General features: G+C 38.8%; 4 protein-coding genes across 4 annotated transcripts in view; 1 reads left to right on the forward strand and 3 right to left on the reverse strand.

Moving 5' to 3' along the window:
* Positions 1 to 8,192: 8,192 nt before the first annotated feature.
* Positions 8,193 to 37,341, reverse strand: LOC127630172 (C2 domain-containing protein 3-like). Its single transcript, XM_052107643.1, has 34 exons — positions 37,209 to 37,341; positions 36,677 to 36,943; positions 36,367 to 36,524; positions 36,009 to 36,205; positions 35,785 to 35,891; positions 34,681 to 34,807; positions 34,420 to 34,557; positions 32,865 to 33,012; positions 32,649 to 32,734; positions 32,202 to 32,381; positions 30,681 to 30,790; positions 30,471 to 30,589; positions 30,227 to 30,358; positions 27,166 to 27,615; positions 26,559 to 26,710; positions 26,174 to 26,418; positions 25,820 to 25,822; positions 25,090 to 25,257; positions 24,822 to 25,005; positions 23,659 to 23,796; positions 23,415 to 23,582; positions 22,006 to 22,274; positions 19,966 to 20,046; positions 19,234 to 19,851; positions 17,997 to 18,320; positions 17,606 to 17,744; positions 17,452 to 17,516; positions 16,547 to 16,752; positions 14,121 to 14,254; positions 13,895 to 14,038; positions 10,819 to 11,009; positions 9,953 to 10,736; positions 9,548 to 9,653; positions 8,193 to 8,388 (listed from the first exon to the last, which is right to left on the reverse strand). Exons 1-34 carry the CDS (start codon positions 37,258 to 37,260, stop codon positions 8,257 to 8,259), a joined length of 6,522 nt encoding a protein of 2,173 aa, XP_051963603.1. The 5' UTR covers positions 37,261 to 37,341; the 3' UTR covers positions 8,193 to 8,256.
* A 2,556-nt stretch (positions 37,342 to 39,897) lies between these two features.
* LOC127630134 (mediator of RNA polymerase II transcription subunit 29-like) lies at positions 39,898 to 44,004 on the reverse strand. The gene is made up of 4 exons (XM_052107585.1): positions 43,824 to 44,004; positions 43,650 to 43,720; positions 41,996 to 42,080; positions 39,898 to 40,323 (listed from the first exon to the last, which is right to left on the reverse strand). Exons 1-4 carry the CDS (start codon positions 43,995 to 43,997, stop codon positions 40,099 to 40,101), a joined length of 555 nt encoding a protein of 184 aa, XP_051963545.1. The 5' UTR covers positions 43,998 to 44,004; the 3' UTR covers positions 39,898 to 40,098.
* Positions 44,005 to 48,780: 4,776 nt separating this feature from the next.
* On the forward strand, positions 48,781 to 56,123 carry LOC127630264 (ribosomal RNA-processing protein 8-like). Its single transcript, XM_052107755.1, has 8 exons — positions 48,781 to 48,806; positions 48,998 to 49,095; positions 49,739 to 50,000; positions 50,085 to 50,919; positions 51,149 to 51,278; positions 51,393 to 51,499; positions 51,619 to 51,715; positions 55,990 to 56,123. The coding sequence occupies exons 2-8, from the start codon at positions 49,009 to 49,011 to the stop codon at positions 56,101 to 56,103; spliced, it is 1,632 nt and encodes a 543-aa protein (XP_051963715.1). The 5' UTR covers positions 48,781 to 48,806; positions 48,998 to 49,008; the 3' UTR covers positions 56,104 to 56,123.
* Positions 56,124 to 56,177: 54 nt separating this feature from the next.
* si:ch211-149e23.4 (uncharacterized) overlaps positions 56,178 to 71,932 on the reverse strand; it is a 16,458-nt gene continuing 703 nt past the window's right edge. Inside the window, exons 2-14 of the mRNA XM_052107754.1 lie at positions 70,353 to 70,679; positions 69,027 to 69,335; positions 63,957 to 64,244; positions 63,722 to 63,872; positions 63,372 to 63,544; positions 62,997 to 63,284; positions 61,218 to 61,529; positions 60,690 to 60,977; positions 60,418 to 60,574; positions 58,132 to 58,292; positions 57,523 to 57,598; positions 57,156 to 57,186; positions 56,178 to 57,058 (exon numbers count right to left, since the gene is read on the reverse strand). Of these exons, the coding sequence (XP_051963714.1) occupies positions 56,912 to 57,058; positions 57,156 to 57,186; positions 57,523 to 57,598; positions 58,132 to 58,292; positions 60,418 to 60,574; positions 60,690 to 60,977; positions 61,218 to 61,529; positions 62,997 to 63,284; positions 63,372 to 63,544; positions 63,722 to 63,872; positions 63,957 to 64,244; positions 69,027 to 69,335; positions 70,353 to 70,679 (2,708 nt within the window). The 3' untranslated portion in view covers positions 56,178 to 56,911. The remainder of the gene's footprint in view (positions 57,059 to 57,155; positions 57,187 to 57,522; positions 57,599 to 58,131; positions 58,293 to 60,417; positions 60,575 to 60,689; positions 60,978 to 61,217; positions 61,530 to 62,996; positions 63,285 to 63,371; positions 63,545 to 63,721; positions 63,873 to 63,956; positions 64,245 to 69,026; positions 69,336 to 70,352; positions 70,680 to 71,932) is intronic.

Genomic DNA, 71,932 nt, shown 5'->3' on the forward strand with positions numbered 1-71,932 from the left:
TTACTTGTAGTTAGATTAAATTACATTTTAAAATACTTGTAATCAGATTACAGTTATTTTATGGATTACATGATTACATATTAATTTATTGATTAATCGAATTCTTCATTCTAATCAGCCAACAGCTTAAATTTGTTCGGTGAGTCTTCGAGTGTTTTCCAATTGGGGTGGAATTGCACACGCAGACCTGACATTAACCTTCAGGTATAAATGCCAAACTGATTGCATCAGTTAAAAAAAAAGGTCTCTGCTTCAAACATGTACATTAATATGCTTTTGTGACAATTTTTTATGACGTTGATTCGCAAATATAGTACAATTTTATCCAGCATTCTGGTAATGAGTTCCTTGTGTACAATTTTAGTCATGTAATTTGTAATCTGTATCAGATTACATTTAAGTAATCTACCCAGCACTGATAATATAATATAATCACTACTAACAGTAAGGTTGTAATTGTTAACATTTGTTAACAAACTTATAATGAACATTACTTTTACAGAACTTACTAATTTTATATTATATTATTTTATGAATAAATAATGACAAACACAACTAAAATAGATGCCATTAATCTTTTCTGAAATTCAGCATATACTTACATAGTACTGGTCATCATCTTCATTATATGCTAATTTGACAACCCCATATGAACCCTACAAAAGTAAGGCCAACATCAAATTACGTTATGATTTACAATGATATTTGCATGAGTATGCCAACCAACCAAATATTTATTCCAAAACACATTTTTTTAAGTAGACCCACCTTGCCTATCTCAGCCTTTAATTCATACTGATTAAGCTGGACACAGTCCTGTGGATAAGAGAAGGGAATGTTGATACAGCATTACAATTGCACTAAGAATGTGTAAATAAATATTGATGGCCAACAATCTGAACTGACACAATGCGGGAAAAGACCACTTTTACAAAAAAAGTATTACATTACATTACATTTACTAATATTAATATCATCATCAACAAATGACAGATTTAACAATCAATCAGTTATTTTTTTTAAATCTCATGCTTAACTTACATCACCATCAGAGATTGACACTCGCTTGGATTCGATAGTGGGTCTCCTGGCTATTCTTGGGTGGGTTCCATTGTGGTAGCTTGATCGCTCCTGCAATGACATCTTGCGACCAGAGGGATTGAGGTGATGCGGGGTGGTCCAGTAGCCATTGGGTGGAGTCATTCTGTTGGCAGCCACATTCATGTCTGCTACCATGTCAGCCAGTTCTGCATGGTAATCTGAGTCCAGATCCACTCTGTTAGCTGTGTCAGCATTCATCGTTCAGTTTGAGCTTCTTATAACAAAGTATCTCAATGTAAAGCACTTTGTTCTTATTGGACATAACAGTCAAGTGTTCTTCAGAGTGCCCATGGTAACATCAAGCTGTAATAGCAGAAGAGGATTGCTGAGTTTTTCTTGATATGATTTGTTTTGTTTCTACATTAAGTCTGAACACGACAGAAAAGTGGGTTTAATAGCATTTTAGTCCCACCAAACAGAACTGCAAAAATAATAAATATTTTTTAAACAGCTTTCCCGAACACTCCCCCCATCTGCCAGGCAAAAAGAGAGTCCTGCTCCAAACTCACACCATTGGTTGAGCCAATGTCAGGCTTATTGGGATACTCAAACAAACAAACAAAAAATTTAATAGTGTAGGCCTACACTTTTTGGTTAAATCAACATATAAATGGATTACTTATATTTGTCTGCATATTTATCTGGTGTAGCAGAAAGTATTTTAACATCAAAGAACAATACACACTTCACCTTTACTCTTGTGAAGTCTATCTCACTCAACTGGGAAGGAGGAAGCGGTAGCCAGGTGAACAATCCACCGTAAATCACTTTACACACACACACACACGCACGCACGCACGCACAACAACAACAACAACAACAACCGCCATTCACCACTAAGTGGTGGTGACATCACCACGACGCTTGTGCCAGGCTATGTGCACGTTTAGGCCATGTGAGTGTCGAATGCCCGCTGGCAGGAGGTCACGGGACAGATCCAACAGCTGACACGGGTCGACTGACTGAGATGACTGGCTGATGCACCACCTGTGCCCCCTACTGTCCCAACTTGCTGTGCTTTAGCCACCCGTTTCGCAAGCATAAAGAAGGGAGGGAATGACCGTGGCCGAGAATACCTGAAGCTTCGTGCGGAGTGAAAAACCGGGTAGCTTCCACACAGCGTTACGCAGCCGATGAAAATATAATGCCGCTCGACTGATTCGGAGTGAGACATCTGCTGTCAAACCGGAGCTGGTCATAAGCACATTGCCCAGGTATGGAAAACACTCCACTCTCTCCACAACTGCCCCATCACCAATTGGGAGCTGTGGGGGTGGAGTGTCCGATGGTACATAATACCCAGGCAGGCACTTATTTTTGGTTGGGCTGATGGTAAGGCCCCATTTCTTAGTGGCAAGCTCCAGGTTCATCAGCAGCACCTCCAACTCCTCCTCTGAGTGAGCAGCATCACCAGATCATCAGCATACATAATATGGTTGATCAAAAGGGAGCCATCCCTTGACCACACCCGGGCATCGATCAACCTTATATCTGTACCAGATGTAAATTCCTCCGGTACAGCCATCGAAGGCTTCATGAACCACGTGGTTGAAATAGATATTAAATAATGTGGGAGCCAGAGGACATCCCTATCACACTCCAAGGTGAACAGGGAATGGCTCCGACTCCTGGCCACGTAGTTTTACCTGGGCCTGCTCGCCATCGTGAAGGTTCTTAATGATCATGAGCAACGGGTCTGGGACTCCGAAAGCACGAAGAACAACCCAGAGCCCAGGCCTACTGATGGTATCCATAGGCCTTGACCAGGTAAATAAAGCAGAGATGTAGGTCTTGCTGGAATTCCCTACACCTCTGCTGTAGCAGGCAGACAGAGAATATGGCATCTGTGCAAGACCGCCCTTTCCTGAAACCACATTGGGGCTCTGCAAGCCTCTCCTCAGCGTGCCTGGCAAGGCGATGTTGAATAATCCTTGCTAGGACCTTTCCCGGCACACTGAGGAGCGAGATTCCCCTATAGTTGTTACAATCCATGCGGTCCCCCTTTTTAAAGAGAGGGACCACCAGGGCATACTTCCAATCCTGCGGAACCCGCCCAGTGGTCCAGACCGCTGTTAAGATGTCATGTAGGGCAGTCTGTGCACAAACACCACCCTCCCTCAGCATTTCGCTTGGGAGATCATCTCTGCCTGGTGCCTTTCATTGTCTCAGGCTCCAAGTCGCCTTCAGTACTTCCTTCAAAGATGGCACCTCAGCCAGCCACCCAGAGGGAGTGACTTCTTCCTCCAATATTTGAGGGACCGCAGCCCCAGCAGGGTCATCCCCACTTTGTCCCAAAATTTTTTCCAGGCTGAGGGATTTCCCCTCCCCCAGGACCTCACAGAAATGCTCAGAAAATCTGCAAACCTGTTCCTGGGGGTCTGAGATTGGATCACCGTTCTTTCCCCTAATGATGGTTATAGGTGTGGTGCTGCAAGTAACTTTCTTGACAGAATTAAAGAGCGATTTGTGATCGTGGGCCATTGAGGCAGATTCAATCTCCTCAGCAACCCGCGACCACCAACCATCCTTGCAGCGCCTCACGGCTCTCCGAACCTCCGAGTGAAGGCTGCGGTAAGCCTCCTCATTCTCTGACATGGGATGCTGTAGATGATGAGAGAGGGCCTGTCACTTTTTCTCATGAACACCATGAACACCTCCTCCATCAGCCAAGGTTTCTGAGGTCTGGACCGTGTGCACAAAACTGCCATTGCAGTAACATGAGCCACTGTCCTAAACCTCGCCCATTCCCCCTCGACATCCGGAGGAGTGGGGGATGATGCCAACCCCAGCTGCAAGCAATGCTGAAATTCTCATTTGCAACTTTCATCAGCTAGCCTAGACTAGGCCACTATGGGTTTGAAAGGGGTCCTGGGTTTACACCCACCACTGGAGTGGAAGAATGGCAGGCGCATCTTGCAAATGACAAGTCAATGGTCAGTGGGCAGATCAGCTCGACGGTAGGTCCTGGTGTAAAGGACGTGGGCCCGCATATACACACACACAAAAACTGGACTGGTTATCTGGCATACCAGGCACTTTCCCAGTGGGACGACAAACTTTGGGGCAATCAGGGGTGGACTGGCCATCGGGAGAACCAAGTGGGCCGGTGTGTTGGCCGCGAAACGTGTCGAATGTGCAATAAGCAAAAACGACCCGCCGCGTTATGCAGAACAGACCACAATGAACGTGGAAGTGAAAGTGGAAATTTATTGTAAAAAAGGACTTAAATATTGATCTGTGTCTCACCCACACTTATCATATCACTTCTGAAGACATGGATTTAACCACTGGAGTCTTATGGATTACTTTTATGCTGGTCAAAATTTTGGTCACCATTCACTTGCATTGTGTGGACCTACATATCTGAAATATTTTAAAAAAAATCTTTGTTTGTGTTCTGCAGAAGAATGAAAGTCATACACATCTGGGATGGCATGATGGTGAGTAAATGATGAGAGAATTTTAAGTTTTAGGTGAACTATCCCTTTTAGCGTATGGCCCATAAAACTGCAGCATGTGTATTTCATCTCTTTAATAAACATTTCTGAACAAGAAACATACTGTATATTGTAAAATAGACAATTCTGAATGTAATAAAACTGAAAGATCTAAAATAATGATTGAATTTGTGGTCATTTTCTGAGTCATAGACTTTAATAAAATCCTGTGCAATTGCATTCGAACATCAAAAATTATATTGGCTCAGAAATAATAAAACACTTAAATAATCAAAAACACTGTCATTTGTGGTGAAAATACATTAAGTGGGGAAAACTGGTAAAGTGGGACACATAATCTTAATAATCTATGTGCATTTTCTACCATTACTAAATATCAGCATTGAGTTCATCTTAAATTGGAGTGGGGTGAAATTGATGTAGCCATTTGGATCATATTTGTTTAAACAAAGCCAATGATAAATGATCAGAAAGTGTCCCACTTTACTGCATTCACTCTGTGTTTGGTTGTAGAATATTGAAAGCAAGTTCTAATAGACATATGCAACACATATTGCAGCGACCACAAACCATTAAAAAAATTGCATAAGTGGATGACCTTGATAAAAAAAACTATATTTGTCTAAGTGTTAATGTTTTCCTACAGTATGAGTAAGGGTTGTAGTTACTTATATACAGCAGCAGAAGTTTGAATTGCCAGTCGCTGTGTTGTTGCATGATCTTTTTTTCTGCTTATTGTGTAGCCCAGAGGACTCCAGACTCTTTAAGATCACACAAGCAAAGAGGATTATCTAGTATGTCTACATTTAGATGACTGCGGCTATCTCTATAGCAAAGGTCTGTTTATTTTAACTGGCTACTCTAAGTGAAAGGACACAAATAGAAACAAAATATATACATACCTGGGTCTGTTTAAGTCAAAGTACACAAGATTCCCAATGTAGGGTTAAAGTAACATGCTTGTGACAGTTTCTCAGGTGGGAAAGTAGGCAGAGTGTTACATAACTTCCAAAAGGATGTGCTTCTAGATAACAAGATTGGATTCTATCCAAAAATCTCATTTCTTTTGAAGAGAATTTACAGCTCTTGAAGAATATTGTCTGTTTTGCTTGTTTTGGCTCATGGTAGTGGATTAGCTTTACACTGTTTTTGCTTTATCCCATATCCTAAATAGTTTTTCCTCAATATAGAAGATAAGCTCATGGGTCTCAGGGGTCATGTGGCTTTTCCATTTTGAAAAGGTCATCTTTAATGTAAACATCTATAATTGTTTTCATTAAAACAAATTATAATAGTCAAAGCATGCTCAGTGTGTGTATAAATACACTTATATAATAACAATAATAATTATTATTATTATTGAATAATTAATAATGAGGTTGGATCTCATGGAAATAGAAAATTGTTAAATAAAGTGACTGGATTTTTTTGCTATTAAGAAATGGCATATAATATAAAATTAGTTTTTTTAGTCTACTTCATTGTTTAAATCATTATCATCTATTTATGAGAGACACACAAGGCAGCAGTTTCATTGAATGGTTCATAACTACACACACAATATACACAATATTAAATGTACAGCCAGATAATATGACTAATTATATTGCTGGAAGTATAGTTATAGTATAGTTAAGTTATTCTAATGATTTCAGAGCTGTCCATGGTGCTGAAGCATCATGACTCATCGTTTTGTGCATGCCTTAGTCTACATTTCACCTCTGTAAGTTCAGTAATCAACCTCTATGGAGCTCGAGATCATGTTTCAAGAGTAATGCACCATGATCTCACACCCTCATAATGGGTGTGATGCAGTATCTAAATGTGATCTAAATGGGATGCAATGCTCATGAAAGGGAGTTGATGGCAGATTAGTACTATATAAAGTGTTTAAATAGCGCTCAAACATTGAAACGATGCAGGACACTATTAAAGTCAATCCAAAGGAAGGCTAAACAAGACCAAACTGCAAGTATACACTTGGTCAGGAATTTAGAAATATTGATAATAAAGATTTGGTTCACTTTTAACTTTTGTTATCTAAATGTTATTATAAAAAAGTATTAATAGGTTAATGCTCAATCACTTTACAGTCAAGAATACTAAAGCACAATATGTAAAGTTATAAAGTTATTATAGAGTGCAATACCACTATTATTATAATACCACTATATAATTGTTTAATTAAAGGGATATTCTCGGTTCAATACAAGTTAAATTCATTCAACAGCACTTGTGGCAAAATATTTAATACCACAAAAATATTTGACTTGCCCCTCAAATCTGGGTTCCAATGAGGCACTTATAATGGACGTGAATGGGGCCAATCCGTAACAATTAAAATACTCACAGTCTCAAAAGTACAGGCAAAAGACGTAAACAATATGCATGTTAATATGATTTTCTGTGTAAAGTTATGTTTGAGTATTTCTGTAACTGTTGATCTCCTGGGATTTTCACACACAACAGTCTCTAGATTTTACTTAGAATGGTGCCAAAAACAAAAAAACATCCAGTGAGCGGCAGTTCTGTGGATGAAAACACCTTGTTGATGAGAGGTCAACAGAGAATGGCCAGACTGGTTTGAACTGATAAAGTCTACAGTAACTCAGATAACCACTCTGTACAATTGTGGCAAGAAGAATATGATCTCTGAATGCTATTCTGAGATGCGGATGGTGATGTTTTGTTGGCACGAGGGGGACCTACACAATATTAGGCAGGTGGTTTTAATGTTGCAGCTGATCGGTGTATAAGAGAAAAGCGTATCTTCCTCCTTTGAATCATCACGGCTATGTCAATTAAAGTTCGACTTTGATATCCAACAATGATTCTAGCCATAAACAAGGTCTTTGCAAGTACACAAGAAGTCATAGATGGCTACAAAGATATGCTGCTTTACAGCCACTTGAGAAGACTCAACACATTTTCCAGCCCAAGAATCCAAAGTAAAGTTGTTGTGATGGCACAAATATACAAAAATATGAAATCATCATTAAACACTCCTGTTTCTGAAGTATGGTTATATGCCTGTTCTGAATCTAATGCTATACATTTTTTCCTTTCATCATATGCAAATAAGCTTATACGTAGGTTCTTAGGTTCTACTACTGGTTGTAAAACTTTCACATGCTATTTATGCTTAATAGCTGGTAATTGTTAACAGCTTTCATTAATTATATTTATAGCCTTATTAGCTTAGATTCATCTAGCTTAGAGGTGGGTCCTGAAAAGGTCCAGTACCTTGATCAGACTCATCTCTCTAATTAGAGCTCATTAAACAGGCTGAAAGAGGATAAAGGAGACCTTTTGTTGGCCTGCTCGCTTCCTTTGTCTCAGGATATTACTTTGGTTACATCACTGCCAGTATGTAACATTGTCGGAAGAAGCTCAAATTGGGCAATTTTCTCATCTGTCAGCCAAATGCTAAGAGCCTTTGGGCAGCTTGGTCTGACAGCCATTAACTTAACCAGACAACAAATAATATTGGTATATAAACAGTATAACTAAACATTGACAGCACAATAGATAAGGAAATACAAAATACTTTATTACAAATATAGTTGATTACTGTAAATAAACAACTTTTTTAATGCTTACATTATTCAACATTCCTGTTCAAAGTGTTGTGTATCAAATAAATAACCATTTAAGAAGTCAAACGTTGAACATATTTTACATAATTTTGAAGAGTGCACTAACTCCCTTCTGTAAACTTTGAAGCAAATATTTTTGCAATTCTTTTTGTCTCTTCACTCCTCTGTAACGGAGTGATGGTGGGTCTGGGTCGAGTCCTTCTTCGATATGGATTACCAGGATTTAAAGTCTCCTAAAAGAACGCATTACAAATGAATAAATCAGAATAGCTCTCCAGATAAATCCCTTTACACATAAAAACAGCAATCTGTTAGACAGATCATGGTAACACCGTTTCTTATGAAATAATATAGCGCCATCAGATTTGAAAAGTAGAGAAAATGACCACGAATGTCAGAATTGAAACAATACTTCTGTAAATATAGAGATTCTGGTGGCAAATATCAACATCCTTGATCACAAGGTTGCAGTTTTAAGAACCTTTGGTTATGGCGCCCCCTAGCAAAGGAAGAAATGTTGAGGGAAGAAGTTAGTGAAGAAAAAAGGAAATTTGTGAACTTTGGATATTATGATCAGAAGAAGGTCCAAAGAAGTAAATTAGTCATTATGGGCCATGGCTGAAAAATGCATTGACTCATATCAAATGACTATGAGAAAAAATAGTTTTGAACAATTTTGTCAGGAGTGTGATGATACATGCCAAATTATTAACAGCTAAATTTCTTAAAAGGGTCCTTAAGATTCACTTATAATATTAGTAGTTATTTGCACAAAAAAACATATATTTGTAAAACATGATAATTTTACACCCTCATTCTCCTCTCTTTCAGAAACGCTCAGTTTTGGTGTTGCTTTTCCTTTAAGACTTGACAATAAATGCCCACTGTTATGACTGGGTCCCTGCTCTTGACTGACATGTTCTCTATTTGCCATCTCACCACTACTGGGCGGGCTACGGAAGTGATTAAAGGTAAAGTAGGCGTTGATGTGTTGTTGTGGATGTGGTCAGATGCAAATGTCTACCATAATATTACATCACAATGTGGAGGAAGTAGAGAATTAGTTGTTTCAACAAATGCTCTTTTTGCAGAGAGGAAAAAGTTTTGAGTTGTGAAACTTACAGTGAGTTTTTAATAGTAGGCCTACAATGACCTCCTATATGTCAAAAGATCAAGGGAAATTTGGTTCCTCATGTCATGAGATAGTAGGTCTGAAAACTCAAAATGGTGGAAATGTTTTCACAGGAAAAAAATGGAAACCCATGAGTGAATTGAACCAAAAGTCTCAGATGCGCTTGATAAATTAGCTTAGAAAATTTGAAATGATCAAACAGTAGAAGTAGCTCTAAAGTAATTCTAAAAAGAGGGAACACAGATCACAGACAGACTCACAGATTCTGTGGAGGAAGGGAAAACAGGTGCCATCCTCAAAGCTCTCATGGATGCCTCCAGATGGTGAGCCGACAAGAAGAAATTTGGAATCTCTGCAGGCTCGTAACTGCAAGGATGTAGTTTAAGTGAAAATATCCCAGATACCATACAATTAAAAGTGGTTGAAAAGAATTTTCCTTTAAATGCAAGTTAAGCTCTATCAGCATTATCTGATATTGTACGCTTGCCCCACAGACTGTCAATGCATTTTTAAGCTTTTACAAACTGACGCTCAAGTCAAAATAATTTTCTGTGATAATCAACAACATACAAATAGATACTGTCAATAGGGCTTGTTTTTAACCAAGAATACTAATTTAGACTAAATATGGATTGTATTGTGTCAGACAAAGCTTGTAAGGATACGGTTTTGTTCTCTTCTCATCTGTTTCTGAGTCAGACTCTGTGGTAGGAGATAAGTTTGATCTTTCATCTCTTTCTTCAGCGCCACTGTTCCTTCGGTCACAATCCTCATCCTCACTAATATTACAGTGAGTACAGTCTCGATCCAGACCGTCTGGAGATTGCTGCTTCTCCCAGTCATCTGCGACAATATCCGCTTCACTCCTAAATGTATCAAGATCCGTTTCAGATCTTTCACCGAGGTCTGATTCAGAATCAATGCCATGCAATTCTGCAGTCAATGACTGTGGTTTAATTCCCGGTAAGCATTCTCTGGTGTTTCTCTCCTCTCCTTGAGAATAATTCTCCACTAATTCTAGACTCTCCAGAGATCCCATATCTGGGTCAGACAGTAGGCTGGTCCAGGGGCTGGTTCTGTCTGTGACTGAGGTGACCTCATTGAGTGTTCGAGGCTGTATCAAGGTTTCCTCAAAGTCTTCTTCCTCTTTATCCTCTTCTTTACACTCATCTTCATCTCCATCTCTATCAGATGGGCTGTGATGGAGCTTTTCATCTTCTGGAGGTGCTTGTGACTGTCTGGTCTCTCTATGAGTAAGAGAGCTGATAGGGGAAACATCTTCCGAAACCATTTCTGAGTGTTTATGACAGTTAGGTTCTGTCTCATAGCTCTCAGATTCTGATAACATCAGTTGATCAACCCCAGAGTGTAAAGTCCCTTGAACCACAGCAGGTGTATCTGAGATTGTATGGACAGTTGCCGTTCCTTCAGTCTGGTAGTCACTTAAGCCTGTTTTTAAAAGAGAGCCATAAAAATCAATGCACTAAAATAAACAGTAACCAACATAATTCAGAAAAAAGTAACAGCTCACCTTTTATGACGTTATTGACCTCTCCAACCAGCTGACTGGACTTCAGTAGCAGTTGCGTGGTGTCTGTCTCCGAGTCCCTGTGGTGCTCCTGCCTGGAGGTTCTTCTCAGCTCGCTCAGCTTTGGGAATGCTGGAGTCGACAATTTACGGTTGAAATATCTTTGGATATCATCCAGCTCACTGAGGTTTTTCCTTTTAAAGACAACAAAAAAAAAAAACCTATGTTTACATGCAGCCTAGTAATCCATTAATAATCTGAATGACAGGCCAATTGGAATGAAAATCCTTTGCGTTAACACCTCAACTTGAGAAGAATAAATATTCAATAGTGCTTGATCTGAATGAAATATCTGATTAAACGATGTGGTGCAGATTTTAAATAATATGTATTTGCCATATAAACTTTGAATCCTACTATCACAATCAGATTCACAGGTACTTTCCTGATACAGAGATGTCTAGTTATAGAAACAGCAATGGTCATGACACCAATATATTTAGAAAAACACTTACAGACCACTTACTAGCATAACAATGTTACCTACAGCATGGTTCTCAGACCAAATCAGTGACAAATCTATGAACAAAGCAATGTCAAACTTTTCTACAAGATTCTACAAGACCCCTGAAGGTGTGCTGTGATATCTGGCACCAAAACATAAGCAGCAGATCCTTCAAGTCCTGTAAATTGCGAGTTGGAGCTGCAGTGGATCAGACTTGTTGGTCCAGGCATATCCCACAGATGCTCAAATGGATTAAGATCTGGGTAATTTGGAGGCCTGGGCAACACTTTGAACTCTTAATCATGTTCCTGAAACCATTCCCGAACAATGTGTGCAGTGTGGCAGGGCGCATTATCCTGCTGAAAGAGGCCACTGCAATCAGGGAATACCATTGCCGTGAAGGGGTGTACCTGGTCTGCAGCGATGTTTCGGTAGTTGGCATGTGTCAAATTGAAATCCACATGAATGGCCGGACCCAGGAACGTTGCTCAGAGCATCACACTCCCTCCACCAGCTTGTCAACTTCCCACAGTGCAACCTAGTGCCATCACTTCCCCAGGTAAATGGTGCACATGTACATGGCTGTCCACGTGATGTAAAAGAAAACGGGACTCATCAGACAAGGCAACCTTCTTCTACTGCTCCAAGGTCCAGTTCCGACTCTTGCATGCTCACTGTAGACACTTTCGACGGTGGACAGGGGTCATCATGGGCACTCTGACCGGTCTGTGGCCACGCAGCCCTATAAGCAGCAGGGTGCGATGCACTGTGTGTTGTGACACATTCCTCCTGTAACCATCATTAAAATGTTCTTTGACTTGTGCCACAGTAGACCTTCTGTCAGTTCGGACCAGACAGGATAGCCTTCATTGCCCTCATGCATCTATGAGAATTGGGCGCCCAACACCCTGTTGCCGGTTTGTGGTTTTTCCATCCTTGAACCACTGTCAGTAGGTACTCAACACTGCTGACCGGGAGCACCCCACAAACCTTGCTGTTTCAGAGATGCTCTGACCCAGTCATCTGGCCATAACAATTTAGCCCTTGTCAAAGTCGCTCACATTATTAATCTGCCGGTAGACTGTGGCTATCTGCTTTGTTACAGCAATTGTGAAGCTGTGTTCATGATTCGCTACAGAGCGTCAACGAGCACCACTTTGAACTCACCATGAAAAGTGCTTACAGACAAAAATGTCTCATTCTGCAATTTGGTGATAGTTAAGATTTGGTGTGCTTCTGTGGTCATTAAAATGCGACTTACATAGGCTAAAAAAATAAAGTCCCATCTGTGCTTGTTTTGTACATTAAATAGTGCTAAGAGTTCTCATTCATATCACTGACAGGGAAGCGCTGTCAGAGATTATTTTATTTACTGAGATAACAACCTCTGCGGCTCTATCATAGGAGACAGCATAATGGTCAAGTAGTGTGTTACAACAGTACCGGCCATAGAATGTCTATGGGACTGCCGCATTATCCTATTTTATGCTACACTTGTAGGATTGTCTTGGTAGAAATGCTCTGGGACTGTTGTGTGTGGGTGTTTGTGGAGTCAGTGTAATTACTCTGGGCAGACACATTACAAAGGTTCTGCCCATCACCCCAGAGTTTATGCTGTATTTACGATAAATGCATTAATAGAGATTAAGAAAATTGAAAGCATTAAACTTTTTTAATTAATCGCATGCGTTAATTCTGACAGCTCTACTAATAACACACACATTATTGTATTGTTCCTGTACATACTGAATACATCATTCAAACATTCACAGTGTAGGTTGGAAAAGTTTGTGAACCCCATAGGTTTATGATGTTAACAAAAGCTAATTAGAGTCAGGAGTTGGAGAACCTTGCATCCAATTAATGAAACAAGATTGGAGGTGTTGGTAAGAGCAACTTTGACTTATAAAAAGCACTTAAATAGTTTGCTATTCAAAAGAATCATGTGCTGGTGTGGAGCATGCCAGGCAAAAAAAAGAGATCTCGACCTAAGATCAAAAATTGTTGCTTTGCATAAAGCTGGAAAGGGTTGCAAAGTTATCTCAAAGAGCTTAGATATTCATCTGTCCACAGTTAGACAAATTGTCTATAAATGCAGACAATTTATTACTGTGGCTACTCCCCCTAGAAGTGGTCGTCCAGCCAAGATGACTCAAAGGGCACACCACTGAATGATCAGTGAGTTAAAAAAAGAACCCTTGAGTGACAGCTAAACATTTGAAGGATCATTTTAACTGGTCATCATCTCTGTTCATGACTCTTATATACAGAAAACATTAAACAGGCATGGTGTCCATGGCGGAAGCCACTGCTATCCAACAAAAAAGTTTGCCAAAGACCACCTTGACACTTGCTACTGGGAAAATGTTTTGTGGACTGATGATACTAAAGGTTGAATTTTTTGGAAAGAACACACAGCACTAAGTATGGCGTAAAAAGTGCACCAGCTATCAACATACAAATATCATCCCAATGGTGAAGTACAGTGGAGGGATTGAATTGATTCTGGTTGCCAAAAAATGTGCATGAAAACAATGAGAGTTAGTTAATTCATTTATTAGCAGGGGTGGGTACCTGAGGGCAGTGAAGAGTGTTGAACTGGAAGGGTGGGAGTCTCCAGCCAAAGAGGAACGAGAAGCTCTTTTGCCCTCGTGCAAAGTCTGATGGAACAACCTTACGTTGTTCAAGTGCTCGTCGTGACGATCTACCACGCCGGACCTAACAACAGATCCCCATAGGCATTACTTTAATAAATCTATTTGTAACATAGGCTCTATATAATTTTACTTGTAATATATACCTATCAGAGAGTGGTCTTTCAAGTTGATCAAGAGGTGTGGTGAACCTCTGCTCTGAGAATTGACTGATGTGGTTGGGGAAGCTGTTATAGGTCGCTGTGGTTTGATAACAGAGTGGCAGAGCACTAAACAGAGCCTGCAAAAGACACATACACATTACCATGTGAGAAAACTGCATTAACTTTTTCAGGTGAAAATACATTTACATGTACTTTTGTAGCAGAGGCCATATAAGCAAATTACACCAAGGCAGTGATGTCACTAGTACCAGTACTTTGGTATTAGGGGTGGGAGAAAAAATTTACTCTCCGATGCATCGCAATTCTCAAGAAGCATTGATCACAAGAAGCATCTGCTGGTGTGGACCATGCCACGCAAAAAAGAAGACCTACGATCATGAATTGTTGCATGAATTGTAACTATCCACAGTTAGAAAAATTGTCTATAAATGGAGATGATTTAGTGGCTACTCTCCCTAGACCAGTGGTGTAGTCCTACCAAAAAAAGTGGTTTACTATTTCCCAGTCCCTGTTCGTCTGACTGGCAAAATTAGCAACATTTTAGCAAAATTACAAAATAAATTGTAAATGGGGGAAAAATAGAAATCCAATGATTTAGCATTTATTTTTGTCAACGATGTGTGATGTGCAGTTTTTGGGACATGAGAAAATGTGCAATAGAAACGGATTTCAATTATTTAAAAATTTACTTTTAAGCCCACAGATGTGTGTAACATTATAAAAAGTCTTTATTTATTTTTAACAAGGTGGCCACCTCCGCCTTCGTGCCGCCTCCGGCTGTCTACAAAACTCTGGTGGGTGTCTTCATGGAAAACACTAACAAGCATTGCACTCGGTGGATTGTCATTTGTAACTGCAAATCTCAGCGATAATAATAATAAAATAATTCTGTTGTTGAATAGTCGCTTGATGTCATTTAACGTAACATGAAATCATATAAAACTAAAATGATGACACGCGAGATGAGAGGAGCACTGCAGCTTGAGTGTCTGATAGCAACACAGATCATAGCTTGGCGATATATCTTTATTTCATCCTTAATAAAAGTTAATATAATATGGGAGCATGACATGTAAATAAGGACAAACTCAGAGCCGTTTCAACCACTCGCAGAAGTGACCCAGTCTGAGCGGGAGTCGATTCTAGGGAGAGATTTAAAGTTCTGCTGGCTGATGCGCACTCTAACATGGAGATGCTCGTCTCTCACCCCCGCTGTCAGCAGTTTGCAACGTGTTGCATCATTGATGAGATAATCATATATATATATATATAGAGAGAGAGAGAGAGAGAGAGAGAGAGAGAGAGAGAGAGAGAGAGAGTTTTAGATAGACTAGATTGACAAAAGCTTATCAATAATACTCTGGCATGTCATGAATAGGTGCGTTTACTGGGGTTTTAAAATCCAAATGGTGGGAAACAATTAACATGCACTCCAATGCTATATGATTTTGACAAAATGATCTTGCTTCTGACAGAAAACACATGCTGATTGTCACTGATCATCCATGTAAAGCAACATCTGATATCTCACACAACTCGCACGAAAGGTGTGGGTGTGTGTGTGTGTGTGTTTCAGGTCAATTTCTCTCAAACAAAATTGGAATCTCCCATTTCACACAACAGCATCCAATACAGTTAAAGGGAAACAAACGATAATGGACTTCTGAAGCAGCAAAACAAGTGGGTATACCAAGGGTTTACAAAAATATTGATCCTTAGAAGTTGTTATACACAAACAGCCCAGGGAAAAAAGTAAGCATATGGCTTATACGTGCGTATGGCCCCGACAACACCACTGCCCTAGATGTGGCTGTCTAGCCAAGATGACTCAAAGGACACACCGCAGAATGCTCAATCAGGTAAACAAGAACCCTAGAGTGACAGCTAAAAACTTAAAAGGAATAATTGGAACTGGTTAACATCTCTGTTCATGACTCTACTGCCCACATAATCACATAATTTCAACACAAATCAATATTTCATGTCCATTTATTTATTTATTTGGTAGTAGCCATGTAATAAGCATGATAACGTACAGTCAGTCTGTTTTTATCGAAAATAAAATCCTTCACGGTGACACTAGTCAGGGTTTATATTGCGATAACAATTGGCTGACTGTGCAATATCCCTTAAGCAACCACCCTAGACATTAAGCTAGACAAGTTCCTCCCCAATATTTACAATAGCAGTCGATCAGTAAGGGGTTTTCAATTAAATTCTTATATTTGAATAGGGTTTGATGAATCTTGAGCATTTTGTTACATCTTTGGGAATTTAACCCATGACCTTTACATTGTTACAGTAGCACCATGCTCCACTTGAGCTAAAGGAACTATTAAATGCTGTTATTTATTCTCACAGATCATGGAGATAACTCATTGTAAATATAAAACACAATTTACACTTACACTAGAGTCTGGGGCAGTGGTCTCGGGTACTGGTTGTCTCTGGCTGCGTAACTCCTGTACTGCCCTCAGAGGAGACACAGACACCTTCAGCTGTCCCTGACACTGCCCACTGAAATCTGTGATATTGTACCAGCCACACACTGACTGAAAACCCGACAGGAGCGGTGACAGGTCTACAGATGCAAATCCAATCACCCGCTCCAACTCTGTAAGGGAAAATAACAGTTTTTAAAACAGATTCAAGGAAATGTGAGTGGTGCTTGTCAGAGCAAACCCACCACCAACATGCTACGGTGTTGTGGGTGGTGGCCAGTAGAGGTAGACCGATATATCGGTTTTACCGATTAATCAGAGACAAAGTTGCTTTTTGGAACTATCGATTATCTGCAAAACTCTATGGTGATAGTTGCTGATAGCTTTTTCATCATTTCAAAATAATTGTACCTGGTGTGTTTTGGGCTTGTTTACACATAAAAGTTCTGCATTATGCACCAAATCTTAAATTTGTTTTCTGGTTATTGTTAGTATTTTGATTAAATAATAAACTGCATTTGGGATTTTATTCATTTTGGACTCTTTGTCTTTGCCCACCATGGTAAAGAAAGAATACAATTCTATAAATCAATTTGAAAAACGATCAGTCGATTAATCGGTTATCAGCCTTTCCCACCATTTTAGTTACTGTGTTGGCAAAATCTACTATCGGTCAACCTCTAGTTGCCAGGGTGTTGCTATGGATTTGCTAAGGTGTTCTAGGGCACTATGAGTGTCTATTTGGTCCCTAGATAGTAATTGTGATGCTTATCTTTGCAAACACCACAATTAAACTGAACCACGAAAGAGAATAATGACAGTGAGAAGGGGCTGGGAATGTGGTAGTGCTATTTGGAATTCTGTATCATTACCTCCTTTATGCCAAACTTTGAAAACCAGGAATTGCTGGGGATCCAAAAGAAGCTCCTTTGAAAGCCTGAAACACAGCAAAATGTAATTTGAGCTTAATATTATGTCTATTTCTAGGGGACAGATGATGAACGTCATATAGATGAATGGATTTACCTGCATTCTTGTTGATGGTCCCAAACAGGGCAGACACTGTCTTTAACCAGTGCTGTGGTCACTGTGCCAGAAGCCTCAGCAGTGGCATAAGAGACACAGCAAATGGGCAAACCTCCATCCCGCTCAGCAAGAGGACAACCTGAAGATGAACACAGTGCTATAACTTGTTTAATAAAGTAGAATCAAAGATTCATAGCATACGCATTATAAGATTCCCACACTTTTTGACCAATGAATTTCCATTACTTTTCCATGACCTTTCCAGTCACTTTTATTCAACCTGATTCACAAATGAATCATTCAGACCAATTCATTGAAAAGATCATAACTACAATAATATGTATTAACTATAGAAAATTTCATGACTTTTGTATTAAGTGGATATTTTTACCCCCTAGACTTAGATGCATTGCTCTGTCCACAGTAATGTTGGCTATGAATGTGTCCTCAGTGCTGACTTCTGTGGTGGAGGATGGTGGAGGCTCAGTGCTTATAGCTGATTTGAATAGCTGTCTGCTGGTGGATTGAGATGGTCTGGACAGCACTGTGGTGGGAATGCTTTCATCCCCTTCATCATTTCCTGAGCTGTGAAGATTTTCTATGTGTGAAACAGCTTGAGATTCACGTGGTATGGAGTCTGTAGTCACAGTGATATGGACTCTGAGCGCAGCACCACTCAGGTTCACAGCAGAGCGTTTAAACAAAGGGTAAACACCTATCATGAGAGAAATGCATCCGTTAGTCAAACAGAAATTAATCAGTCCTGAGACGGAAGACATAGTGTGTGTGTTGAAATTATTTGGTCAAATGTAAGCAAAAAGTTTGAAATGTCTATTTTAATGAAAAGATTTTCCTAACTCTTGTGAAACATCACATTTATGTAAAACTATTTAAGGAATTATAGGTTAAAGGTTTATTTAAAATAAGAAATATGCCAGATTGGGTAACAGGGTTGCAGATTTAGTCTAAAATCACTTAGTGGGTGATAATTAGTTTGAAATTTCCATAAATTTCAAGGATAACATTTCTTATAATAAATTGGTAACAGGCTTGACTGGTTGAACTTGACAAATGCACTCAACACTAAATGGAATAAGTGTATTTACTTGTCATTAACCAGCGATCACAGCATTATGGATCACCGATCTGATGTCACAAACATAAGCATGTTGAAATTTCTGCCCATGTAAAATGACTGTTCTTAGTGCAATAAACCTTGATTAATATTCTAAGTAAACTCAAAGGTTCACCCAAAAATTAAATGCCATCATACCATATCAGATGAATATTACTTACTTTCTTCTGCAGAACACAAACAATTAAACCACTGGTGTTTTATGGATTAATTTTATTCTGCCTTTATGAGCTGTTTGGAGCTTCAAAGTTCTGGTCACCATTCACTGGCATTATAGGGACCTACAGAGCAGAGATATTCTTCAAAAAATCTTTGTTTGTGTTCAGCACAAGCAAAAGATTAATAAGCATCTGGGATGCATGAGGGTGATTAAATGATGAGAGAATGATCATTTTTAGGTGAACTATCCCTTTAAGGGGGAAAATACTACAAAGGTGTCAAATAGGGTGCCTTAAAAAAGAATACAAAATATCATAAAGACAAATATCTCTACCGCTCAATGTTTGGTGGTGTTTCAAGCTTGTAGCAAGAGCAGAGAGGTCCACAAAGGCAGAGCCCAGCAGACGGTCTGCATTATGAGGTCGAACTCTCTTCTCCTTCCCAAAAGCCACCCACAACTGCACCTCCAGCCTTTCCTCCCTCAGGTACCAGTGCAGAGGCTGAGTCCTCCTAAAAACCACACTTCTGCTCCCCTGAAATGCAACTGTGGCCAGACCTTCTTCTCCATCATTCTCCAGAACAGGATGTCGAAGTTCTGAGCAGAAGGTGTCCTGGTCGTACAGTTTGTATCTGTAGTAGCAGTAGGTGGAACGCTGTAAGCCTTCATGACCTGGTAGCAGCAGACAATGGAAGGGCAGCCATGCTCTAGGCATGGAAATAGATAATGCCAGAGTCTTTGTGCTGGTTATCAGAGCATCTTCATCATCTATGTCTGCCTCATCTTCACTGTTTTGCCCCACATCCCATCCCAATCCACGAGCCGAACTGATTACACGCTCTCTATCTGTGTGATGGGAAAAGTTAATAGAGATTTCAAGCCCTCCTGCTGAAGTCGGCTTTTGAGATGATGTCGTGTTCTGAGGTAGAGAGAGACCGTACCAGCCAGATATGCCTATAAAATAATAATAAACAACAAAAAAAACATTTAGCTGATTACTTACTCCAACAACACAATCTAATGAAAAGACATCTAATTATTATAAAAAAATAAATTAAAAAAATTTACCAGTTCTTTTATGAATCAGATCTGCAAGCTTGATTTTCACAGTGCCCAAGACAGTGTCCTTGGATCTTGTTGTATCGACCACTAAAAGAAATAAAAAGAGAGAAATAGGTTTTTATTAAAAATACTTTATTGTCTTTTGTAATCCTAGTCCTGTGTGTTAACATATAACATAGTTTTTATTCTGCTGTATCAGGGTAATAAGAAAATGTGCACACTACTAAAAGTGTAATATATGGAATATATGATTGAGTTACCATGCAAATATCCATTTAAATGGATGGGTTTTCTTACATTCTTTTTATTACTAGTAACATGGGAAACAATTCATAATTTAAGTAGAGTTAAATTAACACATACTAATGTTTTAATCATTGTATATATTTTAAGTAATATTCTTGTTATTATCAGTTAACTAATTCTTAGTTATAACTATACATTACTTACAACCAGTGATGGGTAAGCTACTAAAAAATAATAATCCACAACAAATAACTTATTAATTTTCTAAAATTGTAATTTAATTACTTTAATGTTTACTACATGGGAATGTAATCACATTAAAAATGACTTCGCTTTTAAAATACTTTATAAAAAAAAAATTGCAGAATAGTTTGTTGTTCCACTCAATGATTTTAAAAGAATGTCTATATTTCCTCCTTTTCATTGCCGTTGTCCCTTCAGCTGTCAGAAATATATGTAACCCAAGTGACATCCTTAAAAGTAATTAACTTTGTCATTAATTGTAATGTGATTACAATAATTTAAAATGCAATGCATTAAACTACACTTTGACAACAAAAGGTAATTACAGTAACTAATTACTTTAGAATCACATTACACCCAACACTGGTAATAACAATACATACTCTAAGTATTATTAAGTAATTGTTTTATTTTTGTACCATAATATGCTTTGTTATCTGTGTTTCGTTGTGAAAAGTGTCCTACTACAAAATGTACATTAAAATGATCTAATATATTATAAGACAAAAAGCACCACTGTCAAAAACTGACATTTTTGACAGTTTGCATTTGATAGAATTAAAGGACAATTGGGTTAACTTGGCCAGCATCTGCGAAGAGCAACTAAACCTAGCATTCGTGCAGTCAATATTTTCCCAGTTAATTAACAAAAGTTGTGTTAAAATGCATAAATACTGTATGTTAAGTATGTTCAAGTTTAGCAGCGAATGATATTTTACAGAGCAGATAATGGCTTGCACTGTTCGCAGATCAGCATTTCCCTGTAACACTGAAAAAGTTTGATTAGTTTTTTCTTTCTTGCCCATGCCATCAGGTCAGCATTCCCAAATCTTGAATGCCACCACTCAATGTGCTTGTAGGGAGAATCTTTGTATACTTTTTAAAATAAAAAAATCCACAATTCCCTCAATGATGCTGCAACATAGACTCGGTAGTTTAAGAAGTTTTGGGTCAAAAGTCAGCTTGTTGGCCTGGCAGCCTTTGATTTCGAACATATAATTACTTTATATTTTAGGTGGGCATACGGCATATGCAATCTCTTTAAAAAAATACATAGCAGTGGAGAAGAAAAGACTGACCCCCTTGCTATTTTTGTCATTTATTGCTCTCACACGATAATGGACAAAACAAAAACATAAAAATGAAACACAACTAAACAAAACAAAGTAATGTTTTTGTGACAGAATTTCTCAGTATAGGATTACAAGAGCCTTAATGCCAGATGATACTTCCAGAATTCGGATTGCGCTCGGTCGACTACATCGCCTTTCAAAGTATACTCTTTTGACAGAGAGAGAATACAAACGAGTTTGATGCGCATTAAGACAGCTTTGTGATACTCTTTTAGTACAGTCAACGGCAGGCACGTGCGCAGACGGTGCACACAGACGAGGGCTGTCCATGTGTCCAGAAAATCTGGGCCGCACCCGGACAGTCCACGCAGATTTTTCTAATGACGAAATTTGCATCACACATATTATGTGCATCCCGATCAGCAACACGGACAACCAAAGTTAACTGAGGCCTTTGGTCTTCTTTTCCTGTCTGTTAACTCACCTTTGCGTGTGTCTCTGTTGTAAATGGTGAATACAGCCACTGCGTCTTGCAGCAGTTCAGCCAGACTGACGCTCTCCCCGCTTTCTCTTTGAACTAGCAGGTTACAGCAAAACTCTGTGTGATGCTCAAACACTGGACAGAAACTTCTGGCTGCCACGCGTGTGCTTCGCACCTCACTGTCTGGCAGGAAGGGCAACTGCATGGTGACAAAGGAGTTGACTCCCACTTCAGAGTAATACTGAAGTGCACTGTCTGTATCTGCAAGAACTCTGAAACACAGTAGATGTTGAAAATACAATATAGACACAAAATATGGGCCCTATTTCAAAAGCGGTAGCGCTAAGCACAGCAATATGCTATTAGTCATAAACGCAAAGTCAATGGATATGGCCAAGAAGTTTTGGTATTTTCGTGCAAGCATGAACTTAGTCTAGGAAAGAAACTAAAATAAATATGGACATATTTGGTTATTTTGTGCATTAACTGCGTTAACTTCCTGCTGAATGTCAGTTATATTTCTGTGACAGTGACATGCTCCTTTTATATGCATGGAAAATGTGGTTTTCGATTGGATTTACGCTCCGTTAAATTACAAAGAAAGTATTATTAATCATTTTCATCTGTTGGCAAAAATCATGGCTAGTATTAACAGTGATTGTATCGGAACGCACTTCACTTCAACCGGTCGGTTTTTATTTTTGATTAAAATTACATTTATTTATTTAAACCAAAAATATTTCTTCATTTAAATTAAAGCACAATTCAAAGCTTAGAATTGGATAAAGGCGTTGTGCACGGTGGTCAAGTCAATTTTATTTGTATAGCACCTTTCACAACACACATTGTTTCAAAGCAGCTTTACAGAAGATCAGGCATTAACAGAAGATAAAACTATAATGTCTATGAGTCATTATTTTGTAATTAGACAAAATATGATTGTTAATCTTGTTTAAAAATAAGTAATTAAATAATAATTGTATTAATAACACCAGTGAGCAAGCCAAAGGTGACTGTGGCAAGGAACACAAAAGTCCATAAGATGGTGGTGCATAGCTACCTATTGGTGTTCCATTTAAACTGAAATCTGTTATTTTAAACTGCAAGATAGATTGCTATCCTGGTCTAACAGTGAAGCAGTGATCTAACAATTTATTTACAGGAACTGGTTCAAGATTCATCAATCAAAATGAAATGTTGCTTTTTTCTCACTATATTTTCAACTCAAAAAGTAGCTAGTTGCTTTTTATTGGTAGTTTGTAGTGTAGCTTCATATAACTACCTTTTAAAAAGTGATAACAAGTTTAACTACTTTAATAAAAAGTAGCTTGTAGCTTGACAAGAAGCTTGTAGCTTGACAAGATACAGTTTTCAAACCCAGACAGACATGACAGTAGAGTGGGATTACTCACTTTGTTGCAGCTTGCAGCCCGGCTGCTCTGTGCAACTGCATAACCAAAATCACTCTGCGGGATGGCAAGACCCCACTCTTCACTCCAACACTTCTCAATGGTCGAGACTTGTACTGAACGCTCACTTCAAGCAGTCCTACAACCAAACACAGATATGCAACAGTTTTCCTGTTTATTTAAATATGACAAATGTATGTCATTCTTTGACATACATATTTGTCATTCTTTGAATGACAAATATGACATTCTTTGTACCAATGGCAGGGAGAACAGCTGTGTATCGTTTTGACCCTGCTTCTGCATTGTGACCATGGCACACAGTTTGGACATTGGCAGCAGCCCCCTGGCTACCAGCTGCTCTCTGCCATTTGGGTAATAATACCTACAAAAGTTTTTAACAATTATATAAATAAGTCATATTTTTTTCAGATAACTTTTAAATGGGGATGCTCTAATCAATCAGCCATGACTAGATCGGTAATTTGCAGATCACATAAACCGATCTCTTGTGCCGTAAAAGGCGCGCGGCTGCTTTAAAACTTGAGCAGCACTGACATGGCATCACGGAGTGTTGGGAATACTTAAGAACGATGCAGTGGGAGAGGTATGGTTAATATTAACATTTTGTGTACTGTACTGTTAATGTGGTGTTTCACACCGACAAGGCAAAGGGAAAACAGCCTGAGCTGTGAAATGTCTTTATTATCGTTCATGGCAGCAGCTTCTCAGTTTCCGGAATAATAATAATTTTATGGATCAATACAATTAACTAAATAACCTAAAATGTCACATTAAGTTTAATTGCACCTATGGGTTACCAGTTTGTCTTCAGTTTGACTCCAAGCTTCATCTTTTATAGGGCCATCTATCTAAATATATAGAATATTTTGTTAGCCTCTACTTTTTTAAAGCCTTATTTAAAAAATCTTTTCAACTTTTTATGACAGCATAAACTAGGCAAAGTGAATCTACTGGGAAGAGGAAAATTCAATGAATAGTGACAGTGTGCAGAAAGCTTACATATAGCCAGTTTTGACTAAAATCCATTTAGAAGGTGAAATGATCGGGATCAGGTGATTGGATGACAAGAAGATTTAAAAATCCTAATCGGAGCATCCCTACTTTTAAATAATATTCCATTAGGGGTGGGCAAAATAAGCAAAGATATGGCCTAAACCAAAATATTTGTAAAAAAAAAAAAAAAGGTCAATGATATACATCACAAAATATACACATTTTATGGAAAAGTGATTAGAAACATATAATAATAAAAGAAAATCTATAAAAGAAAAACATTTTTTAAAATAATTTTTTTATAAATTTCTAGCAGTGTATTTATTCCAACCGATAACAATAAATAACAATAAATGTAAAATAAATAATAAACAAAGGTATGTTTTGGTTTACCTGCACCAAACCTCAAACTGCACTCCTCCTCCATTCCGCAACCCTTGATTGGCCAGTGAGCTGAGCAGCAATCTCTGCACTGGGACATCTGGAGAAGCGAGCAGGATGTGGGTCTCAATATGTCCAAACACTGGGTCAGGCACACAGAGGGTGGTCTCAGTGCAGAATGTCTTGAGATCCACATCTATGAAAAAACACATTTGGTTGCACAGAATTAAAAAAAGACTTTATATAAAGTCTGAATGCAGTCAACAAGAAAACAGCTTACTGCTTTCAACAACATTAGGATCCATGTCCTCTTGTGACTCTTCAGTTTGTGCAGGGAAGGAGTACTGGATGTAGCAGTCAGCTTCTCCCCACACTGTGGATTGTAGAGGCATCAGACCCTTGACTCGATCTATTTGGACAATGAAAACATGCTCACGAAGAACATCTGCTGAAGCACTGCCACTTGCCTACAAGAACATTGCACACACATAGTGCCAGTCTGTGTTAAAAGACATTCATTTAAAGGAATAGTGGACCCAAAAATGACACATTTTTACAAATTTGGTTTGTGTGAAGATGTGTCGCAGCAGGTTTGACATCAAAGAATGGAGAACAGTGAAATTTGAGAGCTATAATGGGGCAAGATTCCAATTAATAACAACTTAAATTTGGTCTGTTCCTCATACATAGATATTGTATGACTTGAGAGGAATTTAAAGAAACATAGCACACAAGTTGTATGGATTACTTTTACAGTGATTTATTTTGTGTATGGAAAGCTCAGTGGTAAAGACGCTGGCTACCACCCCTGGAGTTTACTAGTTCAAATTCCAGGGCGTGCGGAGTGACTCCAGCCAAGTCTCCTAAGCAACCAAATTGGCCCGGTTGATAGGGAGGGTAGAGTCACATGGGGTAACCTCCTCGTAGTCACTATAATGTGGTTCCTTCTCCATGGGGCACGTGGTGAGTTGGGCGTGGATGCCGTGGTGGATGGTGTGAAGCCTCCACACACGCTATGTCTCCATGGCAACAAGCACAACAAGCCACGTGATAAGATACGGAGGTTGACGGTCTCAGATGTGGAGGCAGCTGGGATTCGTCCTCCGCCACCCGGATTGAGGCGAATCACTATGCGACCACGAGGACTTAAAAGCACATTGGGAATTGGGCATGCCAAATTGGGAGAAAAAGGAAATAGGAAAGAGTTGAGTAAAATTCCTCAATTTAATATGGATCATACCTGTTTGGAACAACATGATGGAAAAAGATGACCAAAAAGAAGATTTTTTTTTATTTTTTGGTGATCCATTTCTTAATAGAAACAATCAGAGACTCTTTAGGTGAGTGTTTGAAGTAAAGTGAACTAGCCTTTTTTTCTGTGTGTGTCTGGTGGTCTAACATGTGAACTGGTCGATGCAGCGGCATTACGCAGGTCAGATCATCTCTCATTCGCTGTAGTGCTGTGATCTGCTGAGCTAGACCCATTGCTAAACACACACTGAGGTTCCCACTAGTGCTTCCAGTGAACACATCATTGACAGGCATATAACTGTCCACCCCAACCACTGGATACTGAGACTGCAAAAGCAGCTTGGAGATCTTGGGGTCTCTGAAGACAAATTCCAAATTACACTTTTTAGAAATTACATAAAAAAATTCTATATATAGTATTACCAGAAAAAGTATTTATTTTATTAACGTACATGATATAGTACATGCACGTGTCAAGATTTACATTCTAATGCCTACCTGAAGGACATGTAGAACTGGTGGAGCGGTAGTTTCACTAAGCCTAGAAGTTTATCATGATCTGATTTTCTGGCCCTCAACCAAACCTCAATGACCATTACATTGTTCTTCATTCTCTCCAACAGTCTGGAGGTCAGAGTGATTGGAGCCACCTACATGACATTAAAACTGAGGTTAAAAACAAAAAAAAACTTACTTTATTCTGAACTAAATGTGAATGATGCAAAACTTGGTGCCACCGTGTTCTGAGTGGTTGTTGGCACATTGCTATACAGTTGCTAGGGTGTTCTGGGTGGTTGTTGGCACATTGCTATACAGTTACTAGGGTGTTCTGGGTGGTTGTTGGCACATTGCTATACAGTTGCTAGGGTGTTCTGGGTGGTTGTTGGCACATTGCTATACAGTTGCTAGGGTGTTCTGGGTGGTTGTTGGCACATTGCTATACAGTTGCTAGGGTGTTCTGGGTGGTTGTCTATGGGATGTTTTCACCATTGACTGTACCTTATCCTTTACATATACTAATATATTATATCCCCCCCACTAACGAATAAGGCCTGAAAACCTCCCATATTTCCCCATTGTGCTGCACCAGTCAAAATGCACTAACCTGGACAAAGTTAAATGTTGGATGTTTTTGTCCCCAGCTGATTGCCGATTGAGCAGTCTCATCGGATCCGAGCAGCTTACAATTCAAGTAGAAATTGGGCTGCATAGGTGCACAATTAAATTCTTTCCCTTCAGGGACCATGAGTAATGTATGAAGCAAAATCTCAGTCTCCTCCACTTCCTGTTGCAAAGGCTTGTTAGGAAAGTTCTGGTGTCTGGGGTATGGCGATGTAGATCGTGATCTGGTTTGAGACATCAGGATACTCTGGACTGGGTGAAGTTCTGCACTAGGAGATGGGTCTCTCCTGTGATTACTCACAAACAAACTCTTCTGCCCATCATCCTTTTCAGTCAGGCAGGACATGGGGGCTTTTTGCAGATTCAGCCCTTTCCTTCCAGACCTTTTTTTGGTGGTGAAGTCATTCTTGTCAACCGCAAGTTCAAATGAAACCTTAAAAAAAAAAAAGTACTTCGCTAATTCTTTTACAATTATTATAAATGCAGTTTATGAGCTCACATCAAATGAGAGACTACATAAAATATATTATTTGTTTTTAATTAATTTGTAGCACCATTTAAAATGAAATTGTAAATGCACAAGGTTGATTACAAACTGAAAAACTAAAAAGAAATGGTGATCAGTCACATGACCTGAGCTCTACACTTCCTAAGATACTACACTCCCTTTTACATTCATAATTGTAACCTCAAATCTTGACAGTGATTTACAAAAGTTCAAGGATATGTAACAAAATTACATATTTAAGAACCAAACCCCTAATATACAGAGGCAAGAAAAAATATGTGAACCCTTTAAATTAGCAGGTTTGCTCCATTTATTGGTCATAAAATATTATCTCATCTTCATCAGAGTCACAAGTATAGACAAACGCAACGTGCTTAAGCTAACAACACACAAACAATTATAATCTTTCATATCTTTACATTTATGCATTTGGCAAACACTTTTATCCAAAGTGACTTACATTCAAAGTGCTTTGGAAAAGGTGAATGAACCCTTGGATTTATTAACTGGTCAATCCTACTTTGGCATATACATCAACCAAGTGTTTCTGGTAGCTGTGGATTAGACCTGCACAATGTTCAGAATGAATTTTGGCTCATTCTTCCTTACAGATCTGCTTTAGCTCAGCCATATTCGTAGGATGTCTGGTGTCAACGGCTCTTGAGGTCATTCTACAGCATCACTATTGGGTTAAGATCTGGGCTCTGACTGGGCCATTCCAAAAAGTGGTGTGGTGGTGGGGGCGTGGTTAAGCACTGGTTTGTGGTTTGGAGAGCAAGATCAGGAGATGAGAATGGTAAAGATAATCACTTGGCAATGATTGTCTATAACAGCTGTTTGTCTTTGCAGTGAGAGTGGAGATGGGCTTTTAAGAGTGAGCCAGATGCCAGTGAGGGAGAGAAAGAGCTGCATGGAGCAGAGTCTACCAGACAGAGTGCGTTGTATTGTGCTGAAAAGCATTAATTTGAGTGTGACCACTGAAAAAAGGAATATATATATATATATATATATATATATATATATATATATATATATATATATATAGAGAGAGAGAGAGAGAGAGAGAGAGAGAGAGAGAGAGAGAGAGAGAGACTGTGAAGCTGTGGGAAATAAAGCCCTTTTGAGTTGGATCTCGACATCTCCCACTTTCTCCTTTGGGAGGAAGTATGTCGCCATGGATCCCTCACCTCTGGAGGACGTGGTCAAGACTCGCCAGCATCCACCAGATGCACCATCAGGCCGTCCTCGAGCAGGTAAATGTTGGGAAAAGAGGCTGCGGGAACCGGCTAAACAGTCAGCAAACTTTAATGATATAAATTAACTTAAAACATCATAAAACAGACACACATGCAGCGCGGCTGCATGCGTCTCTCTCTCTTGAACTGGTATCTCCGGCTTCCCTTTATCTCGCTCTCCCACTGATCAGCTTGAAGCCATTCTGTTGTTGATTTATTTCAGTGTTTAAGGTCATTGTCCACTCAGCCATCCTGATATTATTCTGTAGGATATGTTGATAAACTCGGGATTTCATTTTTCCCCTCGATGATGCCATGCAGTCCAGTCCAGGCCACGAGGCAGCAAAATAGGCCCAAATCATAATGCTCCCTCCACAGTACATCACAGTCGATGTTTTCATGTTGGTATGCAGTGCCCTTTTTACTCCATATGTAGTGCTGCATGTTCTTCCCAAACAATTCAACCTTAGATTCATCGGTCGACAAAACATTTTCCCAGTAGCTTTGTGAAGTGTCATGGTGGTCTTTGGCAAACTTCAGACACAAAGCAATGTTTTTGTTGGAAAGTAGCAGCATTCTTCGTGGTGTTCTGCCATGGTGTCTGTTTAATGTTTTCCATATGGTAGACTCAAACAAAGATGTTAACTAGTTCCAATGATTCATTCAAGTCTTAAACTGTATCTCTAGGGTTCTTTTTTACCTCATTGAGCATTCTGCAATGTGCCTTTTGAGTCATCTTGGCTGGACGGACACTTCTAAGGAGAGTTTCTCAGTACTAAATCATCTCCATTTATAGACAATTTGTCTAATTGTGGACAGATGAATATCTAAGCTCAACGAGATCAATGCTTAACATCTTTCCAGCTTTATGCAAAGCATGAATTCTTGAACGTGGGTCTTCTGAGTTTTTTTTTTTTTTTGCGAGCCATGTTAGTAGATGCTTCTTGTGAATAGCAAACTCAAAATGTTTGAGTTCTTTTATAAGTCAAAGTAGCTATAACCCACACCTCCAATCTCTATTCATTAATTGGGGTTCCAGGTTTGCCAGGTCCTGATTATAATTAGCTTTTGTTGATGTCATTAGTATAGGGGTTCACATACTTTTCCAACCTACACTGGGAATGTTTGAATAATGTATTCACCATGTACAAGAACAATACAATGACTTGTCTGTTATTAGTTTAAACAGATTGTGTTTGTTCATTATTGCAACTTAGATGAAGATTTTATGACAAATTTATACATAAATGCAGGTAATTCCAAAGGGTTCACATTCTTTTTGTTGCTGCTGTATACTTTACCTTTAGCGGGCCAACTGCCTGTTTTTCAGTGTTTCCATCTGGTCTTTGAACAGGCAGGGCAGCAGAAATGTTCAGAAATTCACTCTGCAAAAGAGTGCTCAGAGGAAACGTTGCTGTTCCAATAAGAATGGGCTGAAATGTCAAACAAGAACAAGATCAGGCTTTTAACATTCACATAAAAACATTATCTTTGGAGTTTCTTTGATAGTGATTGCATATCATGTATTTTACACATTGAACTAACTGTCTTTTGAAAGCTATTTTTGGAGTAGATCTTGAATGAGATGTTTATCTTCCACCACTGTTTACTAGAGGACCCGCTGAACCTCATGGGAAACAAACTTTGATGCTGAAACGTCACCACTGAAAAAAACAAAAATGAATGGCCAGATTGTTTCAGTACTTCTTGGTTAAGTTTTGTTTCATTGAAGTTCTCTAAAGTGAATGTACTCACCGCCCTCTACAGTTTTACTAGAGATGACTTTTGTGAACTCTGAAGGCACTAGACTGACATCATCATATTCGGTAGAGACCAGTGGGAAGAGGTACTCTACAATATAAGAGCTACAGAAACATGACAAATACATGTAAAATTATTTCTGCCATGTTTAATTACTAAACATTGTCTGCAAATGAGTTCTGTCAGTCGATAAAATTATTTAAATTGCATGATTTTACATTGTTAATCATGATTGATAACAGATTTAAAAAGTGCATAAATTTGACACACACACACACACACATACATACATACATATTAGGGCTGTCAATCGATTATAATTTTTAATCAAATTAATTACATGGTGTCCCGATTAATTAATCGCATATACAAATATTTGCTGAGAAAGCCCCTCATATAAAAATAACTCAATATATAATGATTATACATATTTATATCAATATATAATTATACATAGTTATCTTTAAATATTTAAAAATTATATATATATATATATATATATATATATATATATATATATATATATATATATATATATATATTCAGATAATTAAAATGCTTTACATTCTTGTAGCAGAAGAGTTAATCATTGATAAGGCCATACAAAAAGTGGCTTTAGAATACAATGTATTGTTTACTAACATATTATTGATTATAAGTCAATCATTGGCACACAGTTCACAGCAATCCATTTCACAAGTGAATTTGTGGAGATTTATTATGAGGGCTTGTTAATTTACACCTGCATCAGACGTCTCGGGTGTGTTGTGTCATAAACATAAAATGTTTAGGTCACTGTGTCAAGTTAAATATAGTTTAATATTCAATCTTTAAACACATCTTGAACATTGCGATTAATTGCGTTAAGGTTTTAACGCGTTATTTTTTGTAAAAATTAATCACACTGAATTAACACGTTAAATTGACAGCCCTAATATATATATATATTACTTATTTTCCAGTCAAATTGCATTTATTTCCTTAAGAAAACAAAATGTAACAATGTTATATTATTATTTTCCAGACAAAGAATTCCACAGTATAAAGAAATGCAGTAAAATAGCACCAATTAACGAAACATTAAACGTTTCCGAAAGTGGAAGGTTGGCTTACTCAAAGAACTAGTCTCCATTGGTTTTGTATTCATTACAATGGGCAATAAATATCTTAAACCCACATCCTTCACAATATTAATTGTGGCAATCTGCTTTGCTACAGCAACTTTGAAGCCGCGTTTACATGATTCACGTGGCTTTGAACTCTCACGCAGCTTTGAAAAGCGCTTGCAGAAAACGTTTTGTTTTGCTTTTAGCACTGGCACTTTCCACATAATGATACTTAATTTGAATTGTCCATTAAGACAGAAGCGCAATGCGTCGCTAGGAAAATGTGAGTCATGTGAACGTGCATGTGAAAGACCCATCTGGGTTTGTTTTGTATCAAACTAACGGTTAAGGATGTCCTTTCTCCATCACTTGAACATTTACACAGAATTACATTTCTTAAAGGTCATACCATTGCTTTGTGGTGCGGGTGCGAGGTGGTCTTCCTTTTCTTGATATGTTAGAACTTGTGTCTTTGGGAACTTTTAGCTCACTGATGTTAACTCTGGCAAAACGAACATCGCCAAGTAAAGCGATCTTATCCCCACTCAGGCCAGGGAAACAATCTTCTGCTTCGGAATCAGGATCCAGCCTTCAAAAAATGCAAAAAATAAAATTACAAGCAATTTACAAAGCAGTACTAATGAACAATAGCAGTAAAAATAGAACTATTGCTATGCCTATACAAAGATGTGAAGCTATTTTGAATTGTACAGCACTTTAGCTCAACTGCTGTGTTTTAAAATGTGCTATATAAATAAACTTTGACTTGATTAACTTTCATTTCAATACAATGTTTTATTTTCTCTTGGTAAATGAATAAGTAATCAGTAATGCTTCTTGCATCCGTGTAACTAACCGGCCATTTGTATCTAGGCGTGTGTGCACTGTCTTCCCTACAGTGCATTTCCTCTGGTGTTCCTCTTCCAAACACTCATCTGATATCTGTAATAGGGAAAATAAAAAACGATGTAAATACACATGGAAATGTCTGAGGAAGATACATATGATTAGAATTGCATATAAGCATTGAGTTAATGTTGAAGATTAGTGTGTTTTATGTCAGATGTCTTACAGGAGCTTTGTAGAATAGGTTCTCAAGAAGACTTTGATCATATTGAGGGTCATTGAGCTCACTGTCCATAAGCACACTACTGTGATCAGAAAGAGACTGTGGAGGAGAACCATCTCCATCCCAGAACTGCAGCGGTGAGCCATTAACACTGCGAAATAATGGTGTTACAGGCATTTATCAGAAAAATATATTATATGTGTATACTTGTGTGTGTGTGTGTGTGTGTGTGTGTGTGTGTGTGTGTGTGTGTATATGTATGTATACACACTGATCATCCACAACATTAAAACAACTTTGAACAGCTCTGACCCGCCGAGGCATTGACTCAACAAGACCTCTGAAGGTGTCCTGTGATATCTGGCACCAAGATATTAGCAGCAGGCCCTTTAAGTCCTGTAAATTGCGAGGTGGGGCCTCCTTGTTGGACCAGCACATCCCATAGATGCTCAATCAGATTGAGATCTAGGCAATTTTGAGGCTAAGTTAATACCTCTTCATGTTCCTCAAACCATTCCTGAACAATTTTTGCAGTATGGCAGGGCGCATTATCCTGCTGAAAGAGGCCACTGCCAACAGGGAATACCGTTGCCATGAAGGGGTGTACATGGTCTGCAACAATCTTTAGGTAGGTGGTACTTGTCAAAGTAACCAGCACCCAAGGTTTCCCAGCAGAACATTGGCCAGAGCATCACACTGCCTCCGCCGACCTGCCGTCTTCCCATAGTGCATCCTGCTGCCATCTTTTCCCCAGGTAAATGATGCACACGCACCCGACTGCCAACATGATATAAAAGAAAATGTGATTCATCAGACCAGGCCATCTTCTTCCATTGCACCATGGTCCAGTTCTGACGCTCATGTGCCCATTGTAGGTGCTTCTGGCAGTGGACAAGGGTCAGCACTTCCAACACATCAAATTCAAGAACTGACCATTCACTTGCTGCCTAATATATCCCACCCCTTGACAGGTGCCATTGTAACGATATAATCAATGTTATTCACTTTACCTGAAAGTCATTTTAATGTTGTGGCTGATCATTGTACAGTTGAAGTTTACATACACTTAGGTTGAAGTCATTAAAACAAATTTTTTTAACCACTCCACAGATTTAATATTAGCAAACTATAGTTTTGGCAAGTCATTTCGGACATCTTTGTGCATTACTTTGTGCATGACACAAGTAATTTTTCAGACAACTGTTTACAGACAGATTGTTTAACTTTTAATTGACTTTATCACAATTCCAGTGGGTCTGAAATGTACATACACCAAGTTAACTGTGCCTTTAAGCAACTTGGAAAATTCAAGAAAATTATTTGAAGCCTTTAGACAATTAGCTTCTGATAGGAGGTGTACTGAATTGGAGGTGTACCTAAGACCTCAATTACTACAATTAAATGTCAGGAATTGAGGAGTTTAAATGTATTCAGCTAAAGGTGTATGTAAACTTTTGACTTCAACTGTACACATATACTGTTTATAAAAAACAAAAAGTAAAAAAATCAAAATAAACTCTCTAAAGTAATAAAAAACCTTAAAGTAAAACTTGGCAACCTTCCCAGAAGCAGATCCATAGCCATATCCTCCATATTGGCTCTTTGCTGAATTGCTTCTTTAAGGTCTTGAGAAGGATGCTGGAGTTCAGATTGAAGGATGTTCTCCAGAAACTGTCCTGATGAAGGTCTGGGTGGCCTTTACAAGGAACCAGTTGTTAATAAATTGTATCATTTATAGTACACTCTTCTATTTTGTAGTCTATCTGGACCTTTCATAGGCATGTGAGGAAAATATTGTGAATGTGAATGGAGTTCATACAAAGCCTCAGTGTTGTCTCTGGAGATGGGCTGGGGAATGTCCTTCAGAGGAACATCTGACTCTACATCAGTCTTCAAGGCTGAAACCACCATTGCATTTCTGAGCTTGCTACCACGCTCAAGAAGAACTGGAAAATACAAGGCACTGAACATTTAAAGGGACAGTTTACCCAAAAATGAAAATTCTCTCATTATTTTCTCACTCTCATGACATAGATATGTGTGACTTTCTTTCTTCTGCTGAATATAAACAATTATTTTTAGAAGAAAATTTCAGCTCTGTAAGTGAATGGTGACCAGAACTTTGAAAGTCCAAAAGCACATAAAGGCAGCATAAAAGTAATCCATACAACTCCAGTGATTAAATGAATGTCTTCAGACATTAGGTGTGGGTGAGAAACAGATCAAAAGTCATTTTTTTTTTACCATAAATCTCAACTTTCACCTTCTTTTTATTTGTTTTGCATTCTTTGTGCATATCACCACCTACTGGGAAGGAAGGATAATTTATATAAAAAATAACTTAAATATCAATCTTTTTCTTACCCACACCTATCATATCACTTTTTAAGATATATATTTAACTTTTATAGGATTACTTTTATGCTGCCTTTTTGGTTTTTGGAGCTTCAAAGTTCTGGCCACCATTCACTTGCATTGTATGGACTTAGAGCGCTGAAATATTCTTCAGAAGAAAGACAGACATATACATATAGGAAGGCATGTGGGGTGATTCAATTATGAGAGAATTTTTATATTTGGGTGAAATATCCTTTTAAAGTGACAAAAATTAAATAAATACTTGATTCATTATATATCCTGTAATTGATTAAATATTGTCATTTGCATGTAAATCACTGTATATTAGTCTTCAGAACTTCCAAATTGGCAATAAAGGTCTCCAAGGGATTAATTTTATTCATTGATTTGCACTGTGCTGCAAGATGCAAGATTTGAAACTCTTACAAAATACATATAATATCTTGAATTTTGAAAATGGCTCAGTATAAATATAAATATTGATAATAAGTGACAAGATGATCTATGACACAAAGAATTGAAATCACAGTTTTGCTGGGTTTTCACAAAACTGTGACAAAAATACCTGACAAAACGTCAACAGATATTTGACCAGAAACAACTTTAGGTTTTCCACTAGAGGAAGATGGCACAATGTTACTGCTTTCATGAAAATACAGGTAATCCTTCCCCCTAAAACAAGAATTAATAAAGATTAGAGCTATCCAATGCAATAGATTTTATTGTACAATGTTCTCTCAACAATCCAAAAAGAATTATAGGAAGCAGGAAAGGTTTAAACAAACAAACCGGGGCATGTGGACAGACCTGACGTCAACTGTCTTCTTCTTAGTGTTACTCGGGAGAGGCTGATCCAGGGATGTCAACACAGGCATGTTCTGGTCAGTTATTAGAGCAGGAGCCAGAGCACTAAAGCTCATATCTGTCGCAGGTACTGAGCTACTGCTGTCATATCCTTCCGTTAATGGTTCGAGAGAAAGTGTGACCTAGGGTGCAATGGTAACACACCGTTAAAATGTCAAACGACAAAACATTAAAACATAATATAACAAAACACAGAACTAACAAAACGTGATCAGCTGATAAATTGCAAAGCAAAATCAACCACTGTGTAATATGTGGTATTCTGGTTGAGCATCTTGCCCACCTGGAGTTCCCCAAGTTTTTCGGATGTTGGGGAAATAAGAGTGAAATATCCATTTATGGAGTGAGACAAAGAGAGTCGGGCAATCCCTGGGATTTGAGCTCGAGCGATAGGCAAATGATCAACCTTTGTAAGCACATCCAGCAGCAATGAGCCCATATCTGTGAACAACACAATATTGTTATATTAATCACCACAACAAATGAAATGGTCCTGTATGCTTCACATGAATAAACCCACACATACGGAAATCAACCATACGATGTCACGCTAATGTCTCATTTGAGATAATGTCAAATGTCTAATCTGTCACCTGTGAGATAAGACGTCAGCTGTTTTGGTCCACATCTTACAGGAAAGCGGGCTGTGGATTTAACACCTTTCTGTTCAACGTTTCCATCTCTGGGCCTAAAGAAGGTGCCGTTGGAAGACTCTCCCCACCATCGCAGTCGGATTAGATACACAGGAGGATGTTTGATGATTGTCCACAGCACTTTACTCACTGTCACCCTGAGGAAACATCTCAGCTGCCCCTCCACTAGAGGAGGAATACTGGTGGATGGAGACACATCACTGAGCACTATGAGGATTCAAAATAATATTGAGTGAACAGTTCTCAAGATATTTAAGTAAACAGATAACAGAAGAAAACAGACATTTTAAGCAGACTTTTCCAAACTTGTAAACATTTGATAAGCTGTTTCAAATCCAAGTGAGCTGTCTACTTAGACTACACACTAGGTTTTGAGACAGTCTTTATCCTCTCTAATGTTAGTGGTTTAGAAAAGCTCTATTGGATTAGCGTTTAACAAACAAATAACTACCGCCAAACGAATGTTAGTTACCTCTTTTTCTGTTGCTGACACACTTTGAGTGTTTCACCTTTTTATTCTTCATTCCTCACATCGAGAGTGTCCTGAATATATACAATAAATCACTCAAAGCTTTCATACTTTGTTGACAGTTGCGTTCATAAATAATACTACCGCTGAGCAACGACACGACCAATCAGATCTAAGGCAAGACTTCTTCTCTTTGTTTTGACAATCAGTCTCACGATTTTCTAGCGCCTCTAAGGGAAGAAAGTGGAACTACATAGCGCCAATTTGACACATTTACTCTATGACTGAAATGTTACATATTTGTGCTCTGATACCTCAGCGGGATACAATTTATAACAATTATATTTTTTGCATTAAAGATATTATCTGTTATTTTGAACACGAGAATAAAGCATTAGTTTGTATTGTTAATTTTTTTATTCTTGTAGCTAAATTTTATTTGCACAAGCAGAGGTATCTTAAAAAGCTACCCAGGCTCACTGAGTTCTTAGTTGATGTGGAGTACTTGGTCAAATCTTTAAAATTGCTCACGAATAAGAAATGTTCTTCTTTTTTAAGGTTCTATGAGAATATTTTTGTATGAGCCATGAACTAGGATAATATTATATTATTTATTTAATATTTTTTTTTTAGTTTTTTTATTTATTTATTTTTTTTCTTATATTGTTATTGCCTTCTTGGATATGCAATTTATAAATGTACAACTGTAAATGTTTTGCCTTGACAATAAAAAATAAAATAAATAAAAAACAAAATTGACACCAAACAAGCTAAACGTTTAGTAATCGTAATCCCAAGAGCTTTAAAACCATGCCTCTTGTATCAATTTAACTTCCATCCACCAAAGTACTGAACAACATTCATATATGCTACCTTTTGATGTTATGCAAAGTAAATAAAAAAGAGGAGGCAACAACTGACACTCTTTTTTTTATTATTATTTTGGGGAAAATAAATGGTAAAATGTATAATACAAGGTGCAGACACAAATGCTCTCGATTACTTCTACATTCCAGCACTATATGATTCATCTCCTTTGAAGTGGATAGCTGACCTATATTTAGGAATCCCTCTCATTTTGACCACTGAATTTCCTTGACTTTTCCATGAACTTTCCAGGTAATTGTGATTTCTGTATTCAGATAAAAAAAAATAGTTTTGATTCAGACCAATTTTTATGAATACATTTGTTAAACGGAATAATTAAATTGACTTTATTTGAACTAATTCTGTGAAAAGAACTGACTCAAGGGACTAATTGTTTGACAAACCCGACATCTTCATTACTTGTGCACGTTTTATATACAAAAGCAATGGAAAAAAATCTAGATCATAAAATACTTTTGAGTAGTGCAAAACTTGAAAAACAGACATGTACCTGTATATTCACTATATAAATTCACATGACTTTTAAGATTTCATTCATTTCTATGATTTTTCCAGGCCTGGAAAACTCAATTTTAATATTCCCTGATATTTCCAGGTTTACAATAAACCTTAGGAACCCTGTATCTTACTACATACTGGCTTTATATGTGACAGTCAGATACAATTTACTGTTCAGTGTTTTTTCTTAAAGGTGTCACGACAAGCCTTTTTAAATTATTACAATTATTATTATTATTTGTGTGTGGTTCATTTATAATATTAGTAAAGTTATTTGCACAAAAAAACAGTCATAAATTTGTAAAACATGTCCATTTTCCACCCTCATTCAGACAAACTGTCAGAAACACTCAGTTTTGGTGCTGCTGCTTCTTCATTTAAGACTTGATATTAAATGCCCACAGTTATGATTGGCTCTCTACTCTTTGACCTGAGCTGCGTTTCCCAAAAGCATTGTAAGCCTAAGTAGATAGAAACCATTGGCGCCAATGGTCTCTACGATCAACTTAAGCTTGCGATGCTTTTGGGAAATGCATCCCAACTCTCTCTTTTCCATCTCACTGCTCACCGCTTTTGGGCGGGCTACGGAAGTGATTAAAGGTAAAGTAGCCGTTAATGTGTTGTTGTGGAAGTGGTCCGATGCAAATGTCAACCACAGTGCAACATCAAAATATGGAGGAAGTAGAGAATGCGTCGCTTTGGCAGCTTGGTTTCAACAAATTCTGTTTTTGCAGTGAGGAGGTTTTATATTACATTGACCTCTTATATGAAAAGTTTGATTCCTCAAGTCATGACCCCTTTAAGTTTAGGGAGACCTGTGACTGCAAGTCAAAATAAGAAGCTGCTTCATGACAAGTGCTCTATTTAATTACTTGATAACCTCAATCAGTCTTTTCTGGGACCATTGGATTCAGAATAAAAAATAAAAACAATTATTCAGAAAATAAAATAAACATATCACTTGAACTGGTTGATTAACCCTGGTGAATCCTGTCTCATTGGGATTTTACCTTTGTTTTGAAAATTTTGCAGTGATAAAACTGGCCTCCAATAACTCCAAAATGATGCTTGTGTTTGGGTGAATAAGTCAACATATTTCTACTTGGTGAGCCCACAATCCAACTGGAACTAAGATATAAATTATCTGAGCACCATTTATGGCTCAACATGACAGTAATGGTACTATCTTGCAAATGAAGTTAATCGGTATATCATTTAAACGTATGAAAGTGGAAGTTACGCTTGTTATATTTGAAACAACTAATGTCTTAGACAAAAGGAGATATAACCAACGTTTTTACGGCAAAATAAATTTAATACACTATAAAAGATAAATACCATTTGAGAATAATGGGGTTTTAACTGTACAAGTACATTGGTCACAAAAGCTCAAGTAAACAGACTAACTGAATTGAAAAGTAGAACATTTATTCTTCAAACAGCATCACACAATTATGGAAAACACAAAAACATATTTAAGGAAACCAAATACTTTTGTTAATAATAACTAATTACAAGCTCCCTGACCCTTCACAGCAATCTTTTTTGAACACTCTAAAAGAGCATTATGGATGTCTTTAGCACATGAAATCTGTGATTTGATCATACTGAGATACTGCGAGTAAGACAAAGACTCTGTCTGCACTGTGTCTGGCTTGGTGGCTGTAGGAACGAGATTGGGAGAATGCTTTGTGCTGTCGATGCTCTGTGAGAGGCACTCGTGGGCCAGCCGCTAAAGACAAAAAGAACAAGAAACTGTTAATGGTAAGAAGGTGAACCATGGTTTACAAATAATAAATAAAACAATAAAGCGATCAATGTTATAAATATCTCTTTATTTACCTTCTTAAGTTTTACTGAAATGAAGTGTCTCTTCCCTTTTTTCATATAAAGTGTTGCACAAAAGAGCATCACATGAAAACATTGATAAACACTATTCAGTATACAGCACTCTTGCTTGTGAGATAATGCTTAAACATTATAATTATTATTATTGTGAATATACATTTTAGTCAATATTGCACTTAACTATAATATTTGTGTGTGTGTGCGCGCGTGCATGGATTTTCTCCCCAATTTTGGCATGCCCAATTCCCAATGCGGTTCCCAAAGTGCTCTGCGGCATCCATGCACAACTCACCATGTGCCCCACCGAGAGCGAGAACCACATTATAGTGACCATGAGGAGGTTAACCCAACGTGACTAACAACTGGGTCAATTGGTTGCTTAGGACTGGATCCACTCAGCACGCCCTGGATTTGAACACAAGACTCCAGGCGTGGTAGTCAGTGTCTTTACTTGCTGAGCTACCCAGGCCCCCTTAACTATAAAATATGAACATATTTCTGTCACAAGTTGAATCAATTTTTTACTTTGAAGGCGGCTTTTCAGGTTGTGTATTTTTGATGTTAGGGTCACCCTAGTGTGATTATTAAAGCACAAAATTGTTTAATTATATAAACATAGTCTGCAGGCACTGCACACTTCACAGTGAATGAGCGCACTATTCTGTTACCTGCACACAGCGCATGTGATGCTCCATAATTTTAGCACGAGCAGCTACACACATTCACTGTAAAGCCTGCAGCACATGCAGGCAGAACATTTTATTAAGTTGCATTCTTTTGTGGTTGACTAGTCATACCAGGACCAATCACGATTTTAATTAGATTGTGTATACATTTTTCCCAAATGTCAATCAGTTATGTCAAATTTCTACACTATTACAATATCTGTAATATAATATCTGTGGTATAATCAAGTAAAAGGTAGTAAATTATTTCTTTGAAAACATGTGTATGCAATTTAATCACTCAATATCATGAACTTTAAGTTTTCTCATGGTTGCACCAGATGACCTGAACCAAATGTGCCTTTTCATTGAAATGACAAAAAATATATATTTCATGACTTCAAATCTAACGATTTGTTCTGTTTTATGATTGTTGTCATCTGTTAAAATTGCTACCTACATGTTAGTTACACCGCGTGACTTTGATATGGTGGACAAAAGTTTTTCAAATATTTATCAAATTGTTTCATTGCTTATTTTATTGAGAAATAATAACAATAATTGTACATTATTCAGCACAACTCATGCATACCTTTATTTTTTCAAGAATTTCAGCTTTGTATGAGAATTAGATATTTTAGTTATTGTTATTGTCTCTGGATGTTTACACCACATTACATTTTTTTTACTTTAAAATATCAAATGACTTTGAACTCTTTTTAAAACATTAAAAACATGTGCGCATAGAAGAGGTTTATCAAAGTAATTGTTTTGTGTGAATTGCATTTGTAATGTATTTTTGAATAATCTATTAGATGTGGACAAAAAAATGAGCATCACATCATTGACCCAACACATATCCCATAGGATAGCTGAATATGGGTTTCTTACCAGACAGAGCTCCAACTGATCACAGAGAGCATAAAACTCCTCAAAACTCTTGTCAAACCGCTGCATGGCTGCATCATTACTCTTCCTAAAAAAATGTAAGGTGAATATTGTTCATTTCGTTTTTTGTCCACAAAACACTATGACAGTGATTGCTTAACAAATGCATTACACTGATCAGCCACAACATTAAAACGACTGCCAGCTGAAGTGAATAACATTGATTATATTGTTACAATGGCACCTGGCAAGGGGTGGGATATATTAGGCAGCAAGTGAACGGTCCGTTCTTGAATTTGATGTGTTGGAAACAGGAAAAATGGGCAAGTGTAAGGATCTGAGCGACTTTGACAAGGGCCAAATTGTGATGGCTAGATGCCTGGGTCAGAGCATCTCCGAAACAGCAGGTCTTGTGGGGTGTTTCCATATGCAGTGGTTAATACCTACCAAAAGTAGTCCAAGGAAGGACAACCGGTAAACCAGCCACAGGGTCATGGGCGTCCAAGGCTCATTGATACATGTGAGGAAGGTCTGGTCCAAACCCGCAGAAGAGCTACTGTAGCACAAATTGCTGAAAAACGTAATGCTGGACGTGATAGAAATGTGTCAGAACACACAGTGCAACGCAGCTTGTTGCATATGGGGCTGTGTAGCCGCAGACCAGTCAGAGTGCCAGTGCTGACCCTTGTCCACTGCCAAAAGCACCTACAATGGGCACATGAGTGTCAGAACTGGACCATGGTGCAATGGAAGAAGATGGCCTGGTCTGATGAATCACATTTTCTTTTATATCATGTTGGCAGTCGGGTGCGTGTGCATCATTTACCTGGGGAAAAGATGGCAGCAGGATGCACTATGGAAAGACGGCAGGCCGGCGGAGGCAGTGTGATGCTCTGGCCAATGTGCTGCTGGGAAACCTTGGGTCCTGGCATTCATGTGGATGTTACTTTGACAAGTACCACCTACCTAAAGATTGTTGCAGACCACGTACACCCCTTCATGGCAACGGTATTCCCTGACAGCAGCGGCCTCTTTCAGCAGGATAATGCGCCCTGCTATTACTGCAAAAAAAAGTTAACTGAAAAGTACTGAAAAAATTGTTCAGGAATGGTTTGAGGAACATGAAGAGTTTAAGGTATTGACTTGGCCTCAAAATTGCCCAGATCTCAATCCGATTGAGCATCAATGGGATGTGCTGGTCCAACAAGTCCGATCCATGGAGGCCCCACCTCACAACTTACAGGACTTAAAGGGCCTGCTGCTAACATCTTGGTGCCAGATATCAAAGGACACCTTCAGAGGTCTTGTGCAGTCCATGCTTTTTGGCAGCACGAGGGGTACCTACACTATATTAGGCAGGTGGTTTTAATGTTGTGGCTGATCGGTGTACATTGAAGGTGACAATTACGTAAAAAACACCCCTTATAAGCAATGTTGCCTTGTATCAGATGTTAATACTCTGATATATACCACAGTACTGACATGTGATCATATTCATATTTAAAATGTACTCCAGAGAAGATCCAGGAGGACTGTCCAAAAATGATTTTTAAAAAAAAACATTTTATTAGTGATTTTGAGGTGCTTTATGTCAATTGACAATTCAGCACTGTTTCATGTGAAATTGTATGTGTCAGACATTTCAAAAGAAACTTACTCTGTTGTTCGTTGGCCGTTGTCGATTGCAGTATTATGTCCAAAATTTAGGGAAGCAATGGTCATGACATTCTGAAAAAAAAAAAAAAAAAGGAAATGTATGTTCTTTATCGTGTTTTATATCATGACAATAGTGTGTTTAGATCCCAAGCGCATTATAACACTCCCATCAAACCTGTAAACTCTCTTTGAGCTGTGGAATCAACATCTTGAATCTGTGAACGGGGTCAAAATCTTGCTGTTGACTGAGTTGTTGTTGTGGTTGCTGCTGCTGTTGAGTCTGCTGTAAAATAGCCGCTTGCGCTGCCAACTGAGGATTGTTAATGCCCAACTGCTGAAGCGACGCCATTGTTGATGTCGACAACTTCCGCTCTGACACAAATAAAGAGTTCCACAAGAGGGCGCTTCCGCTGCATTACAATCTTAAGACGGGTTTTTTCTGATTGAGGACGTTTCTTGTCAGTACAGTTTAATCTTCTATATCTGCTGATTCGGAAAAAAAATATAACCTGACATACTAATAGATATCTGCCCATACCTCTGCTCACAAACGACTGTGATACTTTAAATCTGACCAACACTGAGAAAAGCAACTTGTAGCTACCACGTGACACCACTGTGTACTTCAGTTGCAGTCTCTAAAGAAATGCACATTTCAAAACAAATTTTTCATCACTTTCTGGCATCACCAGAAATGGTCCCTGCATCATTAAATGGATCTGAACGCATTTTGGTGAACGTAGTGAATACACTCGAGCCACTTGGATACATTTAAATCCCACAATGCACAAGCACAGAGTAAAAATTAACTTGTGTACATGCACAATTGTCATTATTGTAATTGATTAAATAATTTATTCAAGGACCAGCTTGTGCTCAGTCTTTTATTGTCACGTGTGAAACAGAAACAAGTGCTGTACACGATGTGCTTTATTTTTGCAGCTATTTTTGCCAAATTTTGCAATTATTTTGCAATACTTGAATCTTTAAAAAACACTACAAATATTAAAAGTATATAGTATTTATATATTAACATAATACGTATATCATACTTGTATATGAATATATACTGTAATATATTAATACTGCACTGTAACCGTTGGGTCTGTGCGAGCCACCTACTGACAGCTACATGTGGTGCTGGTCTTGTTTTCATATTTACTGTATGCAAATAGTGAATCAAAATAAAATAAAAGTCATGGCAAAAGAATAAACAAAAAACTACACAATAAGTGCCTTCTGAAGTCACAGCCAAGGTCATAGTCTGTTCCATGTGCTGCTACTGATGAAGTTGGCAGGCATGATTTAGGTTGTGGTGTGGATGCTGAATGGATCTTAGCACATTATTCACCATTTACGTCTTTGACAACAGTGTCAGCACTGGGGGCACTGCCAAATGCCAGGGTCTTAAATCTTGCATCCAATACTGCTGCCTATGCTTTTGTCCATGTTGACTCCACTGATCCAAAGTGCTGCCCGTTTGTAACAAGGTTGTTGATTCATGTACAGGATGTCAGTCTGTGAGCTCTTTTTATAGAAAAGTCAAACCAACTGTCACTGGTGTGATCTTGAGAGGCTGTTAGCACTTTTTCTACTGACAGTTCAATAGATAAAGGACCTGAAGGCACCACCTGGTTGCTAGAGCAGATTCTACTCTTTCACAGTGCTCGTACAGCCATGAAAAATGTGCTGATCTACCCTGTCTTTTTCATCATATAAGATTAGCTTTTATTCTTAGATGGACTTGCTGGTCAATTTGACTTATTTGAACAGTTAAACTGATTTACATTCAACGTATGTTTTTGGCCTGAAACTTTATGGCATCCTTTACAGAGGTGATCTAAACTTGGGCAATATATACATTTTTAAATGTACTGTTTTTAAAAACAAAGCAATAAAATAGTACCTACTTCTACCTCTGGGTCAATTTGAGCGGGTTCATATAAAAATTACGAGAAAGCTGTAAGTCGTAAAAAGTTAAAAATGTTCTATATAATTACATTCACACATTTAGATCTCTATTTTGTCTATATATTTTTTCTAGTTTTTGCTTCCATCTAGTGGAATGATTTAAGACTAAAAGTGGAGAGATCGAGCAATCAGAGCATTTGTTACAAGCTTTTGAAATGAAAGGGTAAGTTCACCCAAAAATGAAAATCCTCTCATGATTTACTCACATTTGACAGTCCAAAAGTCATGTTTAGGTAGCATAAAAATAATCCACACAACTCCAATGGATCATTTAATATATTCTGAAGCAAACCAATAGTTTGGTGTAAGAAACCCATTTAAAAATGCATTAATTATCAATTTAAGTATTTGCTTCTTGCCATCACTTACTGCTGTTTGAAATGATCAAACTCTCACGTAACGTTCGTTCCTCTTTTGTAAACAAAGCGCGTGCTTCAGACTACTTGTGAGAACGTGCCATTGCACTTTATCAAGTTTTAACTATCTATTTTTTTGTTGTTTGTTTTGCACAAATCTATCAATTTGCTTCAGAACACATTAATTGATCAACTGGAATCTCGTGGATTATTTTCATGCTGCCTAAATATGATTTTTGGACTGTAGCCAGCAGTCTAATAGCACCCATTTATTTGCTTTCTATGGACAAACAGAGCTGAAATGTGTTTATAAACGTCTTCACTTCGTCATACACTCCTAAAATGGCTTGAAGGTAAGTAAATCATGAGCGGATTTTAATTTTTGGGTGAACTAACCCTTTAAAGGTGCACTCACTTTTGTCTTTGTGTCATCTTGGACTTACATTGACATCTAGTGGCTTGGATGCAGCATCATTTAAAGTCAATAGATTTCAGTTTCAGATGCCATTGTAGAAATGTAGTATTCACAGTCAGCCATGATTATTTTAATCAATGAGTGAAATTGTCAAATAACAGGACGGTTACTGAGATTATGTGAGTAGTATTCGGCTGGTCATGCGATTCTTACATGGCAGCGCCCATGTGCGGACCCTCTCCATGTAGAATAAAAGAGCTTTTATAAGGTTACTGATATGATTGGAGTCTTCATTTAAATGTGAGTGGTCATGATTTCCTACATATATTGCAAAATTATGCCTTTAGGAGGAAAAAAAATCACTGAGTGCACCTTTTAAAGATTAAAAAAAATGTGTCAGTTTGACCCAGCAGGTTCAAAATAGACTTGATCTTTAGGACCATCCCAAAAAAATGGGAAGTGAAGAAGACTACCAGAGAGGGTAATGATTATACACAGTTTATAGAGAAATAACATTATTATCCACTAAACCAGCAAAACGTGTTGTTAGTGAGACTAAGGAATCCTTATTTCTATCCCAGTCATTACGATCACCCAGTGTAGGGGAAACCAACATATTATTACCAAACATATAAAAATAAATCAAGTTTTATTATATGATGAAGATGTGAGATATGATAAAAAATCTATTCAGAAAAAATACTTCAGGTTTTGTCCTGGTCAGTCTGTTATGGTCTGGACTGGGCTCTGAAAGGCTCAAATCAAACCAAAATCATAAAGAAAAAGGTAGTGCACAGAAGCTCAGAAGAAAGCACCATGGGCCTTCCACTTGATGACACCACTGATGATGAAAAAGAAGATGACCTGGAGAACACACACAACAGAGAAAATAAAAGGGCTGAAAAACAGAAAATGAATGAAAATAAGAAGAGAGGGGCTCTGAAAATGTCCAAACCAACCAAACCCAAAAAGAAAGTGACAGTCAAAAGTAGCTCAGAAGAGAGTGACATCTCCATTCCACTTAACGACACCACCGATTATGATAGTTCAGATGTCCAGAATGATGATGACGGTGACAAGGATCTGTCTTCTGGTGACTTAGTCATTGTGAGCTTTGCTGGTAAAACCAAATCCTATAACTACGTTGGATTGGTGGAGAAGGTTGAGGGTGCAGACATCAGCGCAAAGTTTCTAAGGCAAAGTTGTAAGAAGTCTGTGGATGGAAAGCCCGTCTTTACATTTAAAGAAAATGATGAAGGAGTCATCCCTAGAGGTGATGTGCTCAAGAAATTACCCACACCCCAAAAACTTGCTGGTACAGCCAGAAGGGAGCAGAAATATTCCCCTGCAGCATTGGCAAGTGGGATGTTAAGTAGTAGGCCAGATCCAGCAATCCAACGTAGTTATAGGATTTGGTTTTACCAGCAAAGCTCACAATGACAAAGTCACCAGAAGACAGATCCTTGTCACCATCATCATCAGTTCCTAGCTTCACACTGTTGATGTATTTGTGCTCATGAAACTCCAAGAGACAACACAGTAAATTAAAAATATCTCTGTAAGACACCTTCTAATCTTCTCGTGTCATTCACCCATCGTGTTATAGTTCAGGTATGACTCGATCTTTTGAGCGTTAAATCGGGACGGGGCAGGGGTGACATATATCTATATTCACACACTTACACAAACGCGCACACACCTTAAACCTAACCCTCACAAAAAACTTTCTGCATTTTTACATTTTCAAAAAAATAAAAAAAATATTTAGTATGTTTTAAAACTATTTGAATTAAGGGGACACTAGAAATGTCCTCATAAACCACATTTATTGCATAATACCCTTGTAATTACCAGATTGTAACCTAAAAATTGTCCTCGTAAACCACTTAAACCTACACACACACACACACATAAAACACACGTGTAAAAATGTTTTATTTTATATTTCGTTTACAACTATTTTAATTACATTTAAAACCCTTAAAAATGTAGGGTGACAAATACATTTTAAAAAGTACAATTGTAATGTTCTTTAATGTTATGAACTTGCATGTGTATTAATACGAGCTGTCACTGTTAGAAATGTTATGTCAACACACAGTTTAACACAATTTATTAACAAGTTGAAACCTAACAATTAAGCAGAATTACACGTATGACAATGAAACGCTTGTATTATGACAGTGCAGTGTATCATATCTGTCTGAATGTGATCTGCCAGGTCCAATTTAGAGAGACAGCAAAAACACCCCACGAGCATTTTCACGTAGTAAAGGTGATCCGTGACAGAACAGAAGAAACGCAATGCTTTGGGGTTTCAGCCACTGCAGCAGAGATTTGTAAAGGAAGTTCATTTAGTAACCCGGATGTACACAAAACCACGTGACGATTTCTACACGTGTGGGGAGAGAAAGACGTGAGTACAGCATGTCGCGAAATGCCATGAATTCATTTAAAATATTTTGTGGAATGCTATTATAAGTGTTCATCGGGAGTGAGAATATATTTCTGTCAAAAGTACGATATTTTTTCTTCTGGCAGCCAGCTTAAATTTGCAGGAAACTTCAGCTTAACATGTCTGTGTCCCTATGTCTCAAATATTAACAGCATTTACAAACATGTTTGCTGAAGAAGAATGGACCGATTCCCCATCACCAGATGGAACTCAGGCTCTTTTTAATGCAGTGTCATCTGCTACTGGCAAGGTATGTTGTCAGTAGTCTATTAGACCCTTAGAAACATTATTTCTTAATTTTATTAATATGTTTTTACAGCTTACTCCATATTTAAATGTACTATGCCCTTTCATCGATTATGGTACACTTTTATCTAATATGTAGCTTAAAATTAACCTAGCATGAAAAGTAGCTTGTTTTCAAATGTAAAAACCAAGCTCAATATACAGCATTATTGGCCATAATTTTGTTTACCACAGATAATAATAAGAACCTCAACTCACCCCTCTTTAATTAAAAATAAGTAAAATTGCACTTTCAATAAGGCCCTTACAATAGAAGTGAATGGGGCCAGTCCAAAATATTAAAATATAAATGGTTTCAAAAGTATAGTCACAAGATGGAAACATTATATATTTTAACATAATTGTAGTGGGATAAAATCACCTACTAACCTTATCGGTGTAAAGTACTGTAATACTGTACTGTAAAACAGCTCATATAATATTTAGTCTGACCTCTTGAGATTGATAGTCAGGAGGTTAAGCACCTCCATTCACTGATCATTTTTTAAGTGCTGTTTTGTTCCCTGTTAATGGAAAACTACTAAAAAGCCTCAATGTATAATCTTGCTAACTATAAATTGTTTTCCTCTGCTTTTTTAACCCAATAGGATAAGGTTGTGCGTAAGCAAAGTCTTTTGAGAACTTTGCAAACGTTGGGGTCAGTTCCAATATGGGAGACTGGGAAACCTTTTGGGGAGAGTGATGAGGAGCCCGAGGACGCCCCTGTAGTCAAAACGAAAAAGAAAAGGTGCAAAAAACGTAAGAGGTCCTCGAACATTAATAATGAAGGGAAACAACAGAAAGAACTGGAGCTTCCCGGAACACCTGTGAAGAAGAAGAAGCCAATGAAAGAGATCATAAAAGAAACAAGTGAGAGCAAATGCTAAACAGTCATTTATATGCACACACTCTTACCTGTTTGTGACTATTTACATCACTGTCATGTGTTTACAGGTGCTAAGATGTCACAAGAGTCCAAAAAGGAGGGAAGTGACAAAAAAGCTCAAACTGGTAAAAAAGAAAGTGAAACAGAGAAAAGGCTGAGCAGAAAACAGTGGAGGAACAGGATAAAGAACAAGAAACTTTGTAAGAACAAGTATTTACCGAAAACAACAGGTGCTGATAATGCCAAGGCCAAAGAGGAACCCTTAGTTCAAACACAAGATGCCACAGGAGTACAAAAAGTTAAAAAAAATAACAAGTCATCCAAAAAAATGAAGAAGTCTTGTGAAAACAATGGCATTTCTTTTGTCATGGGCAACACTGAAAATTGCAAGGACTCGGTTTTTTCAAGTATGAGCTCTGATCAATTGCAATCTATAGCACATGAAACTTCTTGTACAGAAACTAAAATAGTAGATGACTCTCTTAGCAACAGTAAAGTCTCACATGAAGTGGGAGATAAAGAGAAACCATGCAAAATGTCGAAAAAATCCCAATTACAGGCATACAAATTGCGTCGTATTTTAAAGTTGCATCATACTCAGGATAGTAAAACAGCCACAGATGAACAAGAACCAAAGGACAAAATAGTGAATTCTAAGGGTGATGAAGAGCAACCGCCTCTTGATCGTTCAAGTGCTTTAAGGTCAAAGATGGTGAAGCAGTTAGAAGCTGCTCGATTCCGCTACATCAATGAGCTGCTTTACACGTCAACCAGCGGTGAAGCCAAACTCATGTTTCATCAGGACCGTGAAGCCATTGGGATTTATCACAGGGGGTACACAGCACAGGTTCAACACTGGCCTGCAAACCCTGTGGATTCAATAATTTCCTATATTCAACAAAGGTAAGATAACTTGCCTCTTGTAGATTTCCAACGTCATAAGAATAATCTTGGTTCTAATTAATTCTTATTTAGATTATTTTTGAGGAAGGTATCAGATGTATTAGTGCCACGCAGAATTGCACTTTACCTTACTGTTTAGCTACTTGCCTCTTACAGGTTTTCGATATTTCTGGTCTCAGTTTGTTATTAGAATGACACCTTTTGAGTTGTGGTTTTCTCTGTTTTACAGACCAGTTTCTTTAGTTGTTGCAGACTTTGGTTGTGGGGACTGTAAAATTGCACAGAGTGTAAAGAATAAAGTTCATTCTTTTGATCTGGCTCCAGTTTGCGAACTTGCCACTGCATGTGACATGGCAAAGGTTAGTAATTAAAGAGATAATTTCATCATATAATACACAAAAATATCTTGATTTGTAATGCCGGTAGCCAAATGAAACTCACTGTAAGGCATCACTGTTTATTAATTTTCACAGGTGCCGCTTCGTGAGTCCACGGTAGATATTGCTGTGTTCTGCCTTTCTCTTATGGGGACAAATCTTGGTGATTTTTTGGCAGAAGCAAACAGAGTGCTGGTTATGGGGTAATTGCATTCTATTTCATTACATTTTATCATTGTCAATACAAAGTTTTTAAAAAAAATACCAAATCATATGTCTAGGCTAAAGCCTTACCTATCTCCTCCTTTCATTTTTTTTGTAGGGGCATTCTTAAAATAGCAGAAGTGGCCAGTAGATTTGAAAATGTGCGCTTGTTCATTAGTGCATTGTCAAGTTTGGGATTTAAGTTAGTCAATAAGGTAAGGTGCTGTTTATTTCAGTAAATACACACTCATTAAACACTTTATTTGGAACACTGTGGTCCTAATAAAGTGCCTGACATGGTCTTTTGCTGTTGTAGCCCATCCACCTCAAGGTTTGACATGTTGTGCATTATGAGATGATATTCTGCTCTCTAAAGTTGTACAGAGTGGTTATCTGAGTTACCGTAACCGTTGGCCATTTTCCATTGACCTCTCTTATCAACAAGACATTTCCATCCGCAGAACTGCCGCTCATTGGATGTGTTTTGTTTTTGGCACCATTCTGAGTAAACTCTGGAGACTGTTGTGTAAAAATCCCAGGAGATCAGCAGTTACAGAAATACTCAAACCAGACTGTCTGACACCAGCAATCATGCCACGGTTGAAATCACTGAGATCACTGAAGCGGGTTTCACCCAGGGTGCCATACAAGCTAGAACCGCTACTGCTTGATGAGATGTGCGTGTCATTTGCTGCCAGATGGATACAGATGCGCCGCTCACTAAACACTAAAAATAGAGCTCTTTCAGCAGCCAAGTGTTTGATTATGCAGCTGCTATAATAATCTAGACCAGAGGTTTTCAATTGGTGAGGCACGTCTTCTCTGGGGGGCACCATAACATAACGGTTCACGTCTGCACACATATGTCATACTAGCTTGCGTGTTATGCATATGCGTGTTGCAAAATGGATCGCTTTGTAGTGTCTACAATACAAAAGTCTACAGGAGATGAGGCAGATTCTGGGCCACGCAAAAATCTGAAGAAGAATGATCACGAATACTTAAAGTTTGGATTTTCGTGGACTGGTCCCGATGATGCGTCGCTGCCACAGTGTGTTATTTGCAAAGAGGTGCTAGCAAATGATAGTATGATACCCTGTAAGCTCCGGTGTCACTTTGAGGCCAAGCATTCTAGTCTGGTGGCCAAGCCACTGGAATGTTTTGACAGAAAGCTGAAGAATTGCAAACACAAAAGAAAGTAATCCAGACTTTTAGCTCTGTTAATACTAAAGGTGCGTACACACTGCTAGCGACATTCGCGCGCGACAGTGACTCAATACCATTCATTTTCAATGCGAGCACAGCGGCTTCCGGCGACACGCGCTGTCGCGACCGTTGGCGCTAGATGTGGGCGTGTCCAGCGACACGACAAAGTTGAGAAAACTTCAACTTTGGAGCGACTAACGGAAGCGACAGCCAATAGGAGAGGATGGAGAGCTCACGTGATCCTTCTCTCTCTCGCTCTCTCTCTCTCAGCTCCTGCAGTAACGGAAAGATGGATGAAAGGCTAATTCTTGCTGTTAGAAATTTTCCAGTGCTCTATGATATGTCTCTTTCCACGTACAAGGATATTTTTAAGAAAAATACTGCGTGGAAAGGTGTATCTGAGGTCGTGGGGATTTTATGGACCCAGACATTTGCATTTTCACCGCAGATAAACAGCCGCTATGGCAAACAGCATGCCTGGTTTCTCATTCATCTTTGATATAAAGCATTTTATGTACTGATTCCATTTATATTTAGTCTTTTCCCTCCAAAATGTTTGTTTTTAGTGGCAAGAAAAGAGATTCGCTGTCAACAGCAATGGAATGACATCCGTGAATGTCATTTATAAACGTTACTAGGCAACCAGTAGTGGGAACACCCACTAGCGACTTCACCGCCAGCCACTAGCGACCTGCAGTCGACAAAGTCGCTGGCAGTGTGTACGCACCTTAAGGCGACTGAAGTATCATATCGCGTTGCTTTACGTATAGGACTGTTTCCCCACCTCTCTTGAAAGGCTATGAAAGTCCTCATCCCCTTCAACTCCAATTACTTATGTGAGTGCGGGTTTTCTGCTTTGACCCTGCTTAAAAGCAAATACCGATCAAGGCTGCAGGTGGAGGACGATTTACATTTATTCCTTTCTACCGTGCAGCCCCGCATCGATCACCTGTGCGCATCAAAAAGTCGGACTCATTGTTCCCACTGATGTAGGGACGATGAAAATGAAGAGGCACCCTTACACAGGATGCTGTGTAAGTAGCCTAAAATCTTCAAAATAGCTCTTCAATTGAGATAACGTTAGTAGCCTGTGGCTGTTAATGAACATGTTTTCAGTTTAATTATATGACCATTGAGGGTTATCAGTTCAGTGATCAGAAAATAGATCTGTCCATCGTGCTGATTTTGTTTCAAGTCTGATTTTGTTGGCGCTTAGGTTATAGGGTTGTTGAGAATAATTAGTTTAGTTTTTTGACTGTGGAGGATTCTGTTCAGAAGGCTAATTTTAACAGTTTCCCAATTACTTGAATGGTAAAAATGTGTTGCAAAGTATGTGTTCACAATATGTTTTAAAAATAAAGACAAACGTGTTTGAAAAAATATAACCTATTTCAAAATGAATCTGAATGTTGATAGCTTAATAAAAAATTTTATCTTAATAAAATAATTATGTATATTGATGAGATTAATTTTGAGTGGAACATAGTCCCTTGTCATTTATTTATGTTCTCCGTTTGAAAACATCAGATGTTTTAATTAATTTGGCCAATTATTATTATTAATGCAGATGCTGCTTCTGTTATTATAAAAAAATGATGTTATTATAGTTGTTATTTTTCCTTCTAGATGCAAGCTGTATTTGAACTTTTATAATATTAAGATGAAATAAAAAATTAAATCAGATTAATTTAAAATTGGTTCTGAATATCGGTTATCGAACATGTAAACATACAAATAATCTGTATCGTATTGGTTGTAAAAAATCAATATCGGTCGATCTGTAATTTATTGTGCCAACTTATTGATTTTTCTACAAGCTGTGTTATATACAGGCAAACATTCAAAAATATATTAAATCATTAGAATAATATCCTACTTCATTATCATAAGTGATTGTTAGTTGCCCTGAAGCAGTATTAGGAATGGAAAGGCATAAAAAATGTTCAGTGTTGCAGACTAGATTTTAGCTGTCCTGCAAGTATGCAAATTAATAATGGAATATATTGCCAAAAACTAAAATATTATTGTTCTTCGGACAGCCACAGATAATAAATTAGTAGGACTGTCTGAATTAATTACATGATGTGCCGATTAATTCATCAAATGAATCACATATATTCAATATTTACTGAGAAAGGTGATAAAGATAATTTAGTATGTAATAATATAAATAATTCTAAATAATGTAGTTTATAAATCAACACATATACACACACACACACACACACACACACACACACACATATATATATATATATATATAAAATGTATGTACTGTATATTGTGGCAGTAGACAAGTAGAAACAATTCCAAAAGTTGAATTAAATTCAAAATAGCGCTATTATTGGCCAACTTCTGTTGGCACTGTTTAATTATTGGTTTAACTATTGGTCATGCATCAGATGGATGCTTTTGGTTCGTCTCACTTAGGTTGCATCACGTCTCATTGGTTTTTGCATCTCTAGTCATGAGCACTGATTTTTAAGGATGCTGTGTCAAGTTAAACATTGTTTGAAACTTAAAAAAAAAAAAGCATCTCAAGCCCCCTTGCATTCTGATTTGGTCGGTCCAGCCATCTTTGAGCAGAAGAGCACATCATCTGAGGAAGGCTGTGCTGTGTGATTTTGTTGGTTTGATGAGATGCGTTGCTTTTGCAGCTTGAGTTGCGCTGACTTCCCTCTACTTCCACAAATATGCAAAAACATCAAGGTCGTCATTAAGCCTGAGTTGCTGTAATGCTTGTAACATTACTTATTATAGCATTTACTTTAGTTTGGGCCATGATTAATTGCATACATTATTTAACATGTAATTTTTTATATAATTTATGTAGTGAATTTACCCTTGAATGCATGGGTGTTTTGCCAAACAGAAAATCAACGTGATATAGTAATTATTTGTATGAATTTAGTACTCTTTTGTCTTGTAATAAAGTAATGTATGTATATCATGTGATAGTAAACTTATGTAGATATGAAATAATTCTAAAAATATGATTTATGGAAGCACAAAATAAGGTGATAATATTACATATCTCAGGTCTTTAATGACCCTATACACTTTTTTTTTTTTTTTTACAATATTCAGAACAGAATGGTTGTGGAATACTAAACAGGTGTGGGCATAACTCCAAACAATTTATGAGGTACAGGGGGTGGAATGAGGTCCCGGGTCACTAAAGACCCCAAGTATGCATTAAAGGTTAAATCTAGTAATAATAATTTATTTTTGAATGCATGAGAGCTGTTTATTTAATCTATTTCTTCCATTTATTTTTCTTTAGGATACAGAGAACAGCCACTTCTACTCCTTTGAGTTCATTAAGACAGGAAAAGCACCAGAGAATGTAAGGAAAGCTGGGCTTCAACTTAAACCTTGTCTGTATAAGAAACGATAAATGTTTAAGAGAGTGATGGTGTCTTATTTGAATTAGGTTCTACCTATAAAGGGTTATGTTGTACTTTGTAAGAATTGTTTTAGTTTTTTTTTTTTTTTTTTTATAATTAATTTTGTAAAGGTTTGTACATCAGTGTAACAGAAAAGTACATTTTATAAAACTGGATATAAGATTGTTTGAGGAATTCGGTTTATTGTTAATTATCATGTAGGAAATGTTAATAGTTGTATTACGCTTTTAATTCAAATATACATAGAGTGAGTGTGTTTATCTGGTAAAAGGCAATTCCTAACTTCTAAACAAATTAAGTTCTGTTATAGTAATAGAGGCAGATATATCATTTAATTCCACCACAATATACAGCATGGTCACCAGAGGGCGCTACAATGTTACAGATTGCACTGAAGAGACCAGATAGAATAGACCAAACTAGACTTTAAAGCAACTTGTAAATCAACACAAATCAGAACAATTTAAAGAGATAATAAAATAATTATAAAACATTTCTCAGAATCTTCATACATACATTGCTACTTCTTTAGTACAATACCAAAGCATAATGCTGAAAGTAAAACCAAGCTATTTATCTGTGACATGTCATGTAATTTACCTGACAATCAGTATTAATATTTGAGGAAAAACAATAGCTGAAAAAAAAAAACAGAAGAAAAGTTTTCATGCTGATGTAATTAAATTGCAATTTATATTTATCACAGTTGTAATAAATTGATTAAAATACATTTGAAGGAGGCCTTCTGCTTTAAAACATCTTGCACAATTTTGTCCCTTGTAAAACACAACAGGTACCTCACACAGTGCTTTTAGCATCAAAAACAATAGAATAGCGCACAAGTTCAGCATAGTCAGGCCCGGTCCCGCCTGGAAGCACCGTCTTTTCTGAGCTGCGAGGATCCTGCATCAGGGCTGAAAGAGACTCACGCTCTCTCCTGTTTTTCTTTTGCAATAAAAATTAGGTACATTTAAATGAGCCACTGATATCTTACTGAACAAACATTTATAATAGTTACAAAACACATGAAAAACACAAGTACCTTGTTTGATGAGTGACTCCAACTTGGTTTACTAGAAATAAACAATTGGATAAGACATGCTTATTTATATTGGTCAGTTTTGTTGTAAAATCAGATACTTTTGAAATAAAAAAAAATTAAAACATTCAACATCATCAGTCTCCACCACTGAGACAGGAAAACTCTTGTTTTTGTCGAGTGAATAGCGAGTTGTGGTCACTGTGGTGTTCCTGCCAGCATGCACAAGCCACAATGTATCCTGTTTATGAAAGCTATGCATGTAATTGGTCTAGGTAAACTACCTTGTTTCCTGTTTGTCTCACCTGTATTGTAATATCCAGCAAAACAGCTAATTTATCTGAGCTTGTGAGAAAATGAATCTACTCACCATAGGACACACAAAACAACAGTCAAGATCAGTGTGATTGCTGCGGCCGAAGAGAAGCAGATGGTGATGAATATCACTGTGTAGAATGAAACAAATAGAGAGTTCTATGATTTGGGAAGCTTCAAGGATTATAAAACAAGTGCAAGACAATACTCCACTACACATATTTATAGATAAACTATCTAGCCAAAAGTATGTGGACACCCCAGTCTAATTAAAGGGTTTGTGAAGACAATCTCAATTCTACACTATACAATGACATTCTAGAGAATTGTGTGTGTTTTAACAGTGAGCCGGTGAAGGCTTTCCAGTTGATGTAGTGCAGGGATTTACTCTCTTTAATTATAAGTTAAGCACTGACAGTTGGGCGATGGGACCCTGCTCGTATTTTCCATACCCATTCATCCAAAGGTGTTCATTGGTGTTCAGGTCTGAGTTTTGTTCCTGGCAGTCAAATTGAAAGAACGCAATTCTTTAGAATGTCATTGAATGGCGCAGTATTAAGATTTGTTCTCACAGAAATGACTGGAATGGGTAACTCATTAATTAGAAGGGTGTGCCTTTATATGTTTGACCAGATATCATAGGACTGATGTTTGGCATACTCACAGTGTTGAGTCTCTTCACTAGTTACATCCACCCGAAGGGAGAATGTAGCCTTGTGGTGGTGGTACGAGACATGGCATACGTACAGCCCTGCATCCAGTTCTGATACTGCATGTGGAAAAACCAATGCCATGCCCTCTGTGCATGCTGCTGACCCGTCTTCCCTGGTATAAGAAAGTAGAGGCACATCTTAAGGATCCACATTAGTATATCCACAAAAAAATCATGCCATGTTGAGAAGGTTCTACTGTTATTTATAGTTTAATATTTGTTTTTATAATTTTATATTTCCAATCACTGTATAATATTGATATACAGTGGCAAGAAAAAGTATGTGAACCCTTTTGAATTACCTGGATTTATGTTAATTAAACTAAACAAGATTGGAGGTGTGGATTAGAGTTACTTTGAATTTTAAAAAGCATCTGCTGATGCCTTGTTGTCAAGAATTGTTGTTTCACATACAACTGGAAAGGGTTATAAAGTTATCTCAAAAAGATTAGATATTCATCTGTCCAAAGTTAAACGAATTGTCTAGAAATGGAGACGATTTAGTACTGTGGCTACTCTCCCTAGAAGTGGCTGTCCAGCCAAAATTACTCAAAGGGCACACCGCTGAATGCTCAATGAGGTAAAAAAGAAAGAAACATAGAGTGAGAACTAAATACTTGAAGGAATCACAGGAACTGGTTAACATATCTGTTCATGAGTCTACAGAGAACATTAAACAGAGATGGTTAATCAAATTATTCAAGATAACCTACAGGATAATGTCAGGGTGGCTGACAATGACCCTAAACATCAAAGTAATTCCACTACCGAATGGCTTCAATGAAGAAAATCCACCTTTTGGAGTGGCCTAGTCAGAGCCCAGATCTTAACCCAATTCAGATGCTGTGGAATTATTTCAAGAAAACCGTTAACACCAGACATCCTAGGAATATTTCCTATGCTTTGTGGTGGCTGTATGCTGCTTCAGATGCAATTTATGTGCCTTTTGGCTCCCTTAAACAATATATATAAATAAATAAACAGTGGGATCTTCCAGACCTTTGAGCCAGTATGATATATAAATATAATGCATTCAAAAAAATAACGCAATTACATAAATTCTGTAATAAGGAATTTTCCTTCCAATGGACCAATTCAAGCTCAAAGTAGCACCTTCATGTTTTTGCAACTCGCAGTAAGCAATGGGCAGTTAGCGCAGCTCTATCTGTAGAGGCAACAAACCGGCAGTTCAAAGCCAGCTTGATGGAGCAGAGTGCAGTTTTTGAGGCAAGTCCAGATGCATTTTCTACATTTACTTGACACAGTGTCATGAAAACACAGCATTTATAGCTAGAGACACTGAAAAACAGTTTAATGAGAAGCTGAGAACCAGTGAGACACTTGAAAAGCATCCGTCAGATGCATAGGGCTGCCACCTTTGCCCTGTAAAATTCCTGGACACCCTATCAACAACAACAAACAAAAGTACCCTACTGCTGGCCATCATATATTTTTATGACTGTTTTCTCCTTGTTTGATATAGAAATTACCGCAAAACAGCATATACATTATTCAAACAATAACATTAGTAATTTTTAACATCAGTCTGATTTTAAGGTGAAGCTATACTTTTTTGTAAAAAGGGCCTAACTACATTGAAGCATAATCTTCTTTAAAATATACTATATAATTATCAGCATTAAAGAGATAGAATGTAAATAACCAAAAACAAAAGAAGAATGATAAGGTAAATGTGAAAGTGGATATTTACAGTAAAAAAGGACTTAAATATCGACCTGTTTCTCACCCACACATATCATATCGCTTCTGAAGGTATAGATTTAACCACTGGAGTCTTATGGAATACTTTTATGCTGCCTTTTTGTGATTTTTGGACCTTCAAAGTTCTGTCCACAATTCACTTCCATTGTATGGACTTACAGAGCTGAAATATTCAGCTATTCTAAATATCTTCATTTGTGAAGAAAGAAGGTCATACACATCTGGGTTGGCATGATGAGGGTGAGTAAATTATGAGAGAATTTAAATTCTTTGGAAAAATATTCCTTTAAGCAGCATTGAACATTGAAACATAGTAGTGAACAGCAGCATTTAGCTAAATATTTTAAATCTATATTTGGGGGCAAATGTTGGCACCAAATTACTGTTTATGTGATGTGTCAAGTACAATAGATTCTTCTTGAAGTTTACCTACTGATACAGTACAATGTGCTGAATTTAGGTTTCAAGAGAGTGCTGGTGGACTGTGCCATTCTCCATTATATTGAAATAACAAACCTGTAACACTTAGTCTTGTACGATGGTGCATTGCCATGGGCTCTGAGAAGTATCTTCTGGTTAAAAAGGTTTTCTTGCAAAGTAAATCTATGTTCATGCTGCCCATGGGTTCTGCGATCAAGTGTGGTTTCATTTAAAACCTCAATAGATGAGATAACTGTGTGGGAAAAAAGCAGATTGCATTCAGCAAATTAAAACAGCCATACCAAGTCACTGAATGAATGGCAAAGAAACTCCAGTTTCTTATATAACAAGGCCATTTTTATGCTTACAATATTTTGGAACAAGTTTTTGTTGCCTCTCAATGTTGCCGTGCTCATTCTCGATCAAACATATTAACTCCTTCCCCTCATATTGATCGAGTTGAAATTTGAAGGTTGAATTGACTTGAACTTTAATTCCATTGTACTTGGCCTGAGCATGTGCCTGAACTATGCTGTCTACACCAGGAAGGACCCACGAGATGTTGGGTTTCACTCCATCGCCACTGTACTCACACACAGCATACCAAAGATTTGTGTATCGCTCTTCTCCTAAAACCAAGCGGCTTGCAGACGGCCCTGAAAGAGGTTTTAGATTGTCAGCCATGGTTCCTATTATATAGTCTTAGACACAAGCAAAGCAATAATCAACAAAGCATATACTGTATATACGTGTGTGGTATGTGTGTGTGTGTGTGTGTGTGTGTGGTCTATAGTTGTAGATTAAATTCATACACAAATCCAAGGGTTAACATACTTTTCCCTGCAACTGTAGATCAGTTACAGTTTTCTAGTGATAAAGTAATTATGTTAACATACCTAAAGATGGGAGGTCAGTGCTCTTATTCTCTGGTTTCTCCAACCCTCGGTGCATAACCACACAGGTTACGGTGCATCCGGCAAACAAATAAATTGGAACGTGTACCACATTCTGAGCAGTCACCAAACGACTCTCCTGATTCTCAGACTGACTCATTGTGAACTCACTAAAACTATTGTCACTGCCAAAGCACTCTGTATTCCAGGTGATAGTTGCTGCTGGACTCTGACTCTCCACCAAACACACCAGCTTGGAATATGCAATGCCACTCTCCCATTTAATACTGGACTGCAATGTTATATTCGGTGGTGCTGCAAAGACAAAAAAAAAAAAATACAAATAAAAATCAAACACTGACGGTAAGTGTTAAGATCACATCACTCGGTTTACTCACGGCATGGATGTGCCGATATCAATGTATGTACAGTGAATTATTGCTGAGAGCTTGAATGTCAAGGAGCATTTACAATCTAAACACTCCTTTTTGAATATTATTGGGTCGGGTCAATATAATACGTTTTTCCCAAAAGTTTTATTATTAGAGTTATTAATTACTATAATATCGCTCCAAACCCAACTTACTTTCTTCAGTGGAATACAAAAGGTGAATATGTAATAAGTCTTCACAGTGTTTATAATGAAAGTGAATTGAGACTCAGGCCTGTAAAGATCGAAAAAGGACTCAAAGTGCACCATAAAATCAAGGGAAATCGATACGATTCATGCTATATATTCCAAATCAACTGAAGCCATAAGAACACTGATCCAAACAGAATTTAAGCCATTATTCACTCTCAAATCATATTATTAATAAACTCTGTGAATCAAATATGGTGGCAAATGGGTTATTCCGACATGACGTTTGCTCATGGTACGTGAAGAAAACCAGTGAGGTTAGATGACATATCTGCCATATTCAATGTTTTAGTTAATCATTTTTATCGACAGACCGGAGTCACCATTTACTTTTATTATATGAAGTTTTAAAGGTTTGTTTGGAAGTAGCTTGTTCATCTAGGCCTGCCAATCATATACAAGTAGTCTACTCTATATATAATCACCTTCTTCCCGAGCACCAATTCTTCCAGAATCTCAAAAACCTCCCAATCTATACCTTTAGTATATTTCATAACGCCTATACCAATTATTAAAAAATTGTCTTCTATTTCTTTCTTTAAATCATGGTCACCTTTACCTTCACACAGCAAAATTCTGCGGCCGAAATACAGTCATCTCAATGGGAATTCATGGGGCCTGGTAGCTCAGGGAGTATTGACTCTGACTACCACCCCTGGAGTCGCGAGTGACTCCAGCCAGGTCTCATAAGTCACCAAATTGGCCCAGTTGCAAGGAAGGCTAGAGTCACATGGGGTAACCTCCTGGTGGTTGCGATTAGTAGTTCTCACTCTCAAAGGGGTGTGTGGTAATTTGTGCATTGGTCGCGGAGCCTCCACATGCTAGGAGTCTCCGCGGTGTCATGTACATTGATAAGATGCGTGGATTGTCTCAGAAGCGGAGGCAACTGAGACTTGTCTGCCACCATCCGGATTGAGGTGAGTAATCGCGCCTGTGCTCATCTAAAAATGTATGGCTTTGTCTAAGAAAATAGCAAGCAACCTACCTTAAAACCATTTTTGGGCCTCATTGTGACATTCCAAATGCACCTTTGATGCCCCAAAATACTCTCTAGATAGGCAGCTCGTAATGTCTAAAAACCTGGAAATTAATTAAAGAATAAAGAGGCATTTATTATGATGATTGGAGTCTCATTGTCTTACCACACTTGGAAAGAGTCATCCATCGTCCCTCTTTGCCAGTGAAATGGGGATGTTTGACTATGCACTCAATTTTGTGTTCACGGGGCATGCACATGGGCACAGTCACTACACTTCTGACAGAACATGATCCGTTACAGTAAACAACATCAGATTGAGCTGTACTGTTGAGTTCTTGTGGAAGGATCCAGGACACGTTTGCTGCAGGAAAACCATCGGAGGCCAAACACTCAATGTAAATGTGGTCTGAACTCACATTGTGATTCAAAGTTATATTAGGGGCGAACGTCTCTGAAAAAGACAAACAGTTTATGTTAACCATCTCTATATACTGTAGTTGTAGAGTGTGGAAGTGTGTTAATATAGCAGATTTTGTACCTGGCAATATGACTTTCGGATTTACTTCAATTTTTATCTGTAAGGAGGCCAAATGTCTATGATAAGAGGCCTGACAGATGTATTGTCCTGCATGGTGCAGTTCCTCAATAGGTCCTTTGATAAAGACATCACTGCCAACAATATCCACATCCTCTGGCAATGGTTGGCCTTCCCTTGATCAAACAGATACATTAGACATTTCAAAACTTAGTTGAGTGTCTTTATGCTGTATTCAACATTATTGAATCTAATATTTCAATGTAGTATTGACAAATTATGAACAAATGTATATGACTATATGACTTTTTCTTTATGGGGATGATATACTGTATGATATTTATTATTCTTACTTGGTACAGCTGATTTTATAACTTGGTACAATGCCCAAAACATTCATTCTGATAATGACGTTAGTGTCCCCTTCCTCAAACACCAATAAAGTCTGATTTTCACCACCATTCATAGCAAGACTATGGTCCTTTAACTGAAGGGAAGAGAGATCTGAAGAAAAAAAAAAGTATTTAAAAATGAAACAAACATTCTACTTATGCTAATACATTTAGTTAAAATTGTGCTAGTACTCACAGTAAGTTGGCAAAGTAAGGGTCCTCGTGCTTATGAAAGGAAGAAGCATGTAGCCAAATATGCAAGTGATATTTTCACCCTCATACAGATCTGACAGGAACCGGTATGAACTAATAACTGAATCTGCTTTTGAAACATTTCTCTGTAAAGGTGGTGCATTTTTTAATTCAGGCAACATCCATGTGATGTTTGGATGAGGCCTGCCCCCTGTCGCTGTGCAGATGACCTCTTGAAAATCTTCTCCCCCTTCATGGACCAGGACTGTCTCCATGGTCATAACAGGAGAAACTGTTAAAGTGAAGAAAAGTGCCAATAAGAACAGGTGAAGAAATCCTTCAAGAGTCTATTCTTTTTTGTGAAAACAGAGAAGTATAAATGGGAGTTTATTCGTTGGGTTAAATAAGCTGACTTTTGAGTTTTGGGGAGTTTTATCAGCTGTTGCTTTTGTTTACCAAGCTGTTGGAGATTCATATAGCTCCAAGGAACAATATTCTCAGTTCATGTAAGCAGGGAACTTGGCTCTAATGTATGAACTGTAAAGGTTATTGTTGAGATTTTTATATATTTTATATATCTTTTTTAATAGAAACATCTCTATGGTGTACCTTCAGAGTACATGACATTTGTGATTGGACAGCTGTTGAAAATATAAGGCTTCTACAGGAAACACATGCAACACCCACATAAAGAGCAGACAGCAGGAGAATACCTAACTTCATTTCTCAGATATGTTTCTGTATGTTTAATCCCAAACAAACATAGCCCATGCACAAGAACATAAAAGCTTTTTTGCATCAAAGTTCCTTTTCAAGGCAAGCAAGTCTACTTGTGGCCATCTTAAAGGGACAGTTCAAACAAAAATGAAAATTCTCTTGTCATTTACTCACCCTCATGCCATCTCAGATGTGTAAGACTTTCTTTCTACTGTAGAACACAAATATTTTTAGAAGAAGATCTCAGCTCTGAAGGTCCATGCAATGCAAGTGAATGGGGATCAAAACTTTGAAGGCAGCATAAAAGTAATCCATCAGACTCCAGTGGTTTAATCCATGTATTTTGAAGTGATCTAATCAGTTTTGGGTGAGAACAGACCAAATATAACACGTTTTTTACTATACATCTTGGCATCAGCAGTCTCCTTGGTGATCAGGATTTCAAGCTTGATTACGCTTCCTAGCACCATCTAGCACTCTGCATGCGTCAAGTAATAGGAAGTGTAATTGAGCTTGAATCATTATCGCCAAGGAGACTGCTGATATCAAGATTTATATTACATTTTAATTTGTATTTTGGTCTGTTCTCACCCAAAACTGACTGGATCACTTCAGAAGACATGGATTAAACCTACGGTTTTCAAACTGAGAGGCACGTCTTCCCAGGGGGGGCGCCATAGCATGTCAGGGGAGGCACAGAGATTGATGATAAATTCACCAAGTAAAATCAAAAGATACATAAATACAATAAAAATGTATTGTCGAGATAAATGAAAATGATTAGCTTAATGGACCGTAGTCCATCTTAATAGACTGTAGCTTTATGGCATTATAATACTATTAAATGTCGTGAATGAATGCATATCATGCGAGAGTGCATCCATGTACCTATTGCGTGAGCACGAATCTCTCCGCTCTGATTTTCTTCGTTATCCCAAAACTGAACACCTGCTCTCAGATATATGCTCCTCTATGAAATCTCCCTGCTCTCGCTCATAGAGTGCTGTGCTCTCCCAAATTTGTTATGTCTCTATTCATCCATCACAACGTGCCCATTGTTACGAGTTCAACATAACCGCGGGTCAATGTGTCTTTATTTGTTTGTAACAAGTGCAGATTCGCATAGAGACGGACAATAATGCAAAATACTGTTTCATGTTATTAATAGAGATATTTATAGCCGTTAAAAATCAAACACCAGTGTATAATGCATTACCGAATGAGGTGGCTTACTGTTTAACACTTTGAAAACCCCTGGATTAAACCATATGAATCATATGGATTACATTTGTGCATTTATGTCCCCATTCACTTGCATTTTATGGACAACATCCAACGCCCATGCCCGCCATGGCCAACGAGCCAGCGCCCATGCCCGCCACGGCCAACGAGCCAGCGCCCATGCCCGCCACGGCCAACGAGCCAGCGCCCATGCCTGCCACGGTCGGCGAGCCAGCGCCTGTAGCCTCGACCGTCCCCATGGCCACGTCCCCTGTTGGCCGAGGACGCAAGAGAAGGAAGAGGGCCCCTTCTCCCCAGTCTCGTCTTGTGCTCAAGACCGCAGAGGTTCCCTCAGAGTCTTCCACAGCTCTACCGACCTCTGCTCCGCCCCCAGAGTCTTCCACAGCTCTGCCGGGTTCTGCTCCGCCCCAGAGTCTTCCACGGCTCTGCCGGGTTCTGCTCCGCCCCCAGAGTCTTCCACGGCTCTGCCGGGTTCTGCTCCGCCCCCAGAGTTTTCCACGGCTCTGCCAGCCTCTGCTCCGCCCTCAGAGTCTTCCACGGCTCTGCCAGCCTCTGCTCGCCCCTCAGAGCCCTCGCGGCCTCTGCCTCTCGAGTCTCCCAAGGCTCCTCCCAAGCCTCCCAGGGCTCCTCTCAAGCCTCCCAGGGCTGTTCCTCTCGAGCCTCCTAAGGCTCCTCCTCTCGAGCCTCCCAGAGCTCTACCTCCCAAGCCCCCCAGGGTTCTGCCTTTCAAGTCTCTCGAACCTCCCAGAGCGCCGCCTCTCAGGGCTTCTCCTCCCGAGTCTTTCAAGGCTCCTCCTCCCAAGCCTCCCAGGGCTCCTCTTCTCGAGCCTTCCAAGGCTCCTCCTCCCAAGCCTCCCAGGGCTCCTCCTCTCGAGCCTCTCAGGGCTTCTCCTCTCGAGTCTTTCAGGGCTCCCCCTCCCAAGCCTCTCAGGGCTTCTCCTCTCGAGTCTTTCAGGGCTCCCCCTCCCAAGCCTCTCAGGGCTTCTCCTCTCGAGTCTCTCAGGGCTCCTCCCCCCCTCAAGCCTCTCAGGGCTTCCCCTCTCGAGTCTTTCAGGGCTCCTCCTTCCCTCGAGCCTCTCAGGGCTCCGTCCCTCGAGTCTTTCATGGCTCCACCCCTCGAGCTTCTCAGGGCTCCGTCCCTCGAGTCTTTCATGGCTCCACCCCTTAAGCCTCTCACGGCTTCGCCTCTCGAGTCTCTCAGGGCTCCTCCTCCCCTCGAGCCTCTCAGGGCTCCGTCCCTCGAGTCTTTCATGGCTCCACCCCTCAAGCCTCTCACGGCTTCGCCTCTCGAGTCTCTCAGGGCTCTTCCTCCTCTCAAGCCTCTCAGGGCTTCCCCTCTCGAGTCTCTCAGGGCTCCTCCTCCCCTCAAGCTTCCTAGGGCTCCGCCTCTCGAGCCTCCTACGGCTCCGCCTCCCGAGCCTCCTACGGCTCCGCCTCCCGAGCCTCCCACGGCTCCACCTCCCGAGCCCCTCACGGCTCTGCTCCCAAAGACTCCAGAGCTTTCTATGGCTCCGCCTCTCGGGCCTCCTACGGCTCTACCCCCCGAGACTACAGAGCCTGCCAGGTCGTCGCCTCGGGGACCTCCCACGGCGCCACCTCCATTGGCTCCACCTCCTGAGCCTTCCAGGCCTTCCCCCCTAAAGCCTCCTTCGGCTGCACCTCCAGAGCCTTTCAGGCCTTCGCCCCTAAAGCCTCCTTCGGCTCCACCTCCAGAGCCTTCCAGAACCCCACCTCCAGAGCCGCTTACAGTGCCGCCTCTGACGGCACCGCCTTTCACGGCTCAGCCCGGACTTCCTGACCCTCTCCCTGTCCTGTGGCCTCTTCCCTGGCCTCCGGACCCTATTCCTGTTAGGTGGTCACCTTCCACACTCCCGGACCCAGTCCCTGTCCTCCAGTCTCCTTCCAGACCCCCTGACCCTGTCTCTGCCCTACGGCTGCCCCCTAGATCTCCCGACCACCCGCCTGTCCGCTATGTTCCCCCAGACCTTGCCTTGATACTGCCCTTTGACCCCATGGACTGTCTCATTTCCCTCTGTGCCCCTTGGACTGCCCTCAATTTTGTTTGTGTGTTTTGTGGGTTGTCTGTTCAGGGTTTTTTGTTTGTTGGGTTCGTCCAGCACCACTTCCTCGCAACCGAGCGCGGCCGTCAGGAGCCGTCCGTTTTAGAGGGGGGAGTACTGTCACGAACCCCGCTCCCTCGCTTCGCCCCCTCGAGCTTCCACGCTCGTTCCGCCCCCTCGAGCTTGCACGCTCTTTTTGCTCGCTCGAGCCCTCACGCCCACTTTGCTCCTACTCGCTCACATGCTCGTAGGCAATCTCCCTTCCTCGAGTTTCTCACGCGTTTCCAATCCCCCAGAACATTATGACCACCTGCACTCGCGTCATCTGCACTCCTGCACATTAGTTTCACCTGCACTCGTCTCATCACCTGTCATGGTTTACACCTGCACTCGCCCCTATATATATCACTACCCTTTCGTCTCACGGTTGTTGGTTATTGTATTTAGTTTCCCGTGTCTTTGCCCCCCGCTAGTCTCGTCTAGTTTTGAATTCCTCTTGTCCTCCTCTTAGCTTGCCAGCTCCCCTTGTTCCCCTGTCTTTTGCTCCCACTAGTCCCGTCTACTCTGATCCTGTTTCCCGGCTTCGACCTCCCCACTCTCGTTGACCACTCTCTCCAGGATTTGCCCCTTTACTCGACTTTGTTTCCCCGGCTTTTGACCCTACGCTACCCTGACCATTCCCCCTCTGGATTTTCCGTGCTGTACTTTTGTTTGCCTGCAAATAAACGCAGTTTTGACATACATTGTGACTGTCTCTTCTTGTGCGGGTTACAATTACTATAAAGAACATATTTCAAAACAGCAGTTAAATCTGATATTAGTGGTATCATAAACTGTGCTTCTTTAGCTCAGACCACACAAAAAAAAAACAATATTTTTAAGGCTAGGCCAACTAATGCTAATGCACAATCTTGAATTAACTGACAGGCGATGCCTATATCTAAAAGGTAATTGGATTTCTCTCATTCATTTTAAAACAATTGGTCTGTCTCGGTTTACATTCGCTGAAATTTTGCACAATGTACTGATTGTGTACTTGTCAAAGCAGAACTTACCAAATGTGTCCACCTCTATGTTGGCTCTTTTAATTCCGGTAAATGTTGGATGTTGGACAATACAGGTGACAGTACTCTGATTATTCATTATAAGGGGGAATCGAAGTACACTAATTGAACTGGTTGTGCCATTGATATGAGTTGTATTAATCGTGTTCACAGAGAAGATGTCATCTCTTGGAAGGGCACCAGAGAGCTCCCAGCTAATGAAAGCCGCCGGCTTGGCGTTGGCTGCAGAGCAACTGACAGCTTGGTAGAGGGTCCCGTTCTCTACCTCCTCCTTCACAGTGATATCAATATCAGGCCGGGCTTAGAGACAAAACAGAGATATTGATGACATTTGCAGGATTATGTAATCATAACATCATGTTGCAGGTGTTTAAAATCAAATGAAAAGAAAAGTTAATCTAAAAAGAATATTGCTTCATCATTTACTTGTGTGTGTTGTTCCAAACAGGTTGTGTTTTTCCCAACCTGGTCTTACGTTTTCCAAAAATATATATTTTTTTCATGACTCGTTTTACTAGGCACTGAAAAAAACAACTTTTGTTTACTTTCACACAAATCACGGCTAAAATGGGAGATTATCTGTTCATAATTAATGCCCAGTTCCTCACAGAATGCTATTTTATGACATAAAAACGTTTACTATAACACAAGACTTGTTAGCAGTGGCGGTGCTAGGTGGTGGCCTGTGGTGGCCGTGTCCACCATGAACCAAAGCTTGGCCACCCCACTTGCAATAGCTGTTTTTGTCATTTATTTGGCAATTTTTTGCACAATTGAGTTCTTTAGAGATGAAATCATCTCTGTACAAATTAAACTTAACATGTGCGCCCACCAAGGTCGCCGCACCTCTCGGTCCCAGGTGTCATTGTGTCCACTCAACCCCCCACCCCCACACACACACACACACACACACACACACACACACACACACACACACACACACACAGTCCGATGATATAAAAATGCTGCCTGAACATTTTTGCAGTCCAATGGCCACATTCCCATTCATTTTAATTGTCTGGAAAACAGTTATAACGACATTTTGCAAAAACGTTTTCCTTTTCTGTCTAAGGCCACACTATTCAATTTTTGTTTGAAAACACTTTGATTTTGCTATGTTTATGACTCTCATCATACTGGAGCGGCATTTTCCTCCACTGAAAACAGAAACCTTAGAAAGCACACTCCATTACCTCATACTTTGGAAATGCTGATGTTAGGAATCTGAAAACTGAGTTTCCATAAGAAAACAGATTTGATTTGACGTGGCCTATGTTGCATCATTTAATGAAGTGGATCATTTCCATTCATACTCACCAATGACCTTCAGTAACATGTTGTCCTTTGTTTCATCATCATCAGAGTTGAAGACGCATGTGTATTCTCCCTCTACATCAAGACTGGTTACGTTCAGCTTTACAGTGAGGTTGGTAACTGATGCAGGGATGTTAAAGTTTTCTCGGTTGAAAGGAATGTTGTTGTATTTGTAGCCTGCCATTTTCTTGGCACTCTTTGAATAATCGAGACGGTTCCAGGAAGAGAACATGATTTTACTTTGCCCAGTGTACAGACAGTGCAGGTAGACCTCTTCCCCCAAAATCCCTGTCACAACTTGGCCAAGAACCAAGTCTTTGGGCACTGAATCTATAAACCAAGGGGAGCAATATAAATCAAAGATACTTAGAGGGTGTGTTTTTGTTTCCAGAGACAAGATTTAATGACATAGTCCATCACAGTAATCATTATGAACACAACTAATTTTATTTGTTGTTTCCTTACTCACCGTCCCCTGCAAACCCCACATATATAAAGCACAGTTGGGGGAAGTGTCAGCTCTTGACACTCATAATAAACTTTGACAGATTTCTTCAGTTGTGAAAGGGCAGCCAACAAAAGCTTTTCTCGACATGTCCATTTAACAATCCCTGCTATTTTGTTAAATGAAGGGCATAGATTAAGAAACCTACTTCTTAAAATCTAAGGACTTTCTTTCTTTAGTGGAACACAAAAGGAGATGTTAGGCAGAATTTTAGGGACTGACAATCTCAGTCAGCATTCACTTTTATTGTATGGCAAAAAATGCAATGAAAGTGAATAGTGACTAAGTTTAACATTTCATTTTGTGTTCCACAGAAAAATAAACAAAGTCATATGTGTTTGGCACAACATGAGGGTGAGTAAATTATATTGACTTTTCATAGTTTTTGGTGAACGATTCCTTTTCTCAAACAAATAACAAAAGTGACATAACATGAAACGTGCATAGAGTCTAGGATGGAAATCAAGTTTCTTTGATTTCTCAAGAGGAAGCAGGTGTTTTTGGTTTTTCAGTCATGTGACAGTTTTTTCCAACACAGGCCTTCTGAACGTGTGTCGTGGGTTGCTGTAAACCACAAACATACTACTGTACCTGATTCACAGTCACATTTCACAGATTTATATTTGAACACAATTTTTGTTCAGAATCACAGCTGTTCAATGCGTCATTACTACATTGATTTGATGATGTTACAAATCTTAAAACAATGGCATAACTGGTAATAACATTGTCAGCATGGAAAATTTTATTAAAACATATGTCACATAAAAATCAGGAAACATACAATCGCAATTGCCAAATTTCATTCTCTGAACAATTTAAACCACTTTTTTTAATTGAATCTTTTCTAGGGATCTACGTTTACATTTATGCATATGGCAGACACTTTTATCCAAGGCAACTTACAGAGCCCTTATTATGGGGACAGTCCCCTCCGGAGCAACCTGTAGTTAAGTGCCTTGCTCAAGGACACAATGGTGGTGGCTGTGGGGATCGAACAGACAACCTTCTGCTTAACAGTGTAGTGCTATAGCCCACTACGCCACCACCACATGAAAGGGATATTCGGTTACATCCT

The sequence above is a fragment of the Xyrauchen texanus genome, chromosome 36 (assembly GCF_025860055.1).
Source record: "Xyrauchen texanus isolate HMW12.3.18 chromosome 36, RBS_HiC_50CHRs, whole genome shotgun sequence".
NCBI classification, from domain to species: Eukaryota; Metazoa; Chordata; class Actinopteri; order Cypriniformes; family Catostomidae; genus Xyrauchen; species Xyrauchen texanus.

Coding starts and splice junctions, on each gene's coding strand:
- LOC127630264 (XM_052107755.1), top strand. CDS start 49,009: ATGTTTGCTGAAGAAGAATGGACCGATTCCCCATCACCAGATGGAACT. Junction 49,096..49,738: donor TGTCATCTGCTACTGGCAAG/GTATGTTGTCAG, acceptor TTAACCCAATAG/GATAAGGTTGTGCGTAAGCA. Junction 50,920..51,148: donor ATTTCCTATATTCAACAAAG/GTAAGATAACTT, acceptor TCTGTTTTACAG/ACCAGTTTCTTTAGTTGTTG.
- LOC127630134 (XM_052107585.1), bottom strand. CDS start 43,997: ATGGCGTCGCTTCAGCAGTTGGGCATTAACAATCCTCAGTTGGCAGCG. Junction 43,721..43,823: donor AGCTCAAAGAGAGTTTACAG/GTTTGATGGGAG, acceptor TTTTTTTTTCAG/AATGTCATGACCATTGCTTC. Junction 40,324..41,995: donor ATCAGTTGGAGCTCTGTCTG/GTAAGAAACCCA, acceptor TTTTGTCTTTAG/CGGCTGGCCCACGAGTGCCT.
- LOC127630172 (XM_052107643.1), bottom strand. CDS start 37,260: ATGAAGAATAAAAAGGTGAAACACTCAAAGTGTGTCAGCAACAGAAAA. Junction 36,206..36,366: donor AAAAACTTGGGGAACTCCAG/GTGGGCAAGATG, acceptor ATTGCACCCTAG/GTCACACTTTCTCTCGAACC. Junction 30,359..30,470: donor AAAATAGCTTTCAAAAGACA/GTTAGTTCAATG, acceptor TTGACATTTCAG/CCCATTCTTATTGGAACAGC.